Here is a 72,089-nt window from a genome sequence, read left to right on the forward strand (position 1 = left end):
TAGCAGATATTAGTCTTGTTTGTGTGATACCTTTGACTCTTAGACCTATCAGTGTGATCAATTGTGAACTCAAATTGATCACCTGGACCAGTGCGATGGCATTGGTACATGCCATCTTGATGGGATTGTGTTGGAATCCCCTGGCACATTTCTAACTCCATCATTTGGGGTAAGTCCGATTGAGCATGTCCCAAATTGTACATCTCCTCCGTCTCTTTTTCTCATTCTTATATATAACCGGGATTTTTGATTTGCATTTCTCTGATTGCTAGTGATCTTGAACATTTTTTCATGTGTCTGTTGGCCATTTGGATTTCCTCTTTGGAAAGATGTCAGTTGAGGTCTTTGGCCCATCTCTTAAGTGGGTTGTTTGTTTTGATGTTGTGGAGTCTCTTGATTTCTTTGTAGATTCTGGTTATCAACCCTTTATCTGTTGCATAGTTTGCAAATATTTTTCCCATTCTTTTGGTTTCCTATTCACTTTCCTGACTGTTTCTTTTGCAGTACAGAAACTTCTCAGTTTGATTCAATCCCAATAGTTAATTTTGTCTTTGACTGCCTGTGCTCCTGGGGTATTTTCCAAGAAGTCCTTACCTGTGCCTATATCTTGCAGGGTTTCTCCAAGCTATCTAATAATTTGATGGTGTCAGGTCATAGATTTAAGTCTTTAATCCATTTTGAGTGGATTTTTGTGTAAGGTGAAAGGTAGGGATCTTGCTTCAAGCTTCTGCATGTGGAAATCCAGTTTTCCCAGCACCATTTATTGAATAGATTGTCCTTACTCCAGGGATTGGTTTCGGATCCTTGATCAAATATGAGTTGACTATAGATGTTTGGGTTGATTTCTGCTGTTTCTATTCTGTTCCATTGGTCTATCCATCTGTTTCTGTACCAGTACCATGCTGTTTTGATAACTACTGCCCTGTAGTATGCCCTGAAATCTGGTATTGTGATGCCTCCAGCTTTGTTTTTGTTGTACAAGATTGCTTAGGCTATTCGAGGTCTCCTGTGTCTCCATATGAATTTCAGCATCATTTTTTCCAGATCTGAGAAGAATGTCTTTGGTATTTTGATTGGTATTGCATTGAATGTATAAATTGCTTTTGGGAGAATAGACATTTTGATGATATTGATTCTTCCAATCCATGAGCATGGAAGATTTCTCCATTTTTTGGTATCCTCTTCTATTTCTTTCTTTAAGGTTTTGTAATTTTCATCGTAGAGATCTTTAATGTCCTTGGTTAAGTTTATTCCAAGATATTTGATTGTTTTTGTAGCTATTGAGAATGGGATTGAATTTAGAAGTTCTTCCTCAGCCGTGGCATTGCCTGTGTATACAAAGGCTGTTGATTTTTCTGCATTGATTTTATATCCTGCTACTTTCCGAAACTCTTCTATGAGTTCCAATAGTCTCTTAGTGGCGTTCTTTGGGTCCCCTAAATAAAGAATCATATCATCTGCAAAGAGGGATATTTTGAGTTCTTCCTTCCCAATTTGTATCCCTTTAATTTCTTTTTCTTGCCTAATAGCTCTGGCTAAGACTTCCAGAACTATGTTGAAGAGCAGTGGTGAGAGTGGGCATCCCTGTCTGGTACCAGATCTCAGTGGAAATGCTTCTAACTTTTCCCCATTCAATAGGATACTGGCCGTGGGTTTTTCATAAATTGCTTTAATTGTATTGAGGAATGTTCCTTCCATACCCAGTTTGTTTAGAGTTTTCATCATGAAAGGGTGTTGTATTTTATCAAATGCTTTCTCTGCATCTATTGAGAGAATCATATGGTTTTTCTTCTGCAGTCTATTAAAGTGGTGTATCACGTTGATTGTTTTGCGAATGTTGAACCATCCCTGCATACCAGGGATAAATCCCACTTGGTCTGGGTGGATGATCTTTCTAATGTGATGTTGCATTCTATGGAACAGAAATTTATTGAGGATTTTTGTGTCTATGTTCATCAGGGATATTGGTCTGTAATCCTCTTTCAATGCTGCATCTTTTTCTGGCTTAGGAATTATATTCTTAGGAGTTTTAATCCAACTAAAAATTGATCCCTGTTAAAAATAAGTGCGGGAATAAGAGAGGGAGGAGATATACAGTTTGGTACACACTCACTTGGACTTACTACTAAGGGTAAAGCTAGAAGTGTGCCATGGACTCCAAATCCCATTAAGTTGGCAGGCACCAATGCCATCTTACTAGTTAAAATGATCAGTTTAAGTTCATAATTGATCATAAAGATAGGATTAAGTTTCAAAGGGATCACAAAGAAAAAAGGGATCACGTAAATAAGACCAGTGTCTACTAAAAATAACTGATAGAATTAAAAAGGAAAGAACAATCCAACATGGTAAGTGTGTTACACAGCAGACTCATAGAATGGCAAATGCCCTAAACAGCACTCTGGCCTCAGAATCAGCCTTTAAGGCACTCAGATCTGTCTAAGAAGCCCATGAGATTTTCTCAGGCATGGAAAACCAAGACACTGTGCCAAAATAATGACCTTCTCTGACTTTAAATTCAGAAGCAATCCAAATACATAGTTTCTAATATCCACATAGTGGTATCACTATATTAGGAAAATTTTACATGCTGATAGAAAAAATCTACAGAATACATTTTAAATGCAAATTACAGAGTTAGGTGGATACTATTATATATATGTACTCATCAGCTTTGCATAACACTTTTAAATATCTGACATAAGTTTCTTATAAAGGAAGGACAGGTTTTTTTAGCTCACAGTTTTGCATATTATAGTCCAAGATCAGGAAGCCCATTGGTTTGGTTTCTGCTGAGTTGAGTGGAGAACAAGAATGAAATATGTTGTGGTGAGAGGTCATATTGTGAGCTAGGAACACGGAGAGAGTGGGTAAGAACACGTGCTTTCATAACAATGCTCTTGTTATAACAACCTTCCTTGAGAGCATTGGCAATTACCTAAGGAACTCCTGCTAAATCCCATCTATAAAGCTTCTGCCACTTTCTAGTAGCACCTCTCTGGGTCAAGCCTTTAACATATAGATATTTAGGAAAAAAGGAAACTAATACACCAACCACTGCAGTAGATAAAACTAAAATTATTTTAAAGTGTTTGCTTTAGCTTCGCTTATTGAAAAGTTCTAGAAAGATACATGGAAATCACTAACAGCATCTGTTTTGAGGGCAAAGTGGGAAGATGGAGAATGGACAGACAGACACTAGGAGAAAGATTTTCACTATGCATCTATTTTGACACTTTTTGGCTTTTGGTCATTGGAACCTGTCACATGCAAAAGGGAATGTGAATACATTCGATTAAGAAAAAGAAAGAATACATGAAATCCGTGGATGATTGGAGCAAATTCTCCTAGCTCACAAACTAACTCCTTCTGAAGAAGCGTTTGTGAAGGTGGCTTAGAAAAATGTCATATCCATAGCATACTTCTCAATGGCATTGTATATATTACAAGAAACAAATAATTCCGATGTTTTATAACGCTGTCTACTATGTAGCTGTGACATACAGAAAAAGTAATATCATTTTCTCTGCTTAATCTAAAATAAGGACATAAAACAGCTTTGTGGAGCTGTTTAAAACACAACAAAAAAACATGCATTTCACTACCATTAGTCATCATTTAAACCTTAAAAGCTTTAAGGATCTTTTGAAAGCATTTTGCTTATGTGAAAAGCAGTTCCACCTCTGTCATCATTGCAAAATTGTGATTTCTTACAATAAAAAGTCTGTATTATTTAAAAGATAATGCAGATGCTGGTATTTTAGGGTATGGTGTACACAAATCACACAAAGCTTCCCATTCAGATATCCAGTACTGTAAGTGAGCAACACATGAAAATTACTGTGGAATATCATCATTCACAAAACAATGAGAGAAAAAAAAATTAACCATTGAAATGTCATTTTCCATGATTTCCTGCTTAAAGTAACGTACAATTTAGCTGACAAAGTGACAATATTGTATGATCCATCCCTTTCTTACCGGATTAGAGAACAGAAATATCAAGTGTTATTTGAATGTATTTTCCTTCATTTTGTTTACCAGATTATATAACTAAAATATCTCTGGCCAGCTCTAAAATGAACTTTATAGTGATTTGTTCCCATTTAGCCACTCTAAGTGGAAATAGGCATTTAACTTTTAGGTAACACCATGGTAAAATAATTATCTTAGATCCTAGTTATTACTTCCAAATAGGAAATTAAAGTGTAGGAAAAAATCTAATGGAAAATCAATTTAATATTACTAAAAATGGTGCATGATTATTTGATAACAAAATGAGAACAATCTTACCTGCGTAATAAAAACTTTAGTTCATTTTAATACCTTTTTTTTTTCTTTTTTTTTTTTTTTGACAGGCAGAGTGGACAGTGAGAGAGACAGAGAGAAAGGTCTTCCTTTTTGCCACTGGTTCACCCTCCAATGGCCGCCACGGCTGGCGCGCTGTGGCCAGCGCACCGCACTGATCCGATGGCAGGAGCCAGGTGCTTCTCCTGGTCTCCCATGGGGTGCAGGGCCCAAGGACTAGGGCCATCCTCCACTGCACTCCCTGGCCACAGCAGAGAGCTGGCCTGGAAGAGGGGCAAAGCACTTGCGCCGTCCTCCACTGCACTCCCTGGCCACAGCAGAGAGCTGGACTGGAAGAGGGGCAACCGGGACAGAATCCGGCGCCCCGACCGGGACTAGAACCCGGTGTGCCAGAGCCGCAAGGTGGAGGATTAGCCTGTTGAGCCACGGCGCCGGCCATTTTAATACCTTACATCACTTGCTCGTAAATAGGCTAATTCAAAATCCATTTTATATTTGTTGTTAGAAGCATCATTTCTTTCAGGATCACTTTTGCCATGCATTTGCATGAAATTAATTATCTAGTACTTGAAATGTTCTTTTGAAAATATATGTAAATTCAAATCATAAATTTTGTTTCTTCCATGTTTTTCCTTAATTCATATTTTAGTTATTACCTACAGTAATTTTACATACTCCATGTAAAATATGATAATCAACTGAAAATATGTGCAGTGTAAATTGGTGCCAAATAGAAGCCCAGACTGCAATGCATGGTATACTCCAGAATAATTCATGCTTTCCAAATTTATGTATGTTTCTAAAAATGCAATTAGAAAAGTTTTACTTGAGAGAGAAAGAGAATGAGAGACCTGGCTAGTTTGCTAGTTCCCTCCCCATATGACTGCAACATACAGTGCTGTGCCCCACGAAGCCAGGAGATCAGAATTCAATCCGTATCTGCCATATGGGTAGCAGGGACCCCAGTACTTGAACCATCACTGCTACTTCCAAACAAGTGCATCATCAAGAAGCTGGGATGACAAACAAAGGTAGGGATTATGGGATGTGGGCATCCTCAGAGGCAGCTTAACCGCTGTGCCAAATGTTAACCTCTAATGCACCTTAAATTTACACTGGTGACAATAAAAAAGCTAAAGCAAGCATTTATATCAAAGAAAGTTGTAAAGAGTTTCATTGAATATGAAATGTTAAATGAAGATTGAAGGGCTAAATTAATGAGATTATAATTCTTCATGACTCCTCAATATTTCCAATTTAAATTAACAGTCTAATTATCTGGTTTACAAACAGTTTATATGGTATATATATTTTCCTATATATTCAATATCTAATTACTGTGTTTGTTAATAGAATTGTATTTTACAAGATGTGTTAAAACATATATCTTTTGTAGAAAGAATAATTGTAGCAGTTGTAGCAAGCAGCGCCTATACTAATAGAATTAATGAATTTTAATATTGTCTGATTAGAGGGAGTCGCATAATATTTTAGAATATAGCCACATGTGTGTGGATCATTAAAACAAATAGCTTGCATAAACAACTGCAATATGGAAATTTTCATAGTCACATCAAATATTTCCTACTTATTTGCACAACCTGAGAATCCTTTCAATAAGCTCACCAGAAAATATAAAATGTATGAATATAATTTTTTTTTGGAAAACAAGTAATTTTTACAAATACAAGTTATAAATGATTTTGTTTCCTTTCCTTCCTCAAATTTTTTTTATTCTTTGGTTGCTAGTTAAAAAGAAGACACATAAAACTAGTCAAAATAGGGAAGTGATGAGATATCATAATAAGATATCTAGTAATAACGCTTCTAAGATAAAAATACCAAATAACAACAAAAATAGCTTGTTACTCCAAATTTAACCTATGAAATAAAGGTTTCATTTCATAACAAATGACACATGCCAAAATAGCTAACATTTACTTTTTCTTGTTTTCCAGAATATAATTTTGAGTGTTCATTCTCATGATCAACCAATATAAATAAAGTCTAATTCTAGGGTAGTGAGATTGTAAGACATAAAAGCATTTGTCATGATCTGACAGAACACTTGTTTCCAGTGCCAAATAATATTGCCCCATCTAGGGAGCCTTTGGTAATTTCTAGAAATATTTTTTATTATCACCATTTGGGGTTAGGTAGATAAAAAAAAAAAAAAAAAAAAAAAAAAAAAAAAAAAAAAACCTCTCCTTGAACGAATTTTATTCATATTCCTCTGAGGCTTCTTGTCAACTAGGCCTTGACACTGGCCTTTTATGTCCTTGGAATGATAGGCAAACTTTAGCTACATATCCTACTAAGTCAACTCAGTGACAACTTCCTACCCTCACCTTGGAGTTCTGATCAAGTTTCTAATCTCTCATCCTTCAATCTATGTCTTAGTCTGCATTTAACAAGAATTCTGTTAAATATCTTTTGCAAAAAAATTCATCACATTTTATATCTAATTAAGTTTCTCTATTAATAGTCCAAACTTTGATCACTTTACTCTGATTCTTGGTTATAAGTCTCAAGCTATTTTTGTGTGTGTATTCAGAATTAAGTTTAATCTCTCTTCTCTATTGCAATAGTCTTAACTTCTATTGCATTATTCTTGAATGTATTTTCCCTCCTATTTTAGTGAGCACTCATTCTATTTTAAAACACAAAAGCCTCTGAATTACTTCTTTTTAGCAAGATATTTTTTACTTCAATGGAGGCCAACAATGCTAGGCACCCCACAATATACAGGACATCCCTGTACCTTCAAGAATTATCCAGCCCACAATGTTAATAGTGTGGTGGTTGGCAAACCCTTGAGTAATCATAATAGCTAACAAATATGTGGCCATAGGTAGTCTTCCACTCCTCTCTGTAATAAATAGATCAAGACAATTTGAAAGTGGATTGAAGTTTTATAAGGACTGCCTAAAATGGCAACCCATACTCAGCACTGAAATTTGGGATATTTATAGAGAAGAAACCTTCTCGGTCTATTCTCTCTAGCATTGTGGTTGTGCTTTGAGAATCAATAGATGTACATCTCAACATTAGAAAAAAAAGATGCTTGAAATATGACCACTAGAATCCTGTACTAACTGGAATATTCTTGAAGTTCTGGTCAATAACTCTGTATAGTCATACTTACAAGAACGCTGCTGTCTGGCACCAGAAGTGATAACAGTGGACTGATCAAAGTGAGTGCCCTCTAAGCCAAGCATTAGAATCACAATCTTAATTCCGAGGAAGCCCCTAGGAAATGAAAGTAACTCAGTACGGACTTCCAGAAAATGCTAACTACTGAAACTCCTGCTCAGTTGATACATGTGAGCTCATGTAAAAGGTGGAAAATTAATGAAAGAGAATTAACAAGAAGGAACAAATAAATATAACTTGCATTTTGTATCAATGTTACCATAGCACAGAAAGATTAATAGTCACATGTGTCTTAATAGAACATAGAAGAGATGGAAGTGAGTAGTATCTGTGAAATCTAATAGCTCAATTGTAAAGCAATAAAATTCCTTAAAGAGAAAGAAAAGAGAGAGAAGCTATCACTACTAGAGGTTACCTGTTTCTTTATTTTTAAAGAATTATTTATTTATTTGAGAGTCAGAGTTACACAGAGAGAGATGGAGAGGCAGAGAGAGAGAGAGAGAGAGAGAGAGAGAGAGAGGTCTTCCATCCGCTGGTTCACTCTCCAATTGGCAACTGCTGGAGCTGGGCCAATCCAAAGCATCAGCTGGGAACTTGTTCTAGGTCTCCCACATGGGTGCAGGGGGCCAAGAATTGGGCCGTCTTCTATTGCTTTCCCAAGACAGAGCAGAGAGCTGGATTGGAAGTGGAGTAGTGGGGTCTTGAATCAGCACCTGTGTGGGATGCCAGCACTGCAGGTAGTGGCTTTATCTGCTACGTCACAGCACCGGCCTCTACCTGTTTCTTTTTGACAGACGTCAAATGTTATTTAATAAGAAGAAAAGGAAAAGGATATGGCAAACTAGAAATCCAAGTTGAAACAATGGAGTAGATAGGATCTACATTTATGATGGGGATTATTTGAAATAGCAAGTTGTTTGTTCATACTTGAAAGTTTACAAAGATCACTGACAGAGTTTTAAACTCTTACACTGCACACCAAATCAAATGGAAAAAATACAAGTCTTTTGGCCGGCGCCGTGGCTTAACAGGCTAATCATCCGCCTTGCGGCGCCGGCACATCGGGTTCTGGTCCTGGTTGGGGCGCTGGATTCTGTCACGGTTGCCCCTCTTCCAGGCCGGCTCTCTGCTGTGGCCCGGGAAGGCAGTGGAGGATGGCCCAAGTGCTTGGGCCCTGCACCCGCAGGGGAGACCAGGAGAGGCACCTGGCTCCTGGCTTCAGATCAGCGAGATCTGCTGTCTGCAGCGGCCATTGGAGGGTGAACCAACGGCAAAGGAAGACCTTCCTCTCTGTCTCTCTCACTATCCACTCTGCCTGTCAAAAAAAAAAAACAAAAACAAAAACAACAACAACAAAAAAACAAAAACAAAAACAAAATACAAGTCTTTATCTGCATAGTGGTTTGCCTGATGCCCCATTGTGTCTCCCAGTTTTTTTCCTTTCTGGAACACCTTTCCTTAAACCCCTGCTTTAACCAGTGTCAGCTGGGGGGAGCCTTGCAGACCCTCAGCCCTGAGGTCAGATTCTCCTAAAAGTGTACGTTCACTCCTCCTGGCTTTCAAGTGAGTAAAACATCCTTTTACTTTCCTTCTCTCCCTCCCTGTGCTCATTGTAATGATCACCCTCATTTGAATTGTTTGTTTACTTATCTGTGAGGACTTTTCTCTTTCACTAATCTTATACTTTCTGGTACAGTGCTTTACACCCAGGGGAAGTCAATAAGTATTCCAGACTGATTCTGCCTGCTTAAAAGCTTTAGGTGAAATAATTACCTTTCAGTAATTACAAACACACTGACACAAAAGCAAATCTTAAAGACAAGGAAACAAACTAAATAGTGAAGACAGAGAATGAAGGCTAAAGGAGTTCTTCTATAGTATTTATTACCTTTAGAAAAGATCTTTAATTTCTTCTTTATATAATAAAATATGGAAAACTTTCTATAAATCCACAAATATCATTATTTCTTTAATGTAAACTAGTGATGCAGGATTTCAGCATCAAGTACTCTGCAGAAGCACACTGGAACCAGATTGTCTGGGTAGAAATCCTGACTTTACAGCTCAGTACCAAGATGATTTCCTTTTTTCACCTGAGTTTCTTCTTCTTTGACAAACAAAACAGAGCACTACAGAGAGACTTAGGATAGTAATTCCCTGGGAAATTTGTGTTGAATGTTAAGTTTATTGATGATACGAAAATGCTTATAAACACATTTAGTAAGGATAAGTATTCAGTAAGGCTTACGGAGTATATTATTAATATATTTCTGATTAATGGATTTATTTACTGCTTTTCAAGATATACGAACTATTTCAAATACTGAATTTAATACAGTAAGCATCCATCTACAATATGAGTCCATATTTGAAAATAATAGAATAAAACAAAATAGATACCAAATAATTTCCATTTATCCTCCTGCATCTACACGCTACTATTCTCTATACTTTTTGTCAGCCTCATCCTATGCCCTTCAATTTCCTTTTTTTCCCCTTGTAAGTGGAGGAAAGTAAATAAATTGGAATCTGGGAGCATATTGTTGAGTATTTCTTTTCTAGTACCATTCATGCCATGATCTCTACCAGAATTACATTTTCTGTGAGTTCTAGAAATTTTTCTTCTGTTCATTCTATGTTTGTTTTAGTTTTGTTTTCTGGATGTTACTGATTACTATAAAGTTAGTAACTTCAAATGACATAAATGTATTATCATATAATCCTGTAGATAAGAAGACTGACACATATCCCTGGAGTAAGATCAAATTGTCAATAGGACTCAGATTTCTAGACTTCATGAGAGAATCCATTTATTTTTGGTTCTCTTTGAAAAGATATTCATTTATAAAGTGAGAGTGAGAAAAACCATGAGAGTAGACAGAAAGAGAGAGAGAGAGAGAGAGAGAGAGAGAGAGAGAGAGACATATGTTTCCCCCTTACTGGTTTATTCCCCATACACCCACAGAGGACATCACTGGGACAGTTCAAAATGAGAAGCAAGGCACACAATATCTGCATATCCCACATGAGTGGCTGAAACCCAATCACTTGAGCCATCGGTACTGCCTCTCAAGGTCTGTACTAGCAGGAAGCTGTAGCTAGTATTGTACCCAATTACTCTGATGTGGGATATAGGCATCTTAACCACTAGGCTAAATGTTCTCCACAAAAACTGTATTTTTTTTTCATTTATTAAACTTTTATTTAATGAGTATAAATTTCCAAAGTACAGTTTATGGGTTACAATGGCTTCCCCCCTCCCATAACTTCCCTCCTGCCCACAACCCTCCCCTTTCCCGCTCCCTCTCCTCTTCCATTCACATCAAGATTCATTTTCAATTCTCTTTATATACAGAAGATTAGTTCAGTATATATTAGGTAAAGATTTCAACAGTTTGCCCCATATAGCAACACAAAGTGAAAAAACTACCACTGGAGTAATAGTTATAGCATTAAATAACAGTGTACAGCAAATTAATGACAGAGATCCTATATAATGTTTTTTTTAAATTAATTAATTTTCTATTCCATTTCCAATTTAACACCAGGTTGTTTTTTTCCATTTCCAATTCTCTTTATATACAGAAGATCAATTCAGTATATAACTAGTAAAGACCTCATCAGTTTGTACCCACACAGAAACACGAAGTATAAAAATACTGTTTCAGTACTAGTTACAGCATCACTTCACATTAGACAACACATTAAGGACAGATCCCACATGGGGTGTAAGTACACAGTGACTCCTGTTGCTGACTTAACAATTTGACACTCCTGTTCATGGCATCAGTAATCTCCCTAGGCTCTAGTCATGAGTTGCCAGGGCTATGGAAGCCTTTAGAGTTCGCTGACTTTGATCTTATTCCAATAGGGTCATAGTCAAAGTGGAAGTTCTTTCCTCCCTTCAGAGAAAGGTACCTCCTTCTTTGATGGCCCCGTTCTTTCCACTGGGATCTCACTCACAGAGATCTTTCATTTAGGTCTTTTTTTTTCTTTTCCATGGTTTCTTGGCTTTCCATGCCTACAATACTCTCATGGGCTCCTCAGCCAGATCTGAATGCCTTAAGGGCTGATTCTGAGGCCAGAGTGTCGTTTAGGACATCTGCCATTCTATGAGTCTGCTGTGTATCCCGCTTCCAATGTTGGATCCTTCTCTCCCTTTTTGATTCTATCAGTTAGTATTAGCAGACACTTGTCTTGTTTGTGTGATCCCTTTGAATCTTAGACCTATCAGAGCCATCAATTGTGAGCTGAAATTGCTCACTTGGACTAGTGAGATGGCATTGGTACATGCCACCTTGATGGGACTGTATTAGAATGCCCTGGCACATTTCTAACTCCACCATTTGGGGCAAGTCCGATTGAGCATGTCCCAAATTGTACATCTCCTCCCTCTCTTTTTCCCACTCTTATATTTAACAGGGATCAGTTTTCAGTTAAAATTTAAACACCTAAGAATAATTGTGTGTTAATTACAGAGTTCAACCACTAGTACTGGAACAACAACAACAACAACAAATACTAAAAAGGATAAAGTATTACATTGTACATCTAGAGTCAGGACAAGAGCTGATCAGGTCATTGTTTCTTATAGTGTCCATTTCACTTAACAGGTTTCCCCTTTGGTGCTCAGTTAGTTGTCACCGATCAGGGAAAACAAATGATATTTGTTTCTTTGGGACTGGCTTAATTCACTCAGCATGATGTTTTCCAGATTGCTCCATCTTGTTGCAAATGACCGGGTTTCGTTGTTTCTTACTGCTGTATAGTATTCTATGGAGTACATGTCCCATAATTTCTTTATCCAGTCTACTGTCGATGGGCATTTGGGTTGATTTCATGTCTTAGCTTTTGTGAATTGAGCTGCAATAAACATTAATGTGCAGATGGCTTTTTTGTTTGCCAAATTAATTTCCTTTGGGTAAATTCCAAGGAGTGGGATGGCTGGGTTGTATGGTAGGGTTATGTTCAGGTTTCTGAGGAATCTCCAGACACACTTACATAGTGGCTTAACCAGTTTGCATTCCCACCAACAGTGGGTTAGTGTCCCTTTTCCCCCACATCCTCTCCAGCATCTGTTGTTGGTAGATTTCTGAATGTGAGCCATTCTCACCGGGGTGAGATGGAACCTCATTGTGGTTTTGATTTGCATTTCTCTGATGGCTAGTGATCTTGAACATTTTTTCATGTGTCTGTTGGCCATTTGGATTTCCTCTTTCTTCTCATTTCTAGCCTCTAGAAACTGTCGTATCCCTCCCTCCATCTCTAAATCTGTAATGCTTCATATCCATGAAGCATTTTTCCATAGCCTCTTCTCTTTCTGACCATAGTCAGGAAAACGTGTCTAGTCTAAGGTTCAGGGGAATAGATCAAGTTCACCTGATTAATTCAGGATAACTCTTCCATTTCAAGTTTTTTAAATTAATCACAATTTAAAGTTAATGTTACAATGCAAGATAAAATGTTCAAGGTTAAGATGTGGGTCTCTTCTGTGGTCTGTTAATTTACGTAAAATATTTGTAAAGTGGTGTATACTCCTCTGGGCTATTGCTGAGGTACTGCAACATATCTTGATATTTCTCTTAGCCTTACCCACACATGTATGAATAGAACCTTTATTATCAATTAATTTTGAATGTGCAAGATACACATAAACAAAGATTAAAAAATCCTGGAATGGATCATCAGCTTTAAATAAACCCAAAGATTATAACAAAACAGTGTGAGCGAATGACAATTGCTTAGCTGTATTTGCAGTAAGTAAAATCTAAGGGATTTTCAGGATGAGACAATCGTGTTAATCAAGCCAAATAATCTTGAAGAAGATATTAAGTGTCGTAGAAAATGAAGGAAATTTGAAGTACTTGGAAACAAGGAGATTTAATAAACAGGCATTGAAAGGCCATGTCTATGAATTTCTGGACCTTATAAAACTGCTTAAATTTATATAAAAGGAACAAATTTCATGCATTCCATGTATTAAAAGCATACTTCACAACCTACTCTTCCTCCTTCTTCCTTTCTTGTTTTTCTTTTAATTATTTTAGTGATATACTTTCAATTTACTTTATAGTCATAAGTTTAACCCTCCACTAAATAAAGAATTCAACAAGTAGTATGTAGAAAAGCTACTGTTCCTCAAATGTAGATAAGGACTATAAACAATAATCAATCTCAAAATGCAATTTTGTTTATACATGTTTCATTTTGTACTTTGTCTTTGGGGGGGTTGGTTTATTTCACTAAGCATACTGATCTCCAGTTGCATCCATTTTGTTGCAGAAGACAGGATTTTTTTTTTACAGCTGAATAATATTCCATCATATGTATATACCATAAGTTCTTTATCCAGTTACCAGTTGATGGAAATCTGGGTTGATTTCATATCTTAGCTATTGTGAGCTGAACTGCTTTAATACAGATAACACTTTCATATTCCGATCTCATTTCGTTCAAGTAAATTCCCGGGAGTGCATTGGGTGTGCGATATGGAAGATCTAGTTTCAGATTTCTGAGTAATGTATACACTATCTTCTATTATGCTGATACTGGTTTATACTTCCACCAACAGTGTGTTATATATCTTTTCCTAGGCCTACTCAACAGCATTTATTTATTTTTAATACAAAATTTTAATTTAGAAGTGTTTTTCTTTTTAATTTTAATGTTTTAAAAGATTCAATGTGATCTATAGATACAATACCAAGAACATAATGATATCCCCTTCCTCCCTCCCTTGGATGATAGCTATTCTAACTGGAGTGAGGTGACCTAATTTGGTTTTTATTTGCATTTCCCTGATGGCTAGTGATCCTGAGCTTATTTTCATGTGCCTATTAGTCATTTGTACTTAATCATTTGAAAAATGCTTGTTCATATCCTTAGCCCATTTCTTAAATGGATTGTTTATTTTGTTGTTGAGTTTCTTGGGCCTCTTATATATCCTCGATATTAATCCTTTAACAGATGCATAGTTGGCGAATATTTTCTCCCATTCTGTCAGTTAGTCCTTCATTTTGTTGACTATCCTTTGCCATGCAGAAGCTTCTTAGCATGTTGTAATCCCATTTGTCTGTTTTTCCTTTATTGTCTGTGCTTCTGAGGTCTTAATCAAGAAATCTTTGCCTATGCCAATGTCTTGCAGTGTTTCTCCAATGTTTTCCTCTAGCAAGTCAAGAATTTCAGGTCTAAGATTTTTGATCCCTAACCCATTGTGTGTTGATTTTTGTATAGGGTATAAGGTAGAGATTTCTTTCTTATCTCTGAATGCAGAAATTCAATTTTCCAAACATCATTTGTTGGGAGACTGTCCTTTCCCCAAGGAGTGATTTTAGCTCATTTGTTAAAGATCAGTTCATTGTAGATGTGTGAATTAATTTCTGGGGGTTATAATCTGTTCCATTGTTCCACAGGTGTATTCTTTTGAGAGCACCAAGTTGTTTTGCTTATAATTGCCCTGTGAGATACTTTAAACTCCTATATTATGATGCCTCCAGCTTTATCTTTATTGTTTAGGATTGCTTTAGCTATTCTTGGTCTCTTGTGATTTCATATGGATTTTAGAGTCATTTTTTCCAAATCTAAGAACATCTTTGATATTTTGATTGGGATTGCACTTAATCTATAAATTGCTTTAGGTAGTACATACTTTTTAATATTATTAATTTGTGAAATCCATGATTTTGTTTTGTGTCTTCTTCTATTTCTATGCTTAATGTTTTGCAGTTTTCAATGTAGAGCTCTTTCATGTCATTAATTAAATTTGCAATTAGAGAAGGCAGCAGGGAATGGGTCAAATTTTGTCCTCTCAGGAAAGAGATGGCATGTCAGTTAGCCAGCCTTACCAGGCTCCTAGAATCCCAGAAAGTAGTGATGTAATGTTCAGTATTGGAGATGGTAAAATTCATCTTTTTAGTAAAAGGATATACCTGTATGAAACACCTGTAAATACTGATATTTTGGGGATTCTTAATCAAATTGGCCTTCTCATTAGCCCATCACCTAAAGAGTTAAATAGCACTTGCATGGGCGATGGTTCAGGAAGGGGAGGGCACACTAGCAAGAACAGAGTGCTCTGAAAAGGGCCAGCTAGAGAACAATATTATTTACATTTTTAAAAGATTCATAAGTAACCATGAACACTTTTTCAAAGATTTATTCATTGACTTGAAAGGCAGAGTTATATGTAGAGATACTGAGAAGATCAGAGAGAGATCTTCTATTTACTGGTTTACTACCTAAATAGCTAAAAAGGCAGGAGTTAGGCCAATCCAGAGCCAGCACCCAGGAACTTCCTCGGAGTCTCCCACATGGCTGTAGGGACTGTAGTTTGGCCATCCTCCACTGCTTTCCCAGGAGCATTAGGAGGGAGCTGGATGGTAAATGGAGAAGCCAGGACTGAAACCAGTGCCCATGTGGTATGCCAGCATCACAGGCAGCAGCTTTACCCACTATACCACAACACCCCTGTCACATGCATTTTTAATACTCACTATTATACAAAGCAAAGATGTTTACCAGAAAAAAAAATAGAGCAAATATAAATCAGAATGATTTAAATATATGTATAACATCATGAAAGACTGTCCAAGAGAATAATTCCAAAAGGCAACAATTAAAAATAAAAGACAGGGTGGGCTATTGGCCCATTTCCTGTATATTGGCCTGTAAAGTATAAACATGGGAGTTGAGCTCAGGCTGAGATACTGTTTGTGCAAGGAAACGACTTCAATTGGGAGCAGCAGCACTGATGAATGATGTTAATCTTTGTGATACACAAAATTGTTTGCAGTTTCTTTTCTTATATTCTCTTGATTGCTGTGTTTCCTGTAATCTGGCTCACCAGCATTTATGTGAATCTCAGCAGTGAGCTCTCTAAGATCCTTCTCACAACTTTTTGTTCTCTCACATTCACCAGATTTTTCTTGCTTGTAAGTGAAATTAATGAATGCTACAATTTTGTGTATTAGTTGGCTTTTAACTATGTATGTGTAGTAATTTTAGATGAAAAAAATATTAAAAGAACTGCCCTGGGAAAAGATTTCATAAATGGTAAAATTCTCAGAAGTTTGGATTTTTTTATTTAAATAGAAAACAACTTGCCTACTGTTATTTTTGCCAAGCAAGTATAGATGAAATGCTAGAGTCTTTTTTTTAAAGAATCTATGTATTTAGTGTTAGTAGGTAGCTTAAAATATAATTACTGACAACTGGTATACAGTTTTCAAATTTTTAAAATGGAAATACTGCTTACATGGCTTTATATCTTTGGTTTTTAATGCTAGTCTTTTTGCCCATTCTTTCAAAAAAATCATTCTGTTTTTTCATTTTTCCTGTCTCATCTGCTCAGAAAACTTGACACCATTTTTATTTTTTAACCATTTTTCAATGCTAATGTGCTTTTTAAAAAAGATTTATCTATGTATTTGAAAGTCAGAGCTAAACAGAGAGAGAAGGAGAGGCAGAGAGAGAGAGAGAGAGAGATATGTCTTCCATCCATTGGTTCACTCCCCAGTTGGCCAACAGCCGGATCTGTGCCAATCTGAAGCCAGGAGCCAGGAGCTTCCTCTGAGTTTCCCACACAGGTGCAGGGGCCTAAGGACTTGGACCATCTTCTACTGTTTTCCCAGGCCATAGCAGAGAGCTGGATCAGAAAAGGAGCAGCCAAGCACCCATATGGGATGCTGACACTGCAGGCAGCAGCTTTACCTGCTAAGCCACAGTGCAGGCCCCATAGTGTGCTTTTTTCTTAGAAATTTTGTATAAACAACAAAGTTCTCTGCTCTAAAGGACCATGAAACTGATTAAGGAACTGCTTAGTGTTTAGGCTTAGTTTCTCTCTCTCTTTCTCGTCCTCTTTCTCTCTATATACATATATATTTTTATGTTTTTTTGTCTGCAACCCGTTCTCATTGCTCCTTAATGCAGATATTTATATAATATTGAACAGTAATTTACATTATTGCAAAATAAATTTTACACATTTGAAAGTTATGCAGAAGTTAAAATTTGAATTTTTTAATGTTTGTATGTATTGTTACTGTTTAAAAAGAATTTTTTTCTCTTTATACTTGTAAAACATTTGCACATTATTTTCCATATCATCTAGTGTTTGTTTTAGAATGTACTAATTACTGAGGAAACTAAGTGTAAAATTCAAATGTAAGTGTTATTCAAGCCACACTGTATTTGAAAATACTGTGCTTTTTCAAGTCCTAACCAAAGATCATGCAACCTTTTTTGTGCCTTTTGATTAGAAAAAAACGAGCTATGTATAGTATTTTATGAAACTTTATTATAATCAATTCAATCTCATTAGACTGGGTAAATAAATTAGCCCTAAAATTGCTGGAATTTATCACAGATTCCAGTAAACTTTCATGCATTATTTGCTGTGCTCTCCTTAAACATGTGATACTAACTCTGTTTGGGGTTTCCACATAAGGATTAGCCTTTCCAATCATGCTAAAGGCCGATTGCTTAACTACAGCATACAGTGTCATGCTACAGATAATCCATGCCCTTGATTAATGTTCTTATAATCAATTGCTGTCTGGAAGTGACTCCTTCCCATCACACTCTTCACAAAAAGAGCAGATGGTATTTAAAAGGTTATGGCAAGGGGGCATGACTGAGGTCAAATGGGACATCGATCAAGTGAGCAGAAAAATTGCCTTTTCTCTTCTCCTTTCTTCTTATCGTAATAATCCATGAGGGAATGAGGTGTATGAGTTATAGTTTGATCTATAGTTCAAGCACTAAGTTATTTTCTTGTTTCAAATTTCTATGTTGTTTTGGGTAATGAACCTGGAAATTGGATTCTTTGTGTGCCAATAAAAAATTGTACCAATATGAGCATCTCAAACAAATAATTCTTAGACAAGATTTTTTTCAAAAATTTTAATGCAGCCAGAGGGTTCCAACTTAATAAAAACTTTAATATATAGTGACTGTTGGATCAATCTTTACAAAGGTAATGGCTTTATTTATAGAAAATTACACTGAATTTTCATTTTTATGTGAAATTAAATGCAGAGCTTTCTGTATAGATTTTCCTCTCTCTTCCTGTTCTTTGTCACACTAGTGGCACTCTATCATATATCTCAAAGTGATCAATTCTGTTTTTAATTGGTATGCTTAGTTCTAATTAGTTAGAATCATGGTAGGGAGGCTGTATTCCATTGTACAGAATATAAAGATTGAAACTAAATAAAAATGGGTATAATGTTTAAGAACTGAAATGTGTTACTTTCAATTATCAGCATCTTCAAATATATTAATGCAGATGATCTGATCATGAGTAGGTCAATTCAACATAATATAATGATGATAGATATCCCCATCACATAATAAAGAGGAGATGCGGCATGGAATTGATGGAGAAAGAGAAATGCCTTTTGAACATGGTGTTACAATGTTTATGATGAAAGACATCTGGGTCATTCTCTACTGTTTGAGGTGCTATCACTTACCTCAACTGGCTAATCCACAGTCATTGACTGAAAACTTATTCTGTACTCAAGTGTTAACCATTTGGTAATTCAAAAATATTGTATTATTTTTGTTTCGAAGGGATTTAAATAGAACTGGAGAAGAAAGGACATGCATATGAGAAGCAAAGTCTCATTATGTGACAGCTTCCTAAAACATTTCATAGATGATAATTTATTTACTGTCAAGTGAGCAGTGATCACAGTAAGGCTGCTAGTTTGTCACCTGAAGTAGAAGTTTCTGTGGTCTTGACTGGTCAAGAAAAGTTACAGATTGATAAAGAAAGTTATTTTTATGACGTTACTGGAACCAGGCAAAACATTACAGAAAAGAGGAGAAAAGGCACATAAACAGAATATCCCATGCTTGTTCTGGCCAGGAGAGCCACTGTGGAAATTTCACACAGCAGACATTTTTGGGAAAAAATATGGGGGTCAGCTTGTAAAGAAGCATAAATGTTCTGCATAAATGTTGTATTTTATGATGGATGTAAATGCTTTTCTAGAGTTTTATTTCACACAATTGTATGCTATGCTTTCCCAGTGATACATAAATTCTTCCCTGTTTTCCAACTTAACAAACTTAATTCTTATAAATATATGGATATTAGCAGTGTACTAGTTATTACTGTCAATTTATCTGAGATTAATTTGGGTAGATACAACTGTGAAGATATTTGAATGCAGTCTTGCCAAAAGACTAAGCGACATCAAATGATTGAAGAGTCACTTTATGGCTATAACATGTGTTACAATAAGAAGTAGGAGTAATTAGGAAAAGTTCATTGACAGGGACTGAAGGCGGGACATAATAATACAGGCACCTGCTTTTCAGGACCTTCCAATTTGGTGTGAAAGAGTGTTCTACTGTATAGGACATGATTAATTATGTGGATTCTGCAATACGGACACATGCCTTTGATCCAAAGTCTTCTTAGAAAAAAGGAGGACATTGGAGTTAATCTTGGAGAGATGCATGACTTTCCAGAGTCTGACAGGGAAAATGCCAAAATGTGCTGAAGTTAAGTGTTCACATTACAACTGCTTTTACTCCACCGAGATATTCTGAAATAGCTCTGGGCTCAGGATAAGAGGCCTTCTTCCAAGCACCCTGAGAATCACTCAGTTTAACCTGGAAAAAGGAAATAATATGAAAAAAAAAAAAAGATTGTATTTTAGAAATATCTGTGATAAGTGGGAGTGAGACTAGAGACAGGAAAGCAAACTAACAATAGCCTTAATGCTACAAATGAAAAATATTCTGCTGTTAGTACGATCCCTTCAGGAACCATGATCATCTTGGCTTATTCTACAGAAATGATGAGTAAAATACAGGAAATAAGGCTGGGAATTTTGTCCAAGGATTAAGACACCCCTATAGACATCTTCCTCCTGCATCTAAGCACCTGGATTTGAGGCTTTGCTCCACTCTGGACCTCATATTCCAGCTAGTTTGCAACCTGTGAAGTAATTGGGTCCTTAACATCCATGTGCAAGATCTGGATTGAATTCCTGGCACCTGGCATTGGCCTGGGCAAGCCTAAGCTATAATGGTCCTTTGGAAAGTGAACCAAAACATGGGAGCTTTTCTCTCTCTCCTCTCTCTCTCTCTCTCTGTGTCTCTCTCTCCCTCCCTCTCTTCTGTGTTTCACATCCATAAAATAAATAGTTTCTTAACAATTAAGTTTTTAAAAGCTATAGGTAATATCCATTAAGTCCCCATCATGATTAATGCACAAAAACGTTTGACCATTCAGTAGAGATGTAGGGACTGATACCATTCCAAACTCTTTTATCCAATGCCTTGCTTGAGCAAACAGCATTATCCTTGGGAATCTGTTTCTCCATCTTCCCCTCTCTTGGGAAATACAAATGGGAAATACTATCTGCCTACATGGTCTGTCTCTAGCCACAGTGATTGGTCTACAGCTGTGCATGTGACTGAGCCTTGATGAGCTGACCTCTTAGAAAATAAATTTCAAGGCTGGCGCCGCGGCTCAACAGGCTAATCCTCTGCCTTGCAGCGCCAGCACACCGGGTTCTAGTCCTGGTCGGGGTGCCGGATTCTGTCTCGGTTGCTCCTCTTCCAGTCCTGCTCTCTGCTGTGGTCCAGGAGTGCAGTGGAGGATGGCCCAAGTGCTTGAGCCCTGCACCCGCATAGGAGACCAGGAGAAGCACCTGGCTGCTGCCTTCGGATCAGCGCGGTGTGCCGGCCGTGGCGGCCATTGGAGGGTGAACCAACGGCAAAGGAAGACCTTTCTCTCTGTCTCTCTCTCTTACTGTACACTCTGCCTGTCAAAAGGAAAAAAAAAATATTTCAAAAACAAAGAAACTTGGACATAGATACTTCTTAATTTCTCAGAATGCAGTGCTGTGAAACATATCCTCAAATCAGAGATTGCTTAATCTGAAGATATTGTTGCTGCAGAAAATAATGTAGCAATCTTGAAGATGATTATATTAGGATGAAATTATATCCTTAAAGCTTAACAGGCTAATGCATTGTTTTTGCAATGAGAAATTTATACATGTCTTTGACAAATATTTATTAAGTGACTATTATTGACATTAGGCAATATTGTAGCTGCATAAGGAATACAAAGAATCAGGTTGTTCTTTTCTGGGGCCAGCACTGTGGCGCAGCGGGTAAAGTCATTACCTGCACTACCAGCATCCCATATGGGCGCCAGTTCGAATCCTGGCTGCTCCACTTCTGATCCAGCTCACTGCTATGGCCTGGGAAAGCAGTAGAAGATGGCCCAAATCATTGGGCCCTTGCATCCATGTGGGAGTTCTGGAAGAAGCTCCTGGTTCCCGGTTTTGGATTGGCTCAGCTCCGGCCATTGCGGCCGACTGGGGAGTGAACTAGTGGATGGAAGACCTCTCTCTGCCTCTTCTCTCTCTGTGTAACTCTGGCTTTCAAAAAAATAATAAATCTTTAAGAAAAGTTTTTATTTTATGAAATAACGTAGATAATATTGGTAACTCCCCTTTCCCAACTGTTATTGCACTTTAGACTCTCTTCATATTCTCTGTGATTCATAACATGTGTTATAAAGTAATATTCCAACAAGCATCTTAAGTACTTATGGCACTATTTTGTGCAATTATGCATAGATGAGTAGGCTTACACATTGCTGGACATACACATAAATTGCCGTGTCAGTAGTTAAATATTGGCCATGAGAACTGGAACCAAGTCTGTGCATATTGTAAGCAACTGCATTCAATTTCTTCATGTATGTAAATGTAACAGACACTGTTAGTTTGGATCTTAGGAAACATGTCTTCAGAGGAAAAGGTAGTCTTTGATGAGATTCATACAAAATTACTTGGCAGACATCAGCCTACTATTTAACATTTGTGTTAATACACATCAGTACATTTTAGGGCAGAAAGAAGTAATGAACGCCCATGTTCTATTTTCTTATAGCCATAACTGGGTGGAATAGTCATCAATAAGTACAAATCATCACCATTAAATATTTATAAATATATATGGTATACATAGTTATACATATATACACACATGTGTAGAGCATCAGAAACACATAGGTGTATATAACATAGATGATAGATACAGATAGAGATAGGCAGATAACTAATGTTCTTGAGTTGTAGCAGGTAAACCCACTGCCTGCAGTGCCAGCATCCCATAAGGGCACCAGTTGGTCCAAGTTCTTGGACCCAAGCACCCACAAGGGAGATCCGTAAGAAGCTCCAGGAATCTGGCTTCAGATTGGCCCATCTTCTGCCGTTGCTGCCATTTGAGGAGTGAACCAGCAGATGGAAGACCCTTCTCTGTCTCTGTCTCTCTATATAAATCTGTCTTTCAAATAAATAAAATAAATCTTTAAAAAAGGGAGTACTTAGACTCAAATTGTTACTCTGCTATGGGATGCCATTATCCTAAGCAATGTCTTAACCCAGTGCACCACAACACCAGCCCCATCATCACCATTTTTATTTGGAAGGCTTCTTGTATGAAAATGAAGAATTAAAGCACATGTATTTTAGAAGAATTGATTATAGATAATTTTATAATTTCTTCTATTCATCCATGATTTGTTATAGAATAAAGAGAATATAATTTGCATTAGTGATTTGTGTTGTTTTAAAAATCACTTGCAAAAATCCTGATAGACCTTGGAAACAAATGGACAGGAAGGCTAGAGAATATAAACAAGCAATGTGTGGTTAGGATGATCCTAACTGTAGAGAGAATGCCAATTCCTGTGACCCCCATGGTGTTGACCATGGTGTTCCTGCACATCTCTCCTTTAATTAGAATGAACAAAATTACATGAAGGGCCATGTTGTGCACTGTAGGAACAAAGAACATTAAGTACATCAGTGAGCCCCATAAAAGAATTAGAGCAATGATGCTTCAGGGAGAGTCTGCCACCAAACGTATCCAGAGTTTTATTCAGAAATGTGCCTAAAGACAAATGATTTATAACAAGAAAAAATAAATCATCTTCATCTGTTTTACCCCAACACTAACTCCATATTAAATTTTTTTTGTATATTTTATCCATTGTTGAATAGAAATGTGAAAAATTTAGTAAAATAGTTGATTGGCAGTTTTTTTTTTTCTTTCATGAAAATCTGTGCTAAATCCTGCGATGAAAAATAGAACATTCAAGCTTAATAATGTATATTAATTTGTACAGTGGAAGTAGAAGAGAAAGGGAGATTTTAGGAGATTACACACAGGAAGAATAGATGCTTGTTGTAGCATTTAAGCATGTATGCAGGTTTATTTTTTAAATCATTGTCTATGTTTAAGATGTAGAGCATGATACTTTGGTATGTATATACAGAGTAAAATGATTACTAAAATTAAGCATATTAATACATCCATCACTTCACATATAGGTAAGAGAACATTTGGTTTTCTGTGTGTATTTGTGATTCTGGTAAGAGCAACCGAAATCTACTCTCATAGCAAATTTCTAGTACAAAATACAATATTCTGAACTATGGTCCTCATGAGCTACATAACTTCTCTGTATTCATTTGTACCATGTAACTGCAACTTTATGTACTTCTAGCAATATCTCTCCATTTCTTGTCACCGAAGCCTCTGGCCATCACCATTCTACTCTCTGTGGTTAGGTATTCTGTTTTTTTTTTTTTTTTTTCACATCCCACATATATGTGAGATCATATAGTAATTTTCTTATATTTTTTCCTTTGCATAATTTCTATTTTCACTGATATAGTCACAAATGACAAGTTCTCATTTTCTAAGGCTAAATAATTTTCCACTGCATATATGTGTAATAGTTTCTTTATGCAACTATACATTGCCTGACATATGGATTGTTTCCATATCTTTGCTATTATGAATAATGCTGTAATGAATATTGGAGTTCAGATATCTCCATGAAGTGGTAATTTTATTTCCTTTGAGTATATGTCCAAAAGAGGGATTTGGGGTCACAGGTACTCCCATTTTTAATTTACTGAGCAATTTCCACCTATTTTCCATAATGATTCTACCAATTTACATTACCACCAACAGTGTTCAAGTGTTTCCTTTTCAATATTCAAGCTGATACTTGTTATATCTTGTCTTTTTGATAATAGTCTTCCTAGCAGGTGTGAAATAATATCATTGTAGTTCTAATTTGCATTTCCCTGATGATTAGTGGTGTTGAGTACCTTTTAATGTCTCTGTTGCTAATTTAGAAAAAGAATGTGTTTTCAGGTTCCTTGTCTATTGTACAAATCTGGCTATTTATTTAGTTATTGAGTTGTGTGAATTCCTATATATTTAGGATATTAACCTTTACAGGTTAATATCACAGATATATGAAACACAAATACTTTCTGATTTTTTTTTTACAATTTGTAAACTGTGTTTTCATTTTGAAGATTTCATTGGTGTGGGAAAATTTTTTTGGTTTGATTTAGACTTGTTTTTTTATTCCAACTCTTATATTTAACAGAGATCACTTTTCAGTTAAATTTAAACACTTAAGAATAATTGTGTGTTAATTAGACTTCAACCAATAGTATTAAGTAGAACAAAAAAAATACTAAAACGGATAAAGTATTAAGTTGTACATCAACAGTCAAGACAAGGGTCAATCAAGTCACTATTTCTCATAAGTGTTCACTTCACTCCAACAGGTTTCCATTTTGGTGCTCGGTTAGTTGTCATCAATCAGGGAGAACATATGATATTTGTCCCTCTGGGACTGGCTCATTTCACTTAGCATGATGTGTTCCAGATTCCTCCATTTTGTTGCAAATGTCTGGATTTCATTCTTTTTAACTGCTGTATAGTATTCCATAGAGTACATATCTTTTTTTTTTCTTTTAATTTTTGGTTTTTTTCCCTGAGCTTTTTATGGTCTCTAAAAAGATCTCTGTCAAGGCCAATGTCAAGTAGACTTTCCTCTATGTTTATTTATAACTGTTCCATTGTGTCAGGTTTTAGTTTAAGTCTTTAATCCATTTTGAATTTTCTTTGGTATCATATAAGATAAAGGTTTGATTTTATTTATTCAGTTCTCCTAAAACTATTTATTGAAAAGGTGCATTGGTGAGTACTTATGAAATTCAATCTTTTTTAAAAAAAGATCTATTTTTAAAGTAATTTTATTTATATTAGGCCAACAAGTTTCATGCATTTCATATACTCAGATTTAGAAGCATAGGGATACTTTCCACCCTACACTCCCTCCACCTACACTGCCACCATTTTTCTCCCTTCCTTTCTTAATCATTCTTCCAATTTTACAATATACTTTGCATTTATTTTATAGTCATAATCTTAACCCTCCACTAAATAAAAAAAATCAACAAATAGAAGAGAAAGAAAGAAAGAAAAAAAAAACACTGTTCCTCAACAGTAGAGACAAGAGTGTAAACAATGATCAAATCTCAAAATGCCAATTTTGCTTATATATGTTAAACTTTTTTACTGTATTAGTTACCAAGGATCAGGGAAAACATGATATTTTACTTTTTGGTATGGGCATATTTCATAAAGCATTATGATTTCCAATTGCATCCACCTTGTTGCAAAGGACAGGATCTCATTCTTTGTACAGCCTAGTAATATTCCATAAGGGATATATACCACATTTCTTTATAAATTCATCAGTTGATGGACATCTGGGTTGATTCCATATCTTAGCTGTTGTGACTTGAGCTGTAATAAACATGGGGATGCAGAAAGCTCTTCATTTCCTTTGTGTAAATTCCCAGGAGTGGTACGGCTGGGTCATATGGTGGATCTATTTTCAGCTTTCTAAGGAATCTCCATACTGTCTTCCAGAAGGGCTGTATTAGTTTGCGTTCCCACCAACAGTGGACTACCTTTTCACGCAACATCTTTGCCAGCAATGATTGCTTGTTGATATCTGTATGATAGCCAATTCTAACTTAGGTAGGTGAAATCTCTGTGGATTTTTCTCATTTCCCTGTTGGCTAGTGATCATGTACTTTTTTTCATGTGTCTGTTAGCCAATTGTATTTAACCTTTCTGGAAATGCCTGTTAATATCCTATCCCATTTCTTAACTATATTGCTTGCTTTATTGTAATTGAGTTTCTTGAGCTCCTTTTATATCCTGGATATTAATCCTTTATCACATGCATAGTTTGTAAATATTTTATCACATTCTGTCTTTTGCCTTTATACATTGTTGAGTGTTTCCTTTGCTATGAAGGAACTTATTAGCTTAATTTAATCCCATTTGTCTATTTTTTGCTTTTATTGCCTTGCTTGCTTCTTGGGTTTTTGCCTATGCAAATGTCTTGGAGAGTATCCAAAATGTTCTCTTACAGTAATTTGATGGAATCAGGGCATAGATTTAGATCCTTGATCAACTTTGATTTGATTTTTGTATAAGGTTAGAGATCTGTTTTCATAATTCTGCATGTGGAAATCAAATTTTCCAGTAATTTTTTGAAGGCATTGTCCTTTTTCCAGGGATTCATTTCAGCTACTTTGTCAAAGATGAATTGGTTGTAGATGTGTAGATTGAATTCTGGGCTATTTTTTTGAGAAAATAAACAAAATGGATATGCCATTGAACCAAATAACCAAATAAGGTGAAGGGGGAGACACAAATTAATAAAATCGGAGGTGAAAAAGCAGATGTTACAACAGATACCACAGAAATTTTAAAAAAATCACAAATTACTACAAATAGTAATATGCTAATAAATTGGAAAATCTAGAAGAACTGGATAGATTTCTGGACACATACAATCTACCTAAATTGAGTCATGGAGACACAGAAAACCTCAATAGGCCAACAACCAAGATGGAGATCAAATCAATTATAAAGATCCTCCTGACAAAGTAAAGCCCAGGACCAGATGGTTTCACTGTTGAATTCTACCAAACTTTTAAAGAAAATAAATATTTCTTTTAATCTGTTTGGGTCTATTTTTTAGGTCTCTATTTTGCTCTGATAGTCCATGTGTCTTATTTTATGCCATTATAGTAATATTTGATCATTTAATTTTTTTTAACTTTTATTTAATGAATATAAATTTCCAGTGTACAGCTTATGGATTACAATGGCTTCCCCCTCCCATAACTTCCCTCCCACCCGCAACCCTCCCCTCTCCCGCTCCCTATCCCCTTCGATTTGCATCAAGATTCATTTTCAATTCTCTTTATATACAGAAGATCAATTTAGTATAAAGATTTCAACAGTTTGAACCTACATAGAAACACAAAGTGAAACATACTATTTGAGTACTAGTTATAGCATTAAATCACAATGTACAGCACATTAAAGACAGAGATCCCACATGAGGAGCAAATGCACAGTGGCTCCTGTTGTTGACCCAACAAATTGACACTCTAGTTTATGGTGCCAGTAACCACCCTAGGCTGTCGTCATGAGTTGCCAAGGCTATGGAAGCCTTCCAAGTTTGCCGACTCTGATCATATTTAGACAAGGTCATAAAAGACAGGGTGAGGATAGTAACCAATGATCCTAAGAGTGGCATTAACCAGGTCTGAACAATTATACAGCATTAAGTGGGGAAGAGGACCATCAGTACACACAGATTGGGAGTAGAGCCATTGGTGGTAGAGTAGAGGTTATGATTACAAAGGAACGAGGCCCAATTGCACTAGACAGGGCCTAGAACAAAGGACAGAGTCATTATTAGAGGAGCTAAGAAAGGTGCTGTCTAAGCTACAAGTAATTTTTCTGATTGAGAGGCAAATAGAACCTGATAGAAGGGGCTTGATAATAATCTGGTGGGCTTTAGGCCTTGTAAGTTAAGAGGCCCAGACCTATCTATCTCTTCACATGGGGTATATCCTAAGGGAGGTGTGAACCTCCTAGGGGAAGGCACTCTGTTGACTTTCATTACTTGGCTGGCCTGGAAGGAGAGCTGGCCAGGTAAAGGCAGGGGGCATCTCTAACAAGAAATTTACAGTTCTGCCTGCAATGTTGCTGACCCTACTTGGCTGTCCCCTCAGCTGCAGTGGTCACTTTGGAAGTTGGGCTGAGTGAAGGGCTTGATTCTTAAAATTTATAGAAGGCATTGGACCTTCTGGTAAATGTTTTCTTAAGTTGTTATCTAATGGTTGAAATGGTTTGCTAAGTATTCATGTAATATTGCTATTGTCAGCAAGTGATCTAGGACTTGCTCCCTCATTTCTCTATTCTAAGCCCAACTTGTTCTTTCATTTCTCTATTCTCTTCAAGGTAGGAAACTAATTCTATTATAAAGGAATCTGTAGGACGCACAATTTAATCTTTAGACCTTATAAAAGAGATGGCTAACATTTTTCTGTAATAGCATAGCCAAAATAAGAGCTTAAATAATAATCTCATAGCTAGATTCACTTCGCCATCAGCGAAGTATACAGTAAGTAGAAAAAACCTCCCTTTCAGACCAAAGGGAAAGAAAGTTTTAAAGTGAGAATATAATTTTCCTCATGGGCATTGTCTACCTTAGAAAAACTACTACAGAACATGCCTGTGACTATAGACTTGTAGTTCAGGCCACTGAAGATTAGAGATGGGACACGGGCACTCCCTTGACTTGCATCCTCTGGTCTGCTTTAACATAAACCAGGAGGAAAGGAAAGCTCGGCATCAGAAGCAATGGGTGGCAGGCCTACTAATGGCTGATCTGTACAGTGATCTGCCCTCAAGGAGACCCAACTGGCCAGTCCACTGCAGTGGCTTTCAATGTGGTAAGCCTGGGCTTCAGCAGAAGTCAGCTTGTGAAGAGCCCTGGCAGCTCTGCCAAGAGTTGGATCACTGGAAATGGACCTGCCCTGGAGTCGAAGGATGCCCAGGTCAGAGCCACAGATCTTATTGGCTCTAAGCTGATCACTTAATTTTTATAGTGTAAGTAGTATAAGTGTAAACTTACTTACATGTATATATTTTTAAAAAGCATTATTTATGTTTTGTTATTAGCCAAATAACATTTAAAATCAGTGGTGTGATATTATATACCTGTATATTTTAGTTTCACCCCTAGTTTTATTTTTATTACTGATTTCTTTCATAACCAGAAATTTTATTTATATATATACTTTCTAATTCATCTGTTACAGACTTTATAATATATAAGAATGTAAATATATTCATGCAAATCTTCCTTCCTATGAATTTCTTTTTTATTTATTTATTTATTTATTTTTTGACATGTAGAGTTATAGACAGTGAGAGAGAGAGAGAGAAAGGTCTTTCTTCTGTTGGTTCACTCCCCAAGTGGCTGCTACAGCTGGCGCTGTGCCATTCTGAAGCCACGAGCCAGGAGCTTCTTCCTGGTCTCCCATGTGGGTGCAGGCACCTAAGCACTTGGGCCATCTTCCACTGCCTTCCTGGGCCACGGCAGAGAGCTGGACTGGAAGAGGAGCAGCCAGGACTAGAACTGACACCCATATGGGCTGCTGGTGCCACAGGCGGAGGATTAATCAATTGAGTCACAGGGCCAGCCCTCTATGACTTTCTAAAGATGTCTTATACCTATAGTGCTAATTCACTTATATTATGATAGCGTCTATAACTTTTAATAGCATACTTCTATTTCCAGTTCTTGTTCTATCAATTATAGACAGTATTTCTCTCCTCTCCAATAAGGAAAATAAATACATTAACTTCCATCTTTTTTCTCTATATCCTCATATCAAAATTTTTGCCAGCTATGCTTTTGTTGTTTAAATTAAATATTTTTAATATTTACAATCTCTCTCAACACCACTGGTATCTTGACAGACTGTGTTTGTGTTTGGAATGTTAGAAATGCATTTAATAACTTTTATGCTATGAGCACCAAGTCTTTCAGACTGCTGGACCATAAATGAAATGAGATGTTGTCTGTGAATAATTGTTATCGCAATTACAGTATCTGACAGATGAATTAATTTTAAGAGTTGATATTAGCTTAGTCCATTTTCTATTGATATTCCAAAATATTTGAAGCTGTGTATTTTACAAAGACATTTATTTACCTCACAGTTTTTGGAGGCTGAAAATCCAAGATGAGGTGGCCCTATTTGCTTGAAGACCTCATGGCTACATCATGGCAGAAAAACCATCATGTGACTTGAACTGGAAAGAACATGTGGTGTGATAGGAGGTCAGAGTGGATTCACAGGCCAATATTGTTCTTTTTATACAATTTGCTCTCCTGCAAGCTAACAAGGTCTCACAAGAACTACATTGGTCCCTTTTCAGGGCAGTGCCCCCATGGTCTAATTACACTGCCTCACTAGACCCCAACGGATAAAGGTTGCACCACCTCTCAACACTATCACACTGGAGGTGAAGTTCCCAGCATCAGAACATATGCAAACAATGCAGCAAAAAAGCATATTATAACATTACTATTATTGAAGTGTTTATCAATTACAGATCATATGTTGCTCAATGTCATAACCTACACTTGATCTTAGCCAAAAGGCCGAGAAGCGATCAATGTCATAACCTATCAGATTGATTCTCCTTTCCTCCTGATGTGTTTGATGGCATAATATTACTCTTTATAAGTTGACTTTCTGGTTTTTCTCTTCAAATTGTTAATGACAATGAGATTATATACCTTGCTAATACATAATATTGGCCTAATTAATGCTCATGTATGTGCTGTAATTTTTGGTTCATTTTTTTGTTACTGTAAAACATATCTGAGACCAGGCAATTTATAAAGGAAATAAGTTTAACTTGGATCATGGTTCTGGAGGGTGGGAAGTCCTACAGCATGATCCTGGCATCTGGTGTGGGCCTTCTTGCTGCTTCATAACATGACACAGGTAATCTCATAGCAAGACAGAGCAAGCATGCCAGACAGCTCACTTTTATAAAAATCACTCCCTCAGTAACTCCTTAATCCATTCTTGAAATCAGCATCCTCATGATCCAATTAACCTCCCAAGGATCCTACTTCCAGGTAACATTAACATGTGAATTGAGGGTTTAAGTTTACAGTACAGAAAATCTGGAGGACTTATTCAAATCCTCATAAGCAGAAAAATACATATGAATCAGGTTGCAAGATAGGAGAAATCTCATCAAATGAGACATAATTTTAATGAAAGCAGAGAAAAGGAACCAAAGCACTTTCAGGAAAATATACATATGTGTTTATAAAGTATGAGTAAATGTTCACACCTCTAAGCAACTGCCTCTCCCCACCAGATTTAGAATCTATAAGAGAATTCATACATATGCTAATTGTCTAGCTGAAATAGATGCTGACTATGATTTCTAAGGGTGGCATTTTCCAGATGCAACTATTCTTCCTGAAAAGAACTGTCAATGATATTCTATTCGGTTCCTCCTCTATATAAATGATAACATTATATTTCAAAAATGCTATTGAAATATTATGTCAGGGTTTAAGAAGCTAAAAATTATGTTAAAAATGATAAATTAATGTATAGTGATGGCCACAGACATTTGAATGGCTTCGCACTTGGGGATTTTATAGTGTTGTATGAACATTTGCATACAAACATTTGAGTGGAATGTCTGAATAATCTGGTACGTTTATGTTTGAGTATTTTTAAACTAATGATTTATCTGAAATGAATACACAGTCAAGGACAGGAAAACAGACAGAAAGAGATTTTCCATGTGCTTGTTCATGCCCTCATATGCCTGCAATTGACACGACTGACCCAAGAGGAACTGAGAGCTGTGAACTCAGGTGGAGCCTCCCATGTGCTGATAGGGACCCAGATAAATAGACCATCACCAGCTGCCTCTCCACATTAGCAGGAAGCTGAATCTGAAACATAATAAGGACTCAAACCACAAAGTTTCATATTGTAAGGGACATTTAATACTAATTTCTCTAATTATGTTGTTTTTTTGAACTTAGTGGACATTCATAAATCTTTGTTGTTTAGCTACCAGTTCAAATATTTCATTCCTTTCATTGCAATATAAGTATGCATAGTATATTGTGTATCTTTGTTTTATCAGAAACATGATTTAAAATTTTTATTTTTGCAGAAGTATCTTTTGAGAAACACAGGTATTGTGTCTCGGATTTAGTAAGGGTATAATGCATGCTAGCTGGTGTATTAGCCCTAGTTTTCTAGGGCTACTGAAAAAAACTGTCACAAACCCAGGTGGTTGAAAACCAAAGAGATGTATTCCTTCACAGTGCTAGTGAATAGAAGGTTGAAATCAAAGTTTTGGCAAGGCAAAATTCTACTTGAAAGTCATAAAAGAGAATCATGTCAAAGCCTTTCCCCTCTTCTCTTCCCATAAAAACTAATCTATATATAAGTGTCTTAAATGATGGAAAACGTTTTAGCTTTAAGGAACTAAAGAAGATACTATAATAAGAAAGTTTGAATTCCCGTTTTCCTCCTCACTATGTATTGTGAATTCCCAGTCATTAAACCCTTCTTGGAACAAGTAGAAGCTGTGGTTTCAGATTGACAAACAGAAGGTTATGAATAAGAACCCAGATTCTGTGGAAATTTGGCCTTGAGGGTTCATTAAGGAAATTTTATCTTCTGGGAAGGTCAAGATTCCAGACGCCAGTAATAGAGAGGCCTAAGGAAGCTATTGGAAACTTGCATATGACAGATTCCTTTCATTTGGGAAGAAGGGCAGTGCTAGCTTGGATGTGTTTATTGTTTCTCCCTCATCTCACAGAAACAGATGTAAAAAAGAAATAGTCAGAATTGTCTGTGCCCTTGAAATTGCACCCTCCTTGTGCCCAACAGGGAATTGTCAACTTCAATGTGATATTATAACCTGCAAGAGACTTTGAGGCTGGTGGTGGACCAGTCGCTTTATAAGCTGTCAAAACGTGCTAACAAGCCTCATTATCCAGAAAGAGAAGAAACCAGTAAAATACTTGAAATAGCTAGTAATGAAGTTAAAACCCTAGGTCTAGCATAGTAGTATTATTCAAGGAGATCAAATGTTACTCAAAATTGGAGTTTTGATAATGCAAAATAAAAGGCTTAGTTTTGGAAAAAATAACAAGGAGGCAAAAATATATATGCAAGATTGTCAATGAGGAAGGAATACTAGCTTTAACTACAGAAAAAATATAAGAATTATTAGGTAATAATTTGTAAATGTATGACCTCTGGAATAGTTAGTAGAATACAGATGTGCTTCCCCTATCAAAACATTCCTCCATGGTAATAAAATTCTCATATCTGATTTATGTTACCTGATAGATATCAAAGTCAAGCAGAACTCAATGGGGGAACATTTCATGGAGAGAACAGCCAACTATCTTAATAGTTGTTTGTTTTACACAAAGGACATGTTTTTCAGTTGTATACTAGCCATTCTACTGAACACATCCAAGTAAAGATTTTTTCCAAGAAATGTTCTCTTCATATTTGACCTAACAGTGCTAAGTAAGTATTGTTTGCCTCAGTGAACAGAGATGTTTGCCCACCTCCATTGTTAGTTATAAAGAGGTCCTGCTTTAAGGGGAAATATATTGACATTAAAAAGTTAAAACCAAGTTTATCTTTGAACTCTAAATCTGTCAGTGTGTACGGACATAAAAAGCACTCTGTCCTCCATGTGTGCTTACTAACATTGTGTAACTGTTTGATTTTCATGTACGATATATTTAACCCAAGAACCTGCATTGTAATATCATCTAGTTTTGAGTTCTATTTTTCAGACCTAGATTTTTTAAAAAGATTTATTTATTTAAAAGTCAGGGTTATAGAGAGAGGAAGAGACAGAAGGAGAGGTCTTCCATCTGCTCATTCACTCCCCAAGTGGCCACATGGCCATTGAAAAACCAGGCTGAAGCAAGGAGCCAGGAGATTCTTTAGGGTCTCCCATGTGGCTGGGAAGGGAATAGGCACTTGGGCCATCTTGTACAGCTTTTCAAAGCCATTGGCAGGAAGCTGGATTGGGAGTTACACAGCCGGGACATGGAATATGGTGTTGTAGGTGGCAGCTTTACCCAGTAGCTACTGTGCCACCCTCTGCATTCCAGTCTTCTTACTGTCCAAGACTTCTAGCTCCTTGAAAACCGATCAGACAAGCAGTGTTGGGAGATTCATTTTTGTCTCAAAGACCAGGGGGAAAAAACCCTCTAGTCCCTGATTTAGCCTCCATCTCAATAGTCTTTTGAAGTGATTCTATGTGGGTACTTCAAAAAGTACACGGAAAATGGAATTATAAGGTGCTTATTTTGATGCCCCAAATTTTTAAAATCCATGTGTAGATTTTTTGTACTATTCATTTTCATGAATTTTTTTAAGAACCCTAGTGTGCACAGATTTCAAAATATTTTTTGCACCTAAATGAATTAATTCCATTTAATTCCAGTTCCCAGGAGAATTTTAAAATACCCTCATATTGTTACACGATGTACATTCACCATTTCTGCAGGCATCAGATCAAAGTTAATGAAAACAAGATCATCCACTTCAATGTTTGCGTGCTTTTCTTTTGTGGTTCCCAAACACATGTATTTTACTTTCTAAAAATGGATTTTTAATAAACTATTTGCTGAAATGTTTCTGGAGCAGAATAGTTCAAAGCATGACAATATAAAGCAAGCTATCTTGATCAGAAATTATAGTCCCTTTTTTAGAATGTTAGTAATTCTTAACTGTTAAATGTGTTGTTATAACAGATGGAATGTTAACAAACTTCCTAGAATTTAAGAATGTTTTGTGTAATAATTTGATGTCAGAAGGTACTGAAACAGAGCAAGATTCATTAACTTAGCAAAAGTAAAAAAAAAAAAAATGTTTTACATGAGATCAAAGCCAGATAGTTTTATTCCTTACATTTTGCTTATTTTAACTCATTGGCTTACAATTATATTTGGAAAATTATTTTAAACAATAAAATGAAATGGTTTCTTTTGAACTTAAAAACCCTGGAGAAATTTAGTCTTTTGGACAAAGAAACATTTACCATTCCAAATAGCAACTTCAACCTACTACAGATTCTCTAGGCTGTATGTGATGAGATTCAGTGCATTGTCAGGAACAACAAAGGGATATGTAGATTCATGTGCACCCCAGGGGAGTGAGAATAAGAAAAGAAGTTTTCCCTCATTCTTTAGTAACAACATTTCCAGTTTGCTTTGCACAGTGGAGTGAATGATGGCCTTGTGTTACCCTCACAAACAAACACTGTCTCATTCAAGTTCACTGGACAAGGGTTAAGAGCTCCTGGGGTCTCCTCCAGCTTGTTACTGATTTGTCTTGTGACCTGGGGCAAAGCACTTAAATCCTCCAATAACTGGTATCCACAGGTCCCTATCTTGACAAGGAAGTTTTCTCAACCAGCCTATCCCCTTTGCTTTCTCAATTTGTATTCTTTTCATTCTCCCTCTTGCTTGTGGAGGAGAGTATATTGTGATGGCTTTAACCATTTCGTTCTTCATGCTCTGCTTCAAGCTCTGTGAGGGGCAATTGATAGCATTGTAAAGCAAACTTTCATGCTCACTGGGATTAACATTTGTAGAATAGAAAGAAATCAAGCAAAAGGGAAAAGAACCTGGATTCTTAGATAGTCTATGCAATAATGAGTTCTTTGCTATAAACCGAATAAGTTAATTGCATCCATAGGAACAATTTAATTTAATTTAATTGGGATGTGAACAGAGAGAAAATGTCTGAAGGCATCAAATCACACCTGGAAAGTAAAAAGTCATAATCTTTCCCATTAAATTAGATGAGGAAAAGATTCATTCTAAGAATGACTTGTGATGCCTTCAGCAATATGACTCAAATTTTCTTTTTAAAATAGCCTACAACATAAAATTGCTTATTCATCTTCAATGTTCTATACATGCTTGAGAATCTAGAATATATTAAATATGGACATTAAGGTCAAGTTTTAGAATATGTTTATCCCTTAAAGTATTGGGATTTGCTATATGAATGACTAAATAAGTTGGGTAAAAATACACACCATGTTCTTTTGTTTTGTTTTCTGTTTGTTTGGACAGGCAGAGTGGAGTGAGAGAAGGAGGCAGAGAGAAAGGTCTTCCTTTTCCGTTGGTTCACCCCCCACCCCCCAATGGCCGCACCACGCTGATCTGAAGCCAGGAGCCAGGTGCTTCTCCTGATCTCCCATGCGGGTGCAGGGCCCAAGCACCTGGGCCATCCTTCACTGCCTTCATGGGCCACAGCAGAGAGCTGCACTGGAAGAGGAGCAACCAGGACAGAATCCGGAACCCTGACCGGGACTAGAACCTGGGATGCCGGCGCCGCAGGCAGAGGATTAGCCAAGTGAGCCATGGCGCCGGCCCCACACTATGTTCTTACATTAATCCTTTTAAACCACTGCATATAAAGTTATTCCTTATTTATTCTATAAATTTACTTCCAAAGAGAGTTCTGGCATAATTAATAGAAAGAGAGGTTTATCATATTGTTTTTACTGATAACAAAACATGACACAGTGAGAACTTCAGTCGTTTTTCTGAAATCAATTCAGAATAATAAGTTCCATCTCTGGGATTGGAATTCAGACTTCCAAGTCCTGATTATTTTTTCTTCTCCTCTCATCTCATGTCTCCTTTCATCTTCCCTCCTCTCCTCTCCTCTCCTCTCTCCTCCCCTCCCCTCCCCTCTCCTCTCCTCTCCTCTCCTCCCCTCTCCTCTCCTCTCCTCTCCTCTCCTCTCCTCTCCTCTCCTCTATTTTTCCTTTCTATTACATTTGCTTTTAAAATTACACAATCCAATTAGGAAAAACATGCATATTGAATAAGCACTTTTCTAATTTTGTTATCATTTTAAATATACATCATAATATTTTATTCTAAATACTCACATTTGTGTTTTGGTACCAAATTTTCTTTATCTCTGAGAGGATATGTTGTTTACCCACATAGTTTGGCCAATCCTAAATCTATGAAAATATTGGTAACTGACTTTTTATCAAAGAGCGATCAACGAATAATTCAATGGTGATTTTGGTTTGCGGTTATAATCTTTTTGAGGTGGATACAACTAGATCATCTGCCTCCTGTAAGTCTGATTAGCCTCTAAACCAGTTAAATAATGTTTATTTGTATGTATTACATTGTGTTACCTCAGTGGGAGACTGTAACAATAGCCAACAATATCAATGTTCTTACCTACTCTACAGTATATTAGATATTCATCTGATAAACAATAACTGAAGGCATAACATGAGCAAATCCGGAGTTGGATATTTAAAGGAATCATCATCCATATTTTTCTCAACTTGAGGTGAGTTTGCTCTTAATTCATTCAAAATTAGTTTTGAGTCTGATCACTTTTTAGGTAAAATCAGAGACGTGGGCCATAGAGAGAAAAATCCTTCTACAGTTTTACCACAAAGAGATTCAGCACATATATAAGCTACAATAATGTGTTCTAAAATTATAGAACTTGATTATAACCTTAGCTCTACCACCTACTAATTATGGAACATCAGTCAAGTTATAGCAAACCTGTTGTCCTTAGGATCATACTGTAAAATGAGAGTCTGTTTTCGTGGATGTGTTAAAAAAAAAGACATCTACAATCCACTGTGATTCCCACTTCCTGATATTCATTCCTTTTTTATATCTCCTTGAGTGTGAACAAAACCTGTGACTTGCTTCTAAGCAACAGATTCTGACAAAGGTGGTGGAATGTCACTCTGAGGATTACATACTATTTTATAAAGGCATGATCTTGCACAAAGACTGACTCCTTACAGACTTTGATGACACATGCAGACGTGTCAGGAACCCCACTGGCAATTTCAAGAAAGCTAGATTTAGCCTCCATCCAAGAGCTTCCTTGCAACTAGTTCCCTAGTCCTACAAGTTTATGGAGATGAATTTTGCCAATGAACTGAAGAGAAAAATCTTCTCCACTCAGGCCTGTAGGTCAGAATACAGCCCTACTAACACCTTGATTACAGCCTTGTGAGACCATGCAGAGAATCCCGATAATAGTACCCAGATATCTTGGACCATCAATAGAATAAGTGTGGGATGTATTAAACTACAAACAATATTAATGAATTACAAAAGAATAGAAAACAATAGAATCCGGTATACAGTTTGAGAACAGTATAGCACAAAAGCACATTATACATGCAGTAAAATATTTAATTATGAAAGTTTGGTGAAATTTTGCTTGACTATTTCCAGACAGCACGATGAGCAAACACAAAATTAATTCTAATAATTATTTATAATTATGTACTTACCAAACTATTTTAGAGTAATTTACTTTTAAAAATTGCATAACTCTAGTGTCTGCTAATACTAACTGATAGAATCAAAAAGGGAGAGAACGATCCATCATGGGAAGCAGGATACACAGCAGACTCATAGAATGGCAGACGTCCTAAACAACACTCTGGCCTCAGAATCAGCCCTTAAGGCATTCGGATCTGGCTGAAGAGCCCATGAGAGTATTGTAGGCATGGAAAGCCAAGACACTCTGGGAAAAAAAAAAAAAAAAAAGAAGACCTAAATGAAAGATCTCTGTTAGTGAGATCCCAGTAGAAAGAACAGGCCATCAAAGAAGGAGGTACCTTTCTCCGAAGGGAGGAGAGAACTTCCACTTCGATTATGACCCTATCGGAATAAGATCAAAGTCAGCGAACCCTAAAGGCTTCCATAGCCTTGGCAACTCATGACTAGAGCCTAGGGAGATTACTGATGCCATAAATAAGGGTGTCAAATTGTTAAGTCAACAACAGGAGTCACTGTGTACTTACGTCTCATGTGGGATCTGTCCTTAATGTGTTGTTTAATGTGAAGTGATGCTATAGCTAGTACTCAAACAGTATTTTTACACTTTGTGTTTCTGTGTGGGTGCAAACTGATGAAATCTTTACTTAGTATATACTGAAGCGATCTTCTGTATATAAAGATAATTGGAAATGAAAAAAACAAACAAACCTGGTGTTATATTGGAAATTGCATAGAAAATTAATTAATTTTTAAAAAATATCATGTAGGATCTCTGTCATTAATGTGCTGTACACTGTTATGTAATGCTATAACTAGTACTCCAACGGTAGTTTTTTTCACTTTGTGTTGCTATGTGGGGCAAACTGTTGAAATCTTTACTTAATATATACTAAACTGATCTTCTGTATATGAAGAGAATTGAAAATGAATCTTGATGTGAATGGAAAGGGAGAGGGAGCGGGAAAGGGGAGGGTTGCGGGTGGGAGGGAAGTTATGGGGGGGAAGCCATTGAAATTCATAAGCTGTACTTTGGAAATTTATGATAACTGTAACTTGTGATTGTCACAACAGCTCCTATCACATGAAATGGACAGTGTTTGCTTAAGAATATTTTCTACTAAATGATTGACTTCATCAAAAGATGCACTTACATACTGTATTCAGAAGACATTTACTGCACAATAATTCTAACCTAAGCCTTATGGTATGACCTGAAATTACAAATAATTTTAATAGAATTCTAATTTCTAGCAGTTCATTGTTCAGTGGATAATCAGATACATAAGCAAACACTCACAATGTGCTAAGTGCTGACAGATATTCAAAAGGTTAAGAATACAGAAATGGATAATGTAGTTTACTGATGAGAGGAGATGGATTGAAAAGCAGAACAGGGGCTGGCACTATGGTGTAGCGGGTAGGGCTGCTGCCTGCAGTGCCAGCATTGTGGGTGCCAGTTCCAGTCCCAGCTGCTCTGCTTCTGATCCAGCTCTCTGCTGTGGCATGGAAGGGCAATGCAAGATGGCCCAAGTCTTCGGGACCATATGGGAGACCTGGAGGAACCTCCTGGCTCCTAGTTTTTGGGTGGCGCAGCTCCAGCTATTGCGGCCATCTGGGAAGTGGACCAGCAGATGGAAATCCTCTCTCTGCATCTCTGGCTCTGCCTCTCTGTGGCTCTGCCTTTCAAATAAATAAAACAAATCTTAAAAAAAAAAGAAAAAGAAAAGCAGAAGAGAGCAACCAGGGCACAAAGAAAAAAAGAAGAAATGAAGATAATAAGAACATTATACTGTGATCCAAGGATTAAAAAAAAAAATTAAGGAGGAAGAAGAAAAAGCCAAGAAAGGAAAGAAGCAAAAAAGAAAGCAAAAGCAGAAACAAAATGGAAGGAGCAAGAACCCAAAGAAAAAGACAAGCTGAACTAATATCTGCTAAGTTAGCTAAGGAACAAGAAGAGGTTAGAAAGAAAGCATTGAAGGAGAAAGATATTCAGAAAAAAAGCCATTCAAAGAAAGTCAAAAGCTTTGAAACTCATGCAAGACCTCAAATTGCTTCTTGGATAATGAGGTGGAATGGGTTAAAATGATGGAAGAAGTGGATAAACTTTGTGATTGGCTGGAATTAGCAAGCTTACAGTGCTTGAATGAAACACTCACATTATCTACAAAGAAGTAGGCAAGACAGCTCTAGAAAAACAGAAAAAAGAAACAAATGAGCAAATTAGAAAAGAGAAAAGCTGAGGCTCCTATGCAACAAGCATCTAAAAATATAGAGAAGTCAACTGGCAGAGGTAGAAGTAGCAGTAAAAACTGGTCAGAAGATGATCTGCAATTGCTGTGTAAAGCTGTGAATCTCGTCCCCGACAGAACAAATTCGAGGTGGGAAGTTATTGCTAATGACATGAACATTCATTCTTCTGGAGTCAAAAGCACTGCCACAGATTTATTGTCAAGGCAAAGAGTCTCCAAAACTTGACCTTCTTAAAACAGATGACATAAACGAAAGGGCTTTTGACAAATTCAAAAATAATATGGAGTGGTGCATCAACCAGACCTTGTTAACACCTTCAGAATGATTTGAAGGTCCATGCACAGATTCTCCCCATGGACAGCAGAAAACAGAAGCTTTTGGAACAGGCCTGAAGATTTATGCCCAGTAAATCCACCTGAAAGATGGGGAAAATATTGCAGAAGCAGTCCCTGGTAGGACAAAAAAGATTGCATGAAATGATAGAAGCAACTTGTTGAGATGGAAAAAGTGGAGAAAGTTGCTCAGGAGCACATGTTCAGTGCAAGCAGAGCCAAGAAATGATCTAATGGCAATCTTTGTTGTGTGTGTATTTTTGTAATAAAAACAAAAATACTGTACAAAAAATAGGAGCATACTGAGCTTTGTAGAAATGAGAGTTTACATGAAAAAGAGTTCACAGGTTGCAAAGAATGGGAGTGAAGACATCTCTCTCCGCTTCTCAAGAAGATAAAGGTAAGAACTGGCAAGGCCTGGCAAACCACAATGCAAGCCTCTGTGGTAGTCCTGTGGCTCACTGATACTTCCCTGTTACAAGACAGGAGGGAAGGTTAAGGACAGATAGGCAACAGCTTCATTTCTCAAATGCACAGATTCTTGACCTGAGATCATGTGACTTTGTTTAGTTTGCTTCCAACATGTTTTCCAGTATTTTAGAAAAGAAATACACATATGGAAGACTGAGTTTTCTTTCTTGCTTACTTCTCTCTGCCTGCTAATCATTGTATTACCCTTGGAAAAGCTTAATGAAAGAATCACCTTGGGGAGCAGGAAGCGAGTGTCTTTAGAACTTGGCACCTTTGTTTCCTGTCCATCTTCCTCTTCATGGCAGCTGGTCCCCTGGATTTAAGCTATCCACTCCCAGAAATCTGAATATAGACCTACCATAATGATCCAGCCATGCCACTCCTGGGAATTCACCCAATTGAAATGAAATCAGCATATTAAAGAGTGCTTTGAGTCCCCATATTTATTGCCACTCAACTCATAATAGCTAAGATATGGAATCAACCCAAATACCCCTCAACTGAAGAGTGGATAAAGAAATTATGGTATATATACACTATGGAATACTACATAGCAGTAAAATGATGAAATCCTGTCCTTCTCAACAAAATGGATGCAAATGCAAACCATTATACTTAGTGAAATAAGCCAGTCCTGCAAAGAGAAGTACTATATGGTTTTCCTGATCTGTGGGAACTAATAGAGAGCCTAAAAGGTGATCTACAGGAGTGAAATTGACATTTTGATTTTTAACAGTGCTTGTTTGACTGTTGAGGAACAGTGTTTTTTTTTTTTTTATACTGTTTGTTTAATTCTTTACTTAGTATAGAATTAATCTTATGAGTTTAAAGTGAACTAAAAACAGATCTTTGTTAAAATTAAGAATGAGAATAGGAGAGAGGGGAGGAAGAACAGTGGGGACATGGGCAGGAGGGAAGATAGGGTGGGGAGTATCACCATGTTCCAAATCTGTAAATAGGAAATATTTGAAATTTGCATATTTTAAATAAAATTTTTAAAAAATGCTGAACCAGGGGGAAAAACACATAAATCAGACCTCCTACCTTAATTATGGCTTTAAGCATATGAAAGTTTTAGGAAGGCCTGACTTCATAGCTTGAGAATGTAAAGTCACTAATGACAGAATGCATATAACACAGTAAGAGTCTTGGGGAAATAGTTTTGGAAACTAAAATATATAAAAATGATCACTTAAAAATAGTTTTCTGCTTCTGATATACCGTAATGACTATTATAAAATTCTGCAATGTATTGCATATTCAATGGATACAATGTTACATATGTTTACATTTTCAACCTTTCACTGTTTAGGGACTATTTAAATGTTCAAGTGGAATGAGGAGTTTGGTTGCAATAGAAGGTTGGGGAAGATATTTGAGAAACAGAGAAATATGCTCCCTCAGTTGTCACACTGTCTATAATAAGTTGGTGATTTTAGTGACTTTTTTTATACTTGCTTCATTTCTTTTTAAACAAGAAATATACTCATATATGTAGCAAATTTAACTTTCAAATTCCTTTAGTTTATATTTATTCAAGATGTTCTCCCTCCTTCCCTTCTTTCCTTCTCTCTCTCTCTCTCTTTCTCTCTCTCTCTCTCTTTTTCTCTCTCTCCAGGCCCTCACAGCATTACATTGCTCACTGTCCTTGAAAAGATAGATGGATAACTGATCACCATAATTATAGATACTCACTGGTGTAATGAAGAGAATTAGAAAATGTGTACACAATAGCAGTGTAGGAGAGAGGATACATAATTGGCAACTATTAATCTAACAGAGAGAAAAAGAGAGGGCTGGAATAATTAACACATGCCACACAGAGTGATCGTTTATGATAAGGATGACTGAAAAGACAGCAGCATTACTTAGTTTTTCCCACTGGCAAAGAAAGCCAGAGTAAAAACAAAATGAATCTTTGGCCTAGACAGCAGCAATCATGTTTACTGAGCTGTGGTGAAAGTAGTCTTTTTATGAATCCCTTGGGTAATTCTCCTTTAACCCCTGCATTTACTACCAATTCTTCTTGTCCTTTTTTATAATTTTGGTCAGGAGCATACAAAAAAAAAGATGTAGTTAAATTATACTTAAAATAGACTTTGGCCAAAACATTTATTTCTGGGTTGACTTGAAGAGACAAATGCTGTGCATTTAAAAAGAATCTAGCATTTAGTTATTTTAGCACATATTTATATTCTTTCTTCCACCTGAAAGAGAGAAAGACACCCAGAGAGAGATAGAGAGAGAGAAAGAGAGAGAGAGAGAGAGACCCATCTTCCATCTTTTGGTTTACTCCCCAACTGCCAACAACAGCAATAGCTTGGTATGGCTGAAGATAGGATCCAGAATTCCATCATTTCCCACGTGAGTGGCAGAGCGGAGTTCCAAGGTTTAACCATCATTTACTGTGTCCCAGGATGCATTAGCAGTAAACTGGATCATAAGTACAGTAGAAAGGACATGAACCAACTCTTTGATGTAGAATTCATGTGTCTCATGAGTGGCATAGCCCGCTGCAACACAACACTTATTCCTCATATTTATTTGAGTTCTCTTTGACTTCCCCTTCTAAAATTTACACCCTACCAGAAGTATTACTACAGTTCGGAAAATTGTTTTAGATGATCATAGACATGACATTCAGTCCTCATCATTAATAAGATGAAATCCATTCATATCTGATACATGAAGTGCATAGAACTGATATTGCTAACAAATACTCACATGGCTGAAATACTAATATTATCTTACCCTTTTGACATCCTCTCTATGTATAAATAGATAACTATATCCTCATGCATATAATTAATAACATTTAATTCTACTTTATTATTTTTAGTTATAATTGAATGAATGTATTGAATGCATTGAGTGATTAAATGAAAAATATGGGACAGGTGAAGGAAGTATCATTGGATATTTTTAAAATGATTTTCACAAATAAGTAATCCATGTCAGTCATTAGGTGAGGAGTGGTCAAATGCATCTTTAAAATTCAATATCTAGAGTGGATTTTGGCGTAAGAGTTAAAATATTGTTGGGAATGCTTATATCCTACATAGGATGCCTGTTTTAAAGTCCTGGTTTTGTTCTCAATTCAGGCATTCCCTGAAAAGCAGCAGGTGCTGGCTCAAATACTTGTATGCCTGTTACCCACATGGTAGCCTAGATTGAGTGTTCAGCTGCTTGCTTTGGACTGGTCCAGCTCTGGCTGTTACAGGTGTTGGTGGTGTGAACCAACAGAAAGGAGATCTCTCTCTCTCTCTTTCTCTCTCTCTCTCTCCCTTTTTATCACCATCTTTCTGCCTCTCAAATAAATAAAAAGCTAAAAAAAATTACCTCCTCTTAAAATTTTTTGAGTTACTTAGAAATGTTTAATGGCCACCTTGGATATCTCCCATTTGTGCCTCCTCACGCTCTCTGTAGTATTTGTTTTTCAGTGTTAGTTTAGAAACTTTGAAAACAAGAAATAAATAAAAAGAAGTGTTTAAATTTTCTTTTTTTTAACTTTTATTTAATGAACATAAATTTCCAATGTACAGCTTATGGATTACAATGGCTTCCCCCTCCCATAACTTCCCTCCCACCCGCAACCCTCCCCTCTCCCGCTCCCTCTCCCCTTCCATTCACATCAAGATTCATTTTCAATTCTCTTTATATACAGAAGATCAATTTAGTATATATTAAGTAAAGATTTCAACAGTTTGCACCCACACAGAAACGCAAAGTGAAACATACTGTTTGAGTACTAGTTATAGCATTAAATCACAATGTACAGCACATTAAGGACAGAGAGCTCACATGAGGAGCAAGTGCACAGTGACTCCTGTTGTTGACCCAACAAATTGACACTCTAGTTTATGGTGCCAGTAACCACCCTAGGCTCTAGTCATGAGTTGCCAAGGCTATGGAAGCCTTCCAAGTTTACCGACTCTGATCATATTTAGACAAGGTCATAAAAGACAGGGTGAGGATAGTAACCAATGATCCTAAGAGTGGCATTAACCAGGTCTGAACAATTATACAGCATTAAGTTGGGAATAGGACCATCAGTACACACCGGTTGGGAGTAGAGCCATTGGTGGTAGAGTAGAGGTTATGATTACAAGGGAATGAGTCCCAAGTGCGCTAAACAGGGTCTAGAACAAAGGACAGAGTCATTATTAGAGGAGCTAAGAAAGGTGCTGTCTAAGCTACAAGTAATTTTTCTGATTGAGAGGCAAATAGAACCTGATAGAAGGGGCTTGATAATAATCTGTTGGGCTTTAGGCCTTGTAAGTTAAGAGGCCCAGACCTATCTATCTCTTCACATGGGGTATATCCTAAGGGAGGTGTGAACCTCCTAGGGGAAGGCACTCTGTTGACTTTCATTACTTGGCTGGCCTGGGAGGAGAGCTGGTCAGGTCAAGGCAGGTGGCATCTCTAACAAGAAATTTACAGTTCTGCCTGCAATGTTGCTGACCCTACTTGGCCATCCCCTCAGCTGCAGTGGTCACTTTGGAAGTTGGGCTGAGTGAAGGGCTTTTCAGCTTAGAGCCAATAAAATCTGTGTCTCTGACCTGGGCATCCTTTGACTCCAGGGCAGGTCCATTTCCAGTGATCCAACTCTTGGCAGAGCTGCCAGGGCTCTTCACAAGCTGACGTCTGCTGAAGCCCAGGCTTACCACATTGAAAGCCACTGCAGTGGACTGGCCAGTTGGATCTCCTTGAGGGCAGATCACTGTACAGATCAGCCATTAGTAGGCCTGCCACCCATTGCTTCTGATGCCTAGCTTTCTTTTCCTCCTGGTTTGTGTGAAAGCAGACCAGATGAAGCAAGTCAAGGGAGTGCCCGTGTCCCATCTCTAATCTTCGGTGGCCTGAACTACAAGTCTATAGTCACAGGCATGTTCTGTAGTAGTTTTTCTAGGGTAGACAATGCCCATGAGGAAAATTATTTTCTCACCTTAAAACTTTCTTTCCCTTTGGTCTGAAAGGGAGGTTTTTTTCTACTTACTGTTTACTTCGCTGATGGCAAAGTAAATCAAGGTATGAGATTATTATTTAAGCTCTTATTTTGGCTATGCTATTACAGAAAAATGTTAGCCATCTCTTTTATAAGGTCTAAAGATTAAATTGTGCATCCTACAGATTCCTTCATAATAGAATTAGTTTCCTACCTTGAAGAGAATAGAGAAATGAAAGAACAAGTTGGGCTTAGAACAGAGAAATGAGGGAGCAAGTCCTAAGTCGCTTGCTGACAATAGCAATATCACATGAATACTTAGCAAACAGTTTCAGCCATTAGAGAACAACTTAAGAAAACAACTTAAGAAAACATTTACCAGAAGGTCCAATGCCTTCTATAAATTTTAAGTATCATGTATTAGGAAACATCTCTTAAATATATAACATGGTGTAGTTTGTTTAACCAGTAAACTTAAGCACAACCATATAAAATGGTTTTAGTTTCTTTCTACCAACAAGTTTAAAACATATGATACACAGATTCAGGTCACACAAATTAAAATGTATCTTTGATTGATTTTAGCAGCTTAAATTTATGGACAATCTTATCTATAAGCCAATTAAAATAAAACTCTTAATAAAATTTTCCCATGTGGACATACAGTATGTACACACATATAACATAACATAATAGACCAATATAGCAATTTTAATAATAGCTTTTAAAATCTTTAACTCTTTTTGTAAATTGCCAATTGATTTGAATTGCTTTTTGTTTTTAGTAACCTCAGTTAGGCATACTTTCTCTCAATTGGTACTGTTAATACATTATCGGCTTCCTCTGTTTACAGAGCCATCCCAAAGTACTGAGTACAATAGAAGTGACTGGTAATCCTGAATTTTTCAAAAATAAACAACACTACTATTTTTTTCATGAATATTTGGTTACATTATGTTGTAACATTCAAATTGACTTTTTGTTTGTATTTTGTTTGAAAATTCTTTACATCTTAGGCTCCACATGTAATCATAATTTGAACTATTTTAGAAGGGACATTAAAGTTCAGCATTCAACAGAAGACTACCCTTCATCATTGGCTGAAATATATCATCCCTGGTGGTATTAACACCTGGCTTCTTATAACTCTATATAATTTATTTACCTACGTGTCTCCTCTTACTTAACTCTTGCACTTTGGTCCTTCTGGCTTTAGTAACCTTATTACCAGATTTTTAGAATTTTTGTTTTCTTTTTAAAAATGTTATAAATATAAAAGTGAACAGATTTTATTTATTTAATAGTTTCAATCCATTCTTTTCCACTCCCTGCTTCCCTCAATCCTCCTACTTTTCATTATTTCTTTTTTCTTCCTTTAATTTTTGCAATAACATAACTTTGAATTTACTTTATAATCACAGGCTTAAAGCACAACTGACATAATGCTCAGCAAGTAGAAAATAGAAAGCCCACTGTCTCACAGGACAGGGTTACAAACAATAATCAAATCATAAGCTGCCAATTTTCATTTCAATATATTGTGTTTTTTCATATTTATCTTTTGGGGACTAACTTATTTCAGCAAGAATAGTGATCTGCAGTTGCATTCATTTTGTTGCAAAAAAAATCATTCTTTTCTATGGCTGAATAGTATTCCATCGTGTACATATACCACATTTCTTTGTTCAATCATCAGTTGATGGACATCTGGGTCAATCCCAAATCTTAGCTATTGTGAATTGAGTTTCACTAAACATGGGGGTACAGGTAAGTTTTTCATGTGCTGATTTCATTTCCTTTGTGTAAATTCCCAGGAGTGACATGGCTAGGTCATATGGTAGTTCTATATCAGGTTTCTGAGGAATCTCCATACTGTCTTGCATAATGGTTGTACTAGTTTACATTCCCTCCAAAAGTGCATTAGTGTAACTTTTTCTCCTCATCCTCACCAAAATTTATTATTTTGCTGAATTTTGGATGATAGCTATTCTACTTGGGGTGAGGTGCAACTTCATTTAGGTTCCTATTTGCATTTCCCTGATGGTTTGTTAATTATAGTTGCATGGAGTGTTTCCTGAGGTCTTTGTTTTGTTCACTTGGTCTACATGTCTATTTCTGCATCATTACTAGGCAGTTTTGATTATGACTTCACTGTAGTATGTCTTGAAATCTGCTATTGTTATGTTTCTGGCTTTGTTTTTGTTTTTTAAGGTTGCTTAAGCTACTTGTGTTTCCATATAAATTTTAAGATCATTATTTATTTATTTTTTTTGACAGGCAGAGTTAGACAGTGAGAGACAGAGAGACAAAGAGAAAGGTCTTCCTTCCGTTGGTTCACCCCTCAAATGGCCGCTACGGCTGGTGCGTTGCGCCCATCCGAAGCCAGGAGCCAGGTGCTTTCTCCTGGTCTCCCATGCAGGTGCAGGGCCCAAGAACTTGTGCCATCCTCCACTGCACTCCCGGGCCACAGCAGAGAGCTGGACTGGAAGAGGAGCAACCAGGACAGAATCCAGCACCCCAACCAGGACTAGAACCCAGTGTGCCGGCCCTGCAGGTGGAGGATTAGCCAAGTGAGCCGTGGCACCAGCCAAGATCATTGTTTCTTGATCTGAGAAAAATGTCCCTGATATTATGATTGAATTTGTAAATTGCTTTGGGTGGTATAACATTTTGATTATGTTAATTCTTCCAATTCACTAACATGGAAGAGTTTTCAACTTTTCACAATTAAATATTAAATATAAACTTGTATAAGAAAATTCAAAATTTTTGCACAATTTATCATGTCATTTTCTCATTTAAAAAATGGAAGTTCTATTTAATTAGATACTCTTTATTCAGAAAACCCAGATTTTATTTATTTTCTCCATGCTCATCAACATGAATACTCTCCTCCAGATGCATTCTATCATTTACTGTTTTTCTACATAAAATCCATTGATTTCAGCTTCCTTCGTAATGCTCTTGTGTATCAATTTGTGAAATTTACACAATTTTCTCAACATTCAACTAAAAACATTGATTAAGACTTTCCTTATTTGTTCAAACACCATGTGAAACCTTTCTTCTCATATCATCCTAAAGCAGCTTTCTGTGTACTCATTTTTTTAATTTTTTTTTTAATTCATTTGACAGGTAGAGCTATAGACAGTGAGAGAGAGAGAGAGAGAAAAGTCTTCCTTCCATTGGTTCACTCCCCAAAAGGCTGCTATGGCTGGCACTGCGCTGATCCAAAGCCAGGAGCCAGGTGCTTCTTCCTGGTCTCTCATGCATGTCCAGGAGCCCAAACACTTGGGCCATCCTCCACTGCCCTACTGGGCCACAGCAGAGAGCTGGACTGAAAGAGGAGAAGCCGGGCCTAGAACTGGTGCTCATTTGGGATGCTGGTGCCACATGCAGAGGATTCACCAAGTAAGCTAGGGCAATGGCCCCTTCTGTGTGCTAATTTAAAAGCATTGATTGCTTTGCATTTTATGTTTTATTTACTTATTCTTCTCAATTTAATTATTTTTAATTCCTTTGGTGGGAAATGTATATCCATGAATTTTTTTATTAAACTTTTATTTAATGAATATAAATTTCCAAAGTACAGCTAATGAATTTCAATGGCTTCCCCCTTCCAAAATTTCCCTCCCACCCACAACCCTCCCCTTTCCCGCTCCCTCTCCCCTTCCAATCACATCATGATACATTTTCAATTCTCTTTATATACAGAAGATCAGTTTAGTATATATTAGGTAATGATTTCAACAGTTTGCCCCCATATAGTAACACAAAGTGAAAAAAAATACTGTTGGAGTACTAGTTATAGCATTAAATAAGAGTGTACAGTACATTAAAGACAGAGATCTTACATAATATATATTTTTAAAAAAATAATTAATTTTCTATGCCATTTCCAATTTAACACCAGGTTTTTCATTTTTTCATTTCCAATTATCTTTATATACAGAAGATCGATTCACTATATAATTAGTAAAGATCTCATCAGTTTGTACCCACGCAGAAACACAAAGTGAAAAATACTGTTTCAGTACTAGTTATAGCATCACTTCACATTAGACAACACATTAAGGACAGATCCCACATGGGATGTAAGTACACAGTGACTCCTGTTGCTGAGTTAACAATTTGACACTCCTGTTCATGGCGTCAGTAATCTCCCTAGGCTCTAGTCATGAGTTGCCAGGGCTATGGAAGCCTTTAGAGTTCGCTGACTTTGATCTTATTCCGATAGGGTCATAGTCAAAGTGGAAGTTCTCTCCTCCCTTCAGAGAAAGGTACCTCCTTCTTTGATGGCCCCGTTCTTTCCACTGGGATCTCACTCGCAGAGATCTTTCATTTAGGTCTTCTTCTTTTTTTCTTTTCCATGGTATCTTGGCTTTCCATGCCTACAATACTCTCATGGGCTCTTCAGCCAGATCCAAATGCCTTAAGGGCTGATTCTGAGGCCAGAGTGTTGTTTAGGACGTCTGCCATTCTATGAGTCTGCTGTGTATCCCACTTCCCATGCTGGATCCTTCTCTCCCTTTTTGATTCTATCAGTTGGTATTAGCAGACACTTGTCTTGTTTGTGTGATCCCTTTGACTCTTAGACCTATCAGAGCCATCGATTGTGAACTGAAATTGATCACTTGGACTAGTGAGATGGCATTGGTACATGCCACCTTGATGGGATTGTATTGGAATCCCCTGGCACATTTTTAATTCCACCATTTGCAGCAAGTCTGATTGTGCATGTCCCAAATTGTACATCTCCTCCCTCTCTTTTTCCACTCTTAAATTTAACAGGGATCACCTTTCAGTTAAAATTTAAACACCTGAGAGTAATTGTGTGTTAATTACAGAGTTCAACCACTAGTACTAGAACAACAACAACAACAACAAATACTAAAAAGGATAAAGTATTACATTGTACATCTAGAGTCAGGACAAGAGCTGATCAGGTCATTGTTTCTTATAGTGTCCCTTTCACTTCAACAGGTTTTCCCTTTGGTGCTCAGTTGTCACCGATCAGGGAAAACAAATGATATTTGTCTCTTTGGGACTGGCTTAATTCACTCAGCATGATGTTTTCCAGATTCCTCCATCTTGTTGCAAATGACTGGGTTTCATTGTTCCTTACTGCTGTATAGAATTCTATGGAGTACATGTCCCATAATTTCTTTATCCAGTTTACTGTTGATGGGCATTTGGGTTGATTTCATGTCTTAGCTTTTGTGAATTGAGCTGCAATAAACATTAATGTGCAGATGGCTTTTTTGTTTGAGAATTAAATTCCTTTGGGTAAATTCCAAGGAGTGGGATGGCTGGGTTGTATGGTAGGGTTATGTTCAGGTTTCTGAGGAATCTCCAGACTGACTTCCATAGTGGCTTAACCAGTTTGCATTCCCACCAACAGTGGGTTAGTGTCCCTTTTTCCCCACATCCTGTCCAGCATCTATTGTTGGTAGATTTCTGAATGTGAGCCATTCTCACCAGGGTGAGGTGAAACCTCATTGTGGTTTTGATTTGCATTTCTCTGATGGCTAGTGATCTTGAACATTTTTTTCATGTGTCTGTTGGCCATTTGGATTTCTTCTTTCGAAAAATGTCTATTGAGGTCCTTGGCCCATCTCTTAAGTGGGTTGTTTGTTTTGTTGTTGTGGATTTTCTTGATTTCTTTGTAGATTCTGGTTATCAACCCTTTATCTGTTGCATAGTTTGCAAATATTTTTTCCCATTCTGTCTGTTGCCTCTTCACTTTCCTGACTGTTTCTTTTGAAGTGCAGAAACTTCTCAATTTGATGCAATCCCAAATGTTAATTTTGTCTTTGACTGCCTGTGCTGCTGGAGTATTTTCCAAGAAGTCTTTGCCTGTGCCTAAATCTTGCAGGGGTTCTCCAATGCTCTCTAATAATTTGATGGTTTCGGGTCATAAGTTTAAGTCTTCAATCCATGTTGAGTGAATTTTTGTGTAAGGTGATAGGTATGGGTCTTGCTTCAAGCTTCTGCACATCAAAATCCAATTTTCCCAGCACCATTTATTGAATAGACTGCCCTTATTCCAGGGATTGGATTTGGATCTTTGGTCAAATATAAGTTGGCTGTAGATGTTTGGATAGATTTCTGGTGTTTCTATTCTGTTCCATTGGTCTATCCATCTGTTTCTGTACCAGTGCCATGCTGTTTTGATAACAACTACCCTGTAGTATGTCCTGAAATCTGGTATCGTGATGCCACTGGCTTTGTTTTTGTTGTACAAGATTGCTTTGGCTATTAGAGGTCTTCTGTGTCTCCATATGAATATTCAGCATCATTCTTTCCAGATCTGAGAAGAATGTCTTTGGTATCTTGATTGGTATAGCATTGAATGTATAAATTGCTTTTGGGAGAATGGACATTTTGATGATATTGATTCTTCCAATCCATGAGCATGGAAGATTTTTCCATTTTTTGGTATCCTCTTCTATTTCTTTCTGTAAGGTTTTGTAGTTTTCATCGTAGAGATCTTTAACGTCTTTGTTTAAGTTTATTCCAAGGTATTTGATTGTTTTTGTAGCTATTGTGAATGGGATTGATCTTAGCAGTTCCTCCTCAGCCGTGGCATTGCCTGTGTATACAAAGGCTGTTGATTTTTGTGCGTTGATTTTATATCCTGCTACTTTGCCAAAGTCTTCTATGAGTTCCAGCAGTCTCTTAGTAGAGTTCTTTGGGTCCCCTAAATAAAGAATCATATCATCTGCAAAGAGGGATAGTTTGAGTTCGTCCTTCCCGATTTGTATCCCTTTAATTTCTTTTTCTTGCCTAATAGCTCTGGCCAAAACTTCCAGAACTATATTGAATAGCAGTGGTGAGAGTGGGCAACCCTGTCTGGTACCAGATCTCAGCGGAAATGCTTCCAACTTTTCCCCATTCAATAGGATGTTGGCCCTGGGTTTTTCATAAATTGCTTTGATTGTATTGAGGAATGTTCCTTCCATACCCAGTTTGCTTAGGGTTTTCATCATGAAAGGGTGTTGTATTTTATCAAATGCTTTCTCTGCGTCTATTGAGAGAATCATATGGTTTTTCTTCTGCAGCCTGTTAATGTAGTGTATTACGTTGATTGTTTTGCGAATGTTGAACCATCCCTGCATACCAGGGATAATCCCACTTGGTCTGGGTGGATGATCTTTCTGATGTGTTGTTGCATTCTATTGGCCAGAATGTTATTGAGTATTTTTGCATCTATGTTCATCAGGGATATTGGTCTGTAATTCTCTTTAAATGCTGCATGTTTTTCTGGCTTAGGAATTAAGGTGATGGTGGCTTCATAGAAAGAATTTGGGAGGATTCCTTCTTTTTCGATTGCTCTGAATAGTTTGAGAAGAATTGGAGTTAGTTCTTCTCTAAATGTCTGGTAGAACTCAGCAGTGAATCCATCTGGTCCTGGGCTTTTCTTTGTTGGGAGGGCCTTTATTACTGTTTCAATTTCTGTGTCAGTTATGGGTCTGTTTAGGTTTTCTATGTCTTCCTGGCTCAATTTAGGTAGGTTGTATGTGTCCAAGAATCTGTCCATTTCTGATAGATTTCCCTGTTTGCTGGCATACAAGTCCTTGTAGTAATTTCTGATGATTCTTTTTATTTCTGTGGCGTCTGTTGTTACGTTTCCCTTTCTCATCCTGGAAGAGAGTTGGTCCTTGCAATCCATATGGGAGATCTAGATGAGTTCCACTTTCCTGTATTCTGCCTAGACCAGCTTTGGATGTTGTGGGTATTTGGGGCGTAAGCTAGTGGAAGATTCTCTCTCTCTCTTTCTCTCTCTCTTTTTTCTCTCTCTTCCACTCCCTTGCCTTTCAAATAAAATAAGTAAAACACATGAAAACTGCAATGTGTACTGTCCAGTAATAAGCTGACACAAAAAGTAGTAAATACTATTTTTATAAAATGCAAATCCAGTTCAATGGCAAACGTAATATTTCTAGTAAACAGTGATGGAACAAAAATAAATCAATATGAAAAGAAAAATTACAGGTAGAACTGACATCACACACTACAGAAAATAAAATAAAAGTGGATCATAATGTGTGTAAAATGTAGAATTATAGAAATTCAATGAGAAACCAGAGGAAAATATACATGACACTGAATGGTTTTATAACTCTTTATACAACACCAATAACATAAAGCCATGAATGAAAAAATGAAAAATTATACATTATTGACATTAAAAACTTTTATTTTACAAAAGATACCAATAATGAAAAGTCATAGATTATATAAAGTATTTTCTAATTATTATATATAATGAAATATTTGCATCCAATTATTCAAAGAATTCTTAAAACTGAACAAGAAAATAAACAACACAATTAAAAACTGAGCAAAAGATCTGAACAGATGCTTGCTAAAAAAGCAAACCAATGACAAAAAACATGCATGAAAACACATACACATAAAAAGTTACCATCATTTGCAATAAGTCAATACAAATAAAAACAGTGCACTACCCCTACACATCTAAACCACACTCGTCCCCCACCCCTTGCCTCCCGCCCAAAGAAGACTAAACTGTTCCTGGCAATAATGCAGTTTGGAATATGCCTATTAAATTATACTCACTTTACAATAGGGACACTGAAAATAATGCTTCAATGATTTGTTCAAAGTCATGTGTGTAGTGACCATAGAAAAACAATGCTGACCTGATAATTTCCTCTCTTATCTCGTAGAACTGCCCCTGAATTATTATTGTTTATGTATCCATGTCTAAACATTTTATTGTGCTGATTTCCATGTTTTTGAACTTTTTAACATATATCATCAAATTATTTTTATTAATTTGTGTTTTTAGTTTTTTCATCTATATTGATGAAAAAAACTTCAGTGAATTTATTTTAGCTATGACACACCTACAGCCACAACCCAAATGGCTTTCAACTATAACCTTATATGTGTAGCTAGTATTCTCAAATAGAGTAGACTAAAACTCTCCTCCCTGCCCTCTCCATTCCTCATTGGAATGAGGAAGAAAAAATTAGCATATAATGGGAAACTGTTGGTTTTGAAGACTTTATCCTTGGAACTGAGAAGTTCTTCTTGATGACTATTTAAGGTCTCTCTCATTTTTAGATATACACTAATAATACAAGAATTGCACACATATCCATATTCATACATGTAAATGTTTTTGTTTGACAGGGATATTCCAAGGAATATGAGCTCATTCAGAAGTGTGTGCAATCTTAACTAGACAAGATAAAGGTAAATTGCTTTATAAAGTGAGTTTTCTGTTGTAAATACACACTAGCAACTCAACCAGAGTCTGGGATATGCATTTTTGGCCAGCTTTGTAATAAAAACAAATAATTCAAGATGAATATAAACAAACACTGGAACAGGACATTTACTGAAGTTGAATCTGTTCAATAAGTTTATGAAAACTTCCTGTTTATTAGTATGAAATATGAATACATGATGACAATAAGACATCCTCTCGTAACTATTATATATCTGAAAAATAGCAAATATAAATATTCCAATTTTGAAATATTTGCCTTTTACTTTAGACAAATTGGCTGCAAGTTACACTAAAGTACTATATACTTCAATTGCCAAATACCATCCAAATAAGTCTTAGTGTTTTGATCTTGTGCAATCAATCTTTGTTTCAGTTTTCCCCACAGACAATGGGAATGTTAATATCTATTTCATGCTTTTCATCAATTCAATTCAATTCAATGAGGAAAAAATGAAGTATGCAAAGAATTTTTCCAAATGTTTACAGTTAATGTTACCAAACATTGCTATTGTTATAATTTTAATTATTTGTAAGAAACACCAATTCATTTTATAAAGCTGTACATGTTGATCTTGTCTTCTAATATAAGTGATTCTAAAAAGCCTAAACACTATGCGTTACCAGACAGTGATATTCGTGTACAATTGTCAGAGGTGCAGAATGCTTCAGATAAACACTGAGAGAAGAGGGAAAACAACAAAACAAAAACAAAAACTGACCATAGTATGTATTCTTACGTAAGAGGGACCAAAGAGTTATCTTCCAATAGGAAATAAAAAGCTTAGCATTTTAGGAAGCTGATGACATATCATATAAGCTGTTTTTCTTCTTAAGATTTGAACAGTTATCCGTAAGAAACATGATAGGGCCGGCGCCGCGGCTCACTAGGCTAATCCTCCGCCTTACGGCGCCGGCACACCGGGTTCTAGTCCCGGTCGGGGCACCGATCCTGTCCCGGTTGCCCCTCTTCCAGGCCAGCTCTCTGCTGTGGCCAGGGAGTGCAGTGGAGGATGGCCCAAGTGCTTGGGCCCTGCACCCCATGGGAGACCAGGAGAAGCACCTGGCTCCTGCCATTGGATCAGCGCGGTGCGCTGGCTGCAGCGCACTTACCGCGGCGGCCATTGGAGGGTGAACCAATGGCAAAAGGAAGACCTTCCTCTCTGTCTCTCTCTCACTGTCCACTCTGCCTGTCAAAAAAAAAAAAAAAAAAAAAAAAAAAGAAACATGATAGAATAGATCATGTATAAACCCATCCAAATTGGAACTTAGTGAACATCTTGGCCATTATTACCTAAAATAAATTTCCTGCTTAACATTGGATTCAATGTCCAACTTTAAAAATACCCCTTCCTGGAGAAATATCAATGTTTATTAAAGGGATCATATCTTATTAAGAATACTCATAAAGCACAAAATCACTTTAAGTTAAAAATGCAATGTTTTACCAATCTTTATTTTATATATTTTAACAAATTGTTATGAATTAATCACTAGTATACTATTAATGACCTTGTGAATATTTTAAGATTTACTTTATATGAATGAAGTTGAACATCATTTCGTTTGATTATAATTTATAAGCCTTTTTCTATTATCTTACTGGGCTATGCTGTATTTTTTTATTTGTTGAACTCTTTATTTAGTAGAGTCATTAAGCCTTTGACTATGATGTGTGTTAAAATATGCTATTTCTTTACATGAATGGAAGGGGAAAGGGAGCGGGAGGGGGGAGGGTTGCGGGCGGGAGGGAAGTTATGGGAGGGGGGAAGCCATTGTAACCCATAAGCTATACTTTGGAAATTTATATTCATTAAATAAAAGTTTAATAAAAAAATATGCTATTTCAAGAAAAAGATAGAAAATACTTTTTTAAAAAGATAAGAAAGTATGTTCATTCTGTGTATGCATAGATGGTTTCACAAATGGAAAAAAGATGTTGATGTTAGAAATTAGAATAGTGACTAACTGCCAGGGAGAATAACTGCAATTACTATTACATATATGTTAATAACCAATATTTCTGGAATTGTTACTGTGTTGTATAAATGGTACAGCCCTTTTACATAAAAGTTCTCATTTAATATACTAATAATATTGCATTTGGTTATTTTACAGATAAATAAACTGGGTATATAGTGATTAAATAACTTACTCAGGACCCTAAAGAATGTGTGTAAAGCTAGGATTACTGTCCACTTCTTTCAGCCCTTAAACCATTGTCTCAGTTACATTTCATCGTTAACTATGCTAACAAGAATTGCTAAGTTGTCTGAAACTTACCATGTATATAATTAGTAAAACCAAAATACATCAATTCTTAGACATTCAGCAATTGACTATAGTATTTAGATATCTTGAGGCTTTAAATATCAATCCTTAAACAATTTTGAAAAGGGTAGGATGGAAAGAAGGAAGGGAGGAAGGAAGGAAGGACAGAGGGAGGGAGGGAGAGAGGAAGGAAGGGAGGAAGGGAGGAAGGGAGGAAGGGAGGAAGGGAGGAAGGAAGGAAGGAAGGAAGGAAGGAGGGAGGGAGGAAGGGAAAGAAGAATGAATGAAGGAAAGAGTAAAATATTAATACCTATGTCTTAATATTTACTGAACTATTAATAAGTCCCCTGAATTTTACTCTTTCACCATTTAACTGGGATAAAAAAGAAAGTAGGTCAGACTTAATTTATTAGTAATGATGGCACCAAAAAAGATTTTTTTTTCAGTTACAAATGGATGACTTCAATGAGAAACTTGCAGAATATGGACAGGTTTCTCAGGGAGTTCAACTATTATTATGTAACATGAGAAGGTTGACTTACATTATATTTCTGGTTCTCATATTCCATGATTTTATCCACATATTATGTTGAAGCTGAGTGAATGCAAAATAAGATATTGCAAAAAAAAATGCTAACAAAAAAATGAGCTGCTGAACCCATAATTATTTTCAAGATGACCACAGGGCATAATGAAAAATTGCTGTAATTCTGCTACACAGAAATTTCAATATCCTCTGCTGTGTTGAGCATTAGGGAAAAATATGCAAGTGCCATTTCCTACATTTACAAATCTATACAGACTAATTAGCAAATAAATGGAAATTTTAATAAATGCTATGAATCAAGTCTAATTGTGTATTCTGTCAGCTAGCTGTGATGTGCAAAATGCCATTCCATACTTAGTTCTATTACTCTGAATAATTGAGAATAAAGTGAGTGTGAATTGAACAACACCTCCTTGGTACTTCAGAAACATCAAGGAAATTCACAATTTTTTTTTTTACTATGAAAACATTAATTGAATTTACATTTTCATAGATGTGAATATGAAATCAAGTAGATGATAAAATGTGTGAAATGAATATATCTCACAGGGAACAGATATTAGCCTTCAGGTAACATGCGTGTACTCATGTTCCTGGTACCTAGAGAGTAATCTATGCAACAATACAAATAATGGTATAAGAATCCACTTGAACATAACAGATCATCCATTTGTATCACATGTTGTAATTTGATGACATTATTTAATAGATGAATAACATCATGATATGCTTTGATTTTTACTTGTCAGCTAGTTCTGTTAAAGACTACTATTCCATTTTAAATGATTACATTATTATTATCGCAACAGCAAATCATTAGCTCTTTTCTTTCTTTTAAGCTACTTTTTTACTTATATGGATGGAATAAATTTCATGTATTTCATTTTTAGAGTTTTAAGGGCATAATGATACTTTCCACCCTACTCTCCCTCCTTTATTAATTCAAGTACATGTATTTAATCATTTCAATTGAATAAGACCTAATGCAGGTAGTCATAAACTTTACTAGATAAGGCTTTGACTTGGAATCAAAAGACACAAGTTCAAAATCAAAAATCTCCTACTTTTGCTCCTTGAGCAAATAAAAAAAAAAACTTTTACAGTCTGACAATACTCATCGATAAAGTGAGAAAAATAATTTCTACTTCAAAAGCAGTAGTGGCGATTGAATAATATAGCTTCTGAATAAGTTTTAAATTTTAAATCATGAACAGGAGACATTGCTAGCATGCTAGTTCCAGTACTCAGTTATATAAAATGTTAAATTACAAGGCCATTAAAGAAGGAGGTACCTTTCTCTGAAGGGAGGAGAGAACTTCCACTTTGACTATGACCCTATCGGAATAAGATCGAAGTCGGCGAACCCTAAAGGCTTCCATAGCCTCGGCAACTCATGGCTAGAACCTAGGGAGATTACTGACGCCATAAACAAGAGTGTTAAATTGTTAAATCAACAACAGGAGTCACTGTGTACTTACATCTCATGTGGGATCTGTCCTTAATGTGTTGTCCAATGTGAAGTAATGCTAAAACTACTACTAAAACAGTATTTTTAACTTTGTGTTTCTGTGTGGGTGCAAACAGATGAAATCTTTATTTAGTATATACTGAATCGATCTCCTGTATATAAAGATAACAACCTCCAAGAGAGCTCCCAATGATCCTTATCTTCTGCTCTTCAAACCTTTATCGAAATTTCTCCCATATTATACTAGTATTGTTCTGGGTGACCAATGTAATATATCTGAAGATGCGTGACTTGTAAAATACAGTGATGAAAGATGTTACAGTTTCTAGAATACATTTTGTGAATATCTAACTATGGATGAAGCAATTGCCAGTGATGAGGAGTGGCACAATGCTTGATGGAGAGATCCCTACAGGGGGAAACTTTGGGCCATCACAGGCTAAGCTTTCAGCCGGTCTAGTTGGAAAGAGACAAGCAGATCCTCTAACCCCATTCATTCCTTAAATTGACTGCAATGATGGCTGGCATCTACATATAACTTAGGAAGACATTGAACCAGAAGCACCTTGCTTAGTCATTTGTGAATTCTTCACTTATGGGAACTGTGAAATAATCATTATTAAGTGTTGTTTTAACCCATCAAATTTCGAGATGATTTGATATGAAAAGTAAGAAACAATACTTAAAATGATTATTATTCATACATCAGGTAATTCTGTTATAAAAACTCAAGATTCTTCATTATGAAATGTACTATGTATCTGATTACCTAATGGTATGTAAGATATTCTTGATTTCACAAACATAATGTAACGCTTCTGGACTTACTAACATTTTCAAATACTCGTTTTCATTTTAATCTATGAAAACCAGGTCTATCGAATCAAATTCCCAAGGCCATGACATTTTCACTGCTACTTCATTTAATTTGCACATTTTAATATATCTATATTTCATTGATTGGCAATCTCATTATTCTTGGCATTATAAAATTTACCTATTAAACAGCAAGCATTGCTTAATGGAATTTCAACTAATGCTTTTGTTTTAGAGGATTGAACTGGTAAGATATTTTTAAAAGATAAAGTAATGAAAAAAATTCAAAGTAACTGAACAAAGGACTATAAAATATTTCTAATATAAAGTTATAGCAACTTAATACACTGCAATGTTATTTCCTAATTAGTCAAGGACTTTTCAAGTAAATTAAGATTCAGCTTCACTTGTAAAATTCTTTTAAAGCATGACCTGGTGTTCTACAATAATTAAGTTAAAATTTGCTTGACTTTCTACATTTTAAAGAGTAATAAAAATTTAAAACCAATTTAAAATTTTACTTGTTATTAACATCACATTTTTTTTAAAGAAAGATGAAGTTTCTTTTTATTTAACAGAAATGAACTGAGTAGATAGTCCTTTATTCTTCATTTTGAATTATGAACTATTTTGCTGTTCAATTGCAGTTTTTGCTAAATAATATTAAAAGTTACTCTAGTTACATGAAAATAATTCTTGCTCCAATAAGATTAATTTAAAATAAGATTAGTTTTGCTCAACTGCATTGTTAAGAGAAATGCAAATTAAAGTCACAAAGAAATACTATGTTAATCTTACTCGGCATCAGAAAATTAAAATATTTGATATACTAAGGATCAGTAAAAACATACTCTAAAGGATGCCTTAGCAATTATCCTGGCAGTATGGTAGATGCAATCAATTTGGAGAATGACTCACTAGTATCCAGTAAACTGGAGTGTTAACCTCATTCCTTTACTTAGAGAAAATTTTGTGTATATGTACAGACACTTATCAAACTTATGCAAAATATTCATAAAATTTTGCAATCTAAAAATATTGGAATAACTCAAATGCTAATCAATGGAAATAGATAAATTAATAATGAATCTGAATGATGCAACTCATACAATGAAACATTAAATAGCAGTAAAAGTGATCTTTAGTTATCATATCAATTTAACTGATTTTCAGGAGCATAGTGTTAAGTGAAATAGAGTTGTGTAATATCACAGAGTATAATTTCATATATTGAAACTTCAAATACATACATAATAGACTCCAAATAATACCTATTTGCCATGCACAGTTATTAAGCAAAGGGATGGTAAATGTAAATTCAAGGGTGATTTTCCCTGGATGTGAACAATAAATTTATAATGGAAGATATAAATGAAATATTTCAATGATGCTGTTAATGTGCTTTTTCTTAAACTCTGTAGTACATGTAAAGATGTTTGCTGCACATTTTTATCATTTCTATGTATATATTCATTTCTATTCATATATACGTATATTATTTATAATATTGAAGCAAAAGTACATAGATACCAATAATATAAATAATGTCAATGAAATGATAAATCACATGTGCTGTGGATTAGAATGCCACAATTAATTTATTTGAGAAGTAATTCATTATAAAGGGCCATGAGAATATGCACAGATGTCAATAAATAGGAAAAGCTCCAGATATATGAAATATGACTTAAGAGAATAAGCTCTTTAAAATAATTTTAAAATAAAAAGTTCAATTCATACTGGTTCTATAAAATGGAGACTCTACATACAATCAATATACAGAAATATATACACCAGGAAAGTTAATACTGTGTTAGGTTGTATTTAATAATGGTCAGGGTGAACAGGAATATATGGCTTCCCCTGACAGGATCCCAGCTGCTGGTGTTGCAGGAAGAGGAGAGAGGAGAAGGAGAAACTGGAGGAGTAAAAGAGGAAAAGACTCACTCCCCCAAAATGTACAAGGATGAGCAGAAACATGCAAGTAAAGGATAAAGCAAAATGATTTTGCCAAAATGTTTCGTGTATATGATGTTAAAATTATTTTTATATTAAAATGTTAGAACATTTATTTAACTGTGTTATGTTAAAAGAAATTTACCTAGAAAATGGAGATAAATATCAAATACTTAAGCAAGGGGTATTTATCACCAGAAAACAGTTACATGATGGCAGTTGAACCTAAAGTCAAAATACTGTCAGGCTCACTAAAGTAGATGCTGACCTTCTGGACCCACAAAGCGTGAAATTATTTGCCCTCTACACTTTTTTTTCCTAATACTTTTTGCATTCTCAGACAAGATCATACATGAGTATGGGTATAATAAAATGTACTGGCAGCACATTAATCTTTGCTTTAGGAGCATAAATCAGGAATACAAAAAGAAGCTCTCTTAGGAGTCATCTACATTAAACTGTACACCACCCTTTTTATGGTTCATATGCTATTGTAGTCATAGATCATAAAACACAACCATGCTACCAGCAGAGTCATGCTCATCTTTCTAAAATATTGAAATATGAATGGCATATGTAGGACTACCCTTGAGTCAGACCATTTAAATGCATCAAAGATTTAAAATATTTAACTTAAAAATAACCATAGCATTAAAAATATAATTAACATCTATGAAATAATCATCACTGTGTACTTTGAATACTCTTTCTGTCCTAGCCAGTTTTCCATCATTATAACAAATGCCAAAGATGATTTTCTTAGGAAGGAAGCTTTTTTATTTATAGTATTCATGGGTCTGAAGTTTTTCAGTGCAAGAACTGGTAGCACAATTTTTTTTAAAAGATTTATTTATTTATTTGAAAGTCAGAGTTACACAGAGAGAAAAGGAAAGGCAAAGAGAGAGAGAGAGTGAGCGAAGTCTTCCATTTGCTGGCTCACTCCCGAGTTGGCTGCAATGGCTGGAGTTGTGCTGATCCGAAGCCAGGAGCCAGGAGCTTCTTCTGGATCTCCCACTTGGGTACAGGGGCTTAAGGACTTGGGCCATCATTTACTGATTTCACAGGCCATAGTAGAAAGCTGGATCTGAAGTAGAGCAGCCAGGACTTGAACATTTGCCCATATAGGATGCCAGCATTGCAAGTGACGGCTTTCCCTACTATGCCACAGTGTTGGTCCCGGTAGCACTATTATTCTGGCATTAGATGAAGGTGGTGGATGATGGAATGAGTACAGAGGAAGCATCAAATGGTAAGTCAGGAAGCAGAGAGACAATGAGCAACCATAGCCTGCACGTCCATGTGTATCTCCTTATAAATCCCCCACGATGTGATCATAAGGCTCCACCCTGCAACTTCATCCAAATTATTACTTCCCAAAGCCCTTACGTTCAGATATCACAATTAGTTTTTAAGTTCCCACAATTAATCTGTTAACCATTAACTCAAGAATCTGAGGACCAAGCACCTAACACAAGGATGCCCGAAGTAATATCCAAACTATAGCATTTTCTGATTTGAGCATCAAAACGGTCCATGGAAGAAGCAAAGTCCTGGGAAGCTGAACACAGATTTTACTGGAAACTCTGTAGTTCTTCCAGGAGGCATCCCTAAAAGGGATCAAGATAAACAACTCTAATGAGCTAATCACTTGGGAGAAAGGTCATATTGTCTCCATCTTTGTTGAGACACCAGGGCTATTATTAAAGAAAAACCATTCAGGGGCTAGTACAGTGGCATAGCGGGTAAAGCTGCCGCCTGCAATGCCAGCATCCCATATGGGCACCAATTGGAGGCCTGGCTGTTCCACTTCCAATCCAGCTCCCTGTTATGGCCTGGGAAAGCAGTAGAAGATGGCCCAAGTCCTTGGGCCCCTGCACCCACATGGGAAACCCGGAGGAAGCTCCTGGCTCCTGGCTTTGGATCAGCACAGCTCTGGGGAGTGACCCAGCAGATGGAAGACTTCTCTCACGCTCTTCCTCTCCTTCTCTCTCTGTGTAACTCTGACTTTCAAATAAATAAATAAATATTTTTTTAAAAAGAAAAACCATTCAAAAGTGAATTTTAATGACGTTTATAATAGAAAAGTCCAGCAATAAGTACTGACATTCCAGGTTGCTGTTTCATGGACATTTTGTAAAACTTTCCTCATTCTTCTACTAAACATATATAAAAATAGATTTTCAGAAGATTTGTACACTGGGTGATTTTATCTATTTATCTATGTATCTGTCTATCTATGTATCCATCTGTCTATCGACCCATGGAAAATCCTCTGAAAGAGCTAATACTTCTGTAATTTCAGGAAACATTAGTGAAAATGCCATTATTTTTCATCAAACCTTAGTGAGCTATATATTTTTTTCTCTTTATACAAAGTACTGTATATGTTACTTGAGTAACATTTCAAGTAATTCATTCACAGTTGCACTTTGGTTAAGCTGTGGAGAGTATGCGACTGTCAACTGATATGAAAAATACTGACTTAAAAATTAAAAAAAATCTTTTTCATTATTCATTCACTTCCCATCAAAGTTGTAAGTACCTAAAGAAATCAGTTGTCTTTTTAACTACATTAAGCTCTGCATCCATCAGCACACTGGCGAGAAAGCACTCCCTCAGTTTTTGTTATCCTTAAGAAAAAAATCTTTTTTCATACTTATTTGAACATTACAGGAACATATATATATATATATATATATATATATATATATATACATATATATGTATTCTTGAGGTTTGCATTTATATAATTGTGATTTTTAAAAAGCAAAATTTAAATTTGTTTATCTCTTAAATATTTATTTATTTATTTATTTGAAAGAGTCACAGAGATACAGGGAGAGAGAGAGACAGAAAGATCTTGCATCTGCTGGTATACTCCTCAGATGGTCTTAATGAATAGGACTGGGTCAGGTAGAAGCCAGGAGCCAGGAGCTTTATCCAAGTCACCTCATGGGTGTCAGGAACAAAAACACTTGTTGCGTCTTCCTCTGCTTTCCCAGGCCACTGGCAGCAATTGGGACATGAATTAGTGCCCATAAGTGATGGTTGACAGAAAGCCAGATTTCACTGTTTCAGTGTTTGGGTTTTTAAAAATTATTTATGAACTTATTTGATAGGCTCCGTGTGTGTGTGTGTGTGTGTGTGTGTGTGTGTGTGTGAGAGAGAGAGAGAGAGAGAGAGAGAGAGAGAGAGAGAGAGAGAGGGAAGGAGAGAGATCTGTTCACTGGTTCACTTCCCAAATGGCCACAATGGTCAGAGCTGGTCCAGGCTGGAGCCAGGAGGCTGGAACTCCATCTGGTACACTCACATGGGTGACAGAAGTCCAAACACTTGAAACAGCCTTCATTGCTTTTCTAGACACATTTAGCAGGGTGCTGATTCAGAAACACAGCATCTAGGGCTTGAATCCACACTCTGATCTAGGATACCAGCTTTGCAAGCAGTCTTTTTAACCTGTTGCTCCACAGTACTGGCCTCAAATGTCTGAAATTTTAAATGATATCTTACAAATCTTTGCTATGTGAAGGCTGTAAATATTTGTCCACATTCTTCTTAGTAGAAGAAATTTGATTATACGATTAAGTTATGATCCATTATGAATAAAATATAATTTACTAAGATGTGATAAATCAGACCAAGGTTATATTATGTTCAAAGTGGTTATTTTTTTCTCATAGAATGACTTTAGGATATTTGTTGAAAATCATTTGAGGTAGATAAGGAAGTCTATTTCTAGACTCACTATTTGATTCAATTATCTGCATGTTTATCCTGATGCCAATACTCCTATTTTGATTACTGCAAGCTAACTTTAATTCTTGAAATCATATAGCATATGTAAACTTCAAAATAATTGAGACCATGCTAGTAATATTCCTTTCCACATAAATGTTAGATTCAGAGGATTGATTTTTCTGGAAAACTCATGATGTGGATTCGACTGGGATTATATCAAGTCTGTAGAATAACTTCAGGAGAATTGGCAATTTGACCACCTTGAATCCTGTTGTGTATGAACATACACTATACTACATCTTTATTTATATCTCTTTTAATTTCCCTAATCAATATTTGAAATTTTCAACATATGCATTTTCATTTTATCAAACCTATACTTAAATATTACATATATTATTTTGTATATTGTATTTTAAAATTGAAAATTATACATTAAAATTTATATTTTATATTTTTATTGTTGATATATAGATATGTAATACTATTTAATGTTAATCAAGTGTCCTTCAATCATTTTTTAAAATTTATTGATTGTGATGTTTCTGTGGATCTCGTAACTTAATATGCACATATCCGTGTCATTTGTGACTACATGTATTTCTTTTTTTGTTTTGCCTTATTTTAATAACTACTATGCTTAATATTGTCTGGAAAGTGTATCAGTATGACTTATTTTTAATATTGTATGTCAATTTTTTAAAGTTTAATATTAATTACTAAATATAATTTTAGTTGTCCATTATTATAGGTGACTTTTACCAAGTTGAGAAAATTTCCTTTTATTCAAAATTTGCTGAATTTTTTTTTTCTCATGAATGGATGTTTCATTTTGTCCGTTTCTGAGATATGTAGAAATTATCAGGTTTTAGTCTCTGTGGTGAGTTAGGTTGCTTGATCTTTGAATGTTAAGGACAATATATTCCTGAAACCAATTACATTTTTGAATAATCTATGTACTACAAGGTTCACTTCACATCTATGAGGGATAACAGTGTGTTCTATTATCATTGCTTGGTTCTGAGACCAGGTTAGTAGAGTACCCTCATAAATGTGTTTTATCTTCTGTGTTCTTCAAAAAAGTATACTTAATTGGTGCTAGTTCCATTTTAAGTGCTCCATAGAATAAAAAAAAATAGTGATTTTAACTTGAAGTTTTCTTTGTAGGAAAATTTACTGCATTCATCATCTGTTTGGTTTTTTCAATTTATTCTTTAGTTACTTTTAATAATTTTTCCAGTAAAATCTATTTTTGCACAATATTTTAAAGTTTGCTGTCAAGAATGTTTGATGGAATGGAACCTGCGATGTGGCATAGCATGTAATAGCTGACACCCACAGTACCGGCATCCCATATGGGCTCCGGTTCAAGTCCTGGTTGCTCTACTTCTGATCCATCTCTCTGGGAAAGTAGTAGAAGATGGCCTAAGTCCTTGGACCCATCTACCCAGGTGGGAGACCTGGAAGGAATTCTGGACTCCTGGCTTCAGATTGGCCCAGCTCCATCCATTGAGGCCATTTAGGGCATGAAACAGCAGATGGAAGGCCTCTCTCTCTCTTCTCTCTCTCTCTCTCTGTAACTCTGCCTTTCACATAAATACACATTTTTTTTTTTAAAGTGTTTGATATTAGACTTCTCTTTAATCTGGTGTTCCCTTGAATCCTAAAACATAAAAGCCTCTAATTATGCCTGCTCCATATTCTTCTGAAAGTTTCCCCAATTTCATGCTTTTTTAAAAAAAATTTTATTTATATATTTGAAAATCAGAGTTTCACAGAGAGAGGAGAGGCAGAGAGAGAGAGAGAGAGAGAGAGAGAGAGAGAGAGAGAGAGAGAGTCTTCCATTCTATGGTTCACACCCTAACTGGCTTCAATGGCCATAGCTGTGCTGATCTGAAGCTAGGAGCCAGAGATTCTTCCGGGTCTCCCATGCGGGTTCAGGGGCCCAAGGACTTGGGCCATCTTTCATTGCTTTCCCAGGCCACAGCAAACAGCTGGGTTGGAAGTGGTCTTGAACTGGCACCCATATTGGATGCTGGTACTTTAGGCCAGGGCATTAACCCACTGTGCCATAGCACCAGCCCCCAATTTTATGCTTTAACAACAGGTCTGATCATAGTTTTGAAGTCCCTTCAATTTTACTTGGACATAGCCCTGCATCTACAGAGGGAACCCAGAGAGAAGAGCTATAGGTTGGTGAGGTTTGGGCATGCATTAAGGAAGAAGAATTCAGAGCCTCTCCAATCAAGATTTGCCTTGCTAGGCATTTTCACATTCCAGGTTTCTCCTACCTGACGTATGAAGCTTTGGCTAACCCCTCAATCCAGGAAGCAGATGTGAGATGTATTTCCCTTGCTTTCTTATTTGGAAATAATAAAGTCTTTCTTTCCTCAAAAGAAGGGTTTCACATAATATGACTGGGTAGCAGGTAGGAAGGACCTACATAAAGGATTTTTTTATGTGTAAATTTATTTTATTTTAATTTCTAATATATATAAATATGATAATTCACTTATTTTGGGTTGATTTTCATTTATTTTTAGGTTCTAAAGGTAAAAACATAGGCTATTGCTTATATCTTATTATTTTATTTATACTATATCACTGATTTTAGAACTTTGATACACACACACAATTAAAACTATGTATTTACCTCAAGTTAAACTTTAAGTGCTACTACTCCAATTTTGTTATACTGAATGTTCATTTTCTTTTGTTAAAAGTGTCTTCTTGGGATGTTTGGTGTGGTAGTTAAGATGGTTTTAGTTGATGAACTCAATCATTTTCAATGAGTTGAAATTTGATTTAAATTCACATTTTTCTGATGCTTTTACATATATTAATTTTGTTGCTAGGGAGAAGATGAATTATCTGGATCCAGCTTCTCTTTTAAAGAGTGTGAGATTGTTATGTAGGATAATCCTTATCTATTCCTCTTCTTTGAGGGCAGATAGAACATGATGATTGGAGTAAAAATAAAGAATGTGAAACTGTTTAAACTTGCAGTTTGGGTTAGTCTGATTTCTTTGAGTTCTATTTTAGTTTCTCTGTGGGGAGCCTATGTTAGTCTTAACTTTAGGTATACTCAGTTCTATCACTCAGATTTTATTCCTTTGTAATCTTAAATAAACTCTCTGCTCAGCAACCCAGGGTTTTCCACTCTTCATGGGTGAAACTTGAGTGTCTCTTTCTTTTGTCTGCTCTAGGAATTATTTACCTAGTAACTTCCTTGTAGTCCTTTGTCTTATCTAGGTGATTTTCTTGCCACAGTTAGGTGCTCTAGCACACAACCAAGAATTTTATTTAAATGAGGCAGTCCAGATTCAAATATTTTAATTGTTTCTATATAAATGTCTCCATGCTTTATTGAACTCAGTCCTATAACTTCCAGTTGTACAAGTCCCCCTCCCCCAAACCTCAATTTCTGTCTTTTTAATGCCGCAAAACTGCTAGATTATCACGGTATTCATGGCTCTCTCCATTCACCTCTTCTTTAAATGTAAAATCAGATTAATCATTGGATAATTTTTGTTTCTTAAGGATCACAATTACATTTTTCTGTCCAATGCTGAAGACTACCTATATATATATATATATTGTATCCAATCTTCCCTGTGTTTAGGGGATATTAATCTAATCTGTTTTCTTCATTGATTTCCAGAAAAGCAATTCTCTTTGGTCTATATTTAATATTCTCAAACAACAACCAAAAAAGGTGTGTCTGCTATTATTTAGAATTTGGTGTGGTATCACCGCTTATCAAAGCATAAAGACACACCCTTAATTTAATTTGCATATGCTAAACTATTTAAAAAAGCAAATTAAAGCAAGTGTAGTTAGAAAGATGTAATACAAGAACAAGGTAGTTAAGTTACATGATGCAATACAAGTGCAAAAAAGGCATTTCTAATTTACTAGGTACTGGAAATATACCCTTATTGCAGTTGTTAGGTTTTATAATACTCAGGAAATGATTCCTAATCTAGACTACTTCATAAACCTTTTTAACCAGAAAATACACAAAACTCAGAGAATTCTAAAATCACATTTTAATCTATTTGCAACTGTATCAGATTCAGTGCCAGTACTTCTGAGATGAAAAATGAAAATATATCAAGAAATATGTTTAACATTTTCTCATACAGACATGGGATATTAGATGTGACGATAAATTATATATATGATTGAATGTGGTGCTGAATGATTAAGCTTGAAACCAAAGAGTAAGCAGTCAATAAATATTGCTTGACTGATTTATAGAAGAGGTTGTAATCTTAAATGCATCAAAAAGTTGGAAAAAAGCATACAGTGCAAGTAAAATAAATAAATGCTAATAGGTTATAAATCTCTAGTGCCCAAAAAACACCCTTTATTTCTTGAAAGGTAAACCAAAATGTAAATTAGCTTATGTCTAATACCAGAATACTTATTTTCCCCCCAATATATTGGTTAGAAAATATTGGGAGAATAGACAATATAGAAAAAATAATCCGCTTTTTAGTTTTGTAATGTTATAATATGAATAGAATATTCAGAAGTCCAGTTAAGAATGTGAACCACGGGACTGATGTAGGCCAGTGGTTAAGCTGCTGCTTCTGACTCCAGCGCCCCATATGGAAGTGCCAGTTTAAGTTCTGATTACTCCAGCTTCCTGCTAATGCAACTATGAAGGGAGAACAAGATGGCCTAAGTACCTGGGCCCTGTCAACCATGTGGTAGATCCAGATGGAGTTATTGTGGGGGGGCTCCAGTCGAAAAGGAAACAATGTTGCTAAGCCTTTGCTTGACAAGGCCGCTAAGCCTTTGCTCGAGTTTGCCGTACTTCTGCATCCCAGTGACTCAGCGTTTCCAGCAATCTAAGATGGCTCCCAGGGGAGGTACCTATCCTGACAGGAGACTTCCGTATTCAAGAACAGTATATGTCCTTGTGATAGGCCCTTGAGGGAGTGCCAGCTCGTGTCCTGCCTTACCTTTCAGCTGGTTGGCTCGGTTCCCCTGTGCCCTGGACAGTCCCCTTTCTGTGTCTGTAAAAGCTCTTCCCCTCCCTATAAAGTCGAGAACATTGCTGCACCCTGGGCATTGACTGATCTCCTGGCTCTGGTGTGGTTCCTTTGCCGCTGACACTCATCACCCCACTCAGTCCCTGAGCTCCCAGGCTGGCCCTGAGGAGCTCTATTGGACCTGCTGCCCTGTAGTGAGCAGCAAATGATTTCTTCTGACTTTGCCCTGGCCCAAACCAGGCCTGTGCCACTTTTTGGGGATTGAACCAGCAGAATTAATCTGTGTGTGTGTGTGTGATTCTTTCTCTGTCACTCTATCTTTCAAATAAATGAATTTTTCAAAAAAAGAATGTGAGTGATTAAATGTATGATATTCAAATTTGATAAAATTGCTTAAGATTCCTCCTTAAGATAATTAAAAGATGCAATGGCCATTTTTCCTTGCTTCATATATGTCCCGTTTG

The 72,089-nt window shown here is 36.2% G+C and overlaps 2 non-coding genes and 1 pseudogene across 2 annotated transcripts; 2 read left to right on the plus strand and 1 right to left on the minus strand.

Annotated features, from left to right (window-relative positions):
• Window positions 1–18,087: 18,087 nt before the first annotated feature.
• Window positions 18,088–41,383, plus strand: LOC133750719 (dnaJ homolog subfamily C member 2-like; annotated as a pseudogene).
• LOC133752477 (U2 spliceosomal RNA) lies at window positions 30,681–30,868 on the minus strand. Its single transcript, XR_009864952.1, has one exon. It is a non-coding gene; the product is annotated as a U2 spliceosomal RNA (small nuclear RNA).
• A 28,146-nt stretch (window positions 41,384–69,529) lies between the features above and the next one.
• On the plus strand, window positions 69,530–69,647 carry LOC133752868 (U8 small nucleolar RNA). The gene has a single exon (XR_009864985.1). It is a non-coding gene; the product is annotated as a U8 small nucleolar RNA (small nucleolar RNA).
• Window positions 69,648–72,089: the final 2,442 nt, after the last annotated feature.

The sequence above is a fragment of the Lepus europaeus genome, chromosome 2, assembly GCF_033115175.1.
Source record: "Lepus europaeus isolate LE1 chromosome 2, mLepTim1.pri, whole genome shotgun sequence".
In the NCBI taxonomy this organism is placed as follows: domain Eukaryota; kingdom Metazoa; phylum Chordata; class Mammalia; order Lagomorpha; family Leporidae; genus Lepus; species Lepus europaeus.